At 44.3% G+C, this 61,002-nt stretch overlaps 3 protein-coding genes across 6 annotated transcripts; all 3 read right to left on the bottom strand.

The window, feature by feature from the left end:
* Positions 1–6,143: 6,143 nt before the first annotated feature.
* Positions 6,144–19,432, bottom strand: LOC138789592 (phospholipase A and acyltransferase 4-like). Its single transcript, XM_069968313.1, has 5 exons — positions 19,217–19,432; positions 18,172–18,214; positions 9,130–9,229; positions 7,433–7,692; positions 6,144–6,354 (listed from the first exon to the last, which is right to left on the bottom strand). The coding sequence occupies exons 2-5, from the start codon at positions 18,181–18,183 to the stop codon at positions 6,247–6,249; spliced, it is 480 nt and encodes a 159-aa protein (XP_069824414.1). The 5' UTR covers positions 18,184–18,214; positions 19,217–19,432; the 3' UTR covers positions 6,144–6,246.
* A 4,727-nt stretch (positions 19,433–24,159) lies between these two features.
* LOC138789593 (phospholipase A and acyltransferase 2-like) lies at positions 24,160–31,287 on the bottom strand. Its single transcript, XM_069968314.1, has 5 exons — positions 31,256–31,287; positions 28,837–28,894; positions 27,106–27,205; positions 25,918–26,177; positions 24,160–24,302 (listed from the first exon to the last, which is right to left on the bottom strand). Exons 2-5 carry the CDS (start codon positions 28,846–28,848, stop codon positions 24,189–24,191), a joined length of 486 nt encoding a protein of 161 aa, XP_069824415.1. The 5' UTR covers positions 28,849–28,894; positions 31,256–31,287; the 3' UTR covers positions 24,160–24,188.
* Positions 31,288–51,336: 20,049 nt separating this feature from the next.
* Positions 51,337–58,728, bottom strand: LOC138789594 (uncharacterized PE-PGRS family protein PE_PGRS10-like). 4 transcript variants are annotated; one of them, XM_069968319.1, is made up of 5 exons: positions 58,661–58,728; positions 57,295–57,424; positions 56,328–56,427; positions 55,811–56,061; positions 51,337–52,638 (listed from the first exon to the last, which is right to left on the bottom strand). In XM_069968319.1, the coding sequence occupies exons 2-5, from the start codon at positions 57,295–57,297 to the stop codon at positions 52,051–52,053; spliced, it is 942 nt and encodes a 313-aa protein (XP_069824420.1). In that variant the 5' UTR covers positions 57,298–57,424; positions 58,661–58,728; the 3' UTR covers positions 51,337–52,050. The 4 variants fall into 4 exon arrangements, with proteins under 4 accessions (XP_069824420.1, XP_069824418.1, XP_069824417.1 ...); XM_069968317.1 differs by having other exon boundaries at positions 56,328–56,430; XM_069968316.1 differs by lacking the exon at positions 57,295–57,424.
* Between the last annotated feature and the right edge of the window lie 2,274 nt (positions 58,729–61,002).

The following is a 61,002-nucleotide window of genomic DNA, read 5'->3' on the forward strand; positions in this document are numbered from 1 at the left end:
ACTGCATGTTGCTGAAAAGACATGGGAGGAGATTTATCAAACTGGTGTAAAGTAGAATTGTCTCAGCTGCTCCTAGCAACCAATCAGATTCCACCTTTCATATCCCAAAGAGTCTGTGAGGAATGAAAAGTGGAATCTGATTGGTTGCTAGGGGCAACTGAGCCAGTTTCACTTTACACCATGTTTGATAAATCTCCCCCATGGGGTTTACTTACTGAAAATCACTGAAAGTTTGAAATTGTACATTTCTGGCATGAATATGACTTGAGATGCATCCTTTTTCACAGTCACTATAAAAGCAGATTGAGAAAAAGTATTCTAAATAATTCCATGAATAAAAATTAGCATCCTGTTAAAATCCAATAAAATTAATAAAATTACTGATCAAGCTATCAACAAAACTATATAACTAAAAGTTCTATTTCTACAGTGAACATGCATCACTAGCAGAGTTGTATTATTAAATTGTTTTTATAGCATTACCATTCTCCATTTGTAACACTCATATCTACTTTTATAGCTGCAATTATCTTATCATGTTTTGCTTTTCTTTCCATTAACTACATTTGAAGCATAAACCTAGACAAACAATGAATAACCAAAGCAAATACAGCCATGGTGTCTGTTATAAGAAAGTCCAGGTTTCATTTCTTCCCTCCCACCTCTCCATGCTATACTCAAACCCAGGTTTCATTTATATTTGGTTTATGTACTATGCCCTGTCATAATGTGGCTGATTGCATCAAACTCATTGGAGAATAAAAGATTCACATAGAAAATTTGCTAGCAGCAGGTTCTAGCTGCTGTAAGAGATTACAGTGCAGTTGCATCCAGTGAGTCACAGGTGACACTTTCTCTACATGAATCACAGGTGATGCCTTCAATCAGATTTCTTCTCCATCCTGCCCCTAACATCTTGATGACTTCTCATTGCCTGAACTTGTCTTAGCAGAAACTGTCAAACATTTTAGCCTTCTTGCTTCAGCACTAGAGATGAAGAACCTCGAGCATGCTCGAGTCGATCCGAACCTGAACTTTCATCATTTGATTAGCGGTGGCTGCTGAACTTGGATAAAGCCCTAAGGCTATGTGGAAATCATGGATATAGTCATTGGCTGCATCCATGTTTTCCAGACAACCTTAGAGCTTTATCCAAGTTCAGCAGTCACCGCTAATCAAATACTGAACGTTCGGGTTCGGATCAACTCAAACCCGAACCCGGTTCGCTCATCTCTATTCAGCACCATTCTCACCTTTTGTCCCAATCTGTATTACCCCATACAGCAATAGTGCTCACTTTGTGACCACATTTAGTTGGTAGGTCCAGGGGCGTAGCTAATGTCTCCTGGGCCCTGGTGCGAGAGGCCAACTTGGGCCCCCCCCCCCCCCTCCTTTCACGACCAAGTGATGCTATTGTTGTGTGTGTGTGTATATATATATATATATACACACACAGTGGTGCCTTGGATTATGAGCATAATTCGTTCCAGGACCGTGCTTGTAATCCAAATCCACTCTTAAACCAAAGCAAATTTTCCTATAAGAAATCATGTAAATGCAGACAATTGGTTCCGCACCCCAAATATATTTATTATTCTGTACTGTACAGTAATGGAGAGGATGGGAAACACAAGGGCTGACAGAGACTGCAGGGAGCATGAAGGAATGAGCAGTACAGATGTGGGCACATACATGCAGCACTCTCTGTCCGGGGAGAGAGGGGTTACAGCTATGGAGAGATTACCCCCCCACACACACAGTCCTGTCCCCTGATGTAAGCCCCAGCCTGAAGGGGATCTGCTATGATTTGGAAGGTGTTTAGAGTACAGTGCTGTAGACCCCGCTATGCAGGCCATGCCCCTTCTCCACTCGCGCTCCCACCCAATACAGGAAGTTCTTAAACCAAAGCAATGTTCTTAAACCAAGTCACAATTTTGAAAAACTGTGAGCTCTTAAACCAAAACGCTCTTAAACGAAGTTACTCTTAAACCAAGGTACCACTGTATGTATATATATATATATATATATATATATATACACACACACACACACCAAGACAGATATTACCTATTACCGCCATACTGTTACCGACCAAATCCTGTATACTGAGACCAATATTACCAGTAATACCAGTATATAGGGAGGAAACATTACTGCCACACCACAACCACTACCATCACCACCATATTGTTACTGACCAAATCCAGTACACTAAATCACCTCATCCAGTCATATAGAGGTGGCCCCAGCTCTACACAGGCTCTATACACCATATACATTACAGTGCAGTTATATCAGGTGACTCACAGGAGACGTCTTTTCTGATCGGAGTTCTTTCCTTTTCATCATCTTCTCCATCCGTCCTAGGCCGTTATGAGAACTTCTCCGAGCCACGAATCCACAGAATCTGCCAGACAGACATATTAGGCTCCACACTCTGACACCATCTCCATCTCTCTACACACTGCAAATCTGTACTGTCCCCTTTACACCCTCATTTAGTGGGTAGCCCTGACTCTATGTGACCTCCTAATAATATATGCCCCCCTCTGTGTATTCCCTCTCCCCCTATGTTGCCCCCCCAAATAGATGGCCCCCTCCCTTATAGATGGCCCCCTCTACCCCCTCCCTTATAGATGGCCCCCTATACCCCCTCCCTTATGGATGGCCCCCTCTCTCCTCACCCTCCCTTATGGATGGTCCCCTCTCCCCCCACCCTCCCTTATAGATGGCCCCCTCTCCCCCCACCCTCCCTTATAGATGGCCCCCTCTCCCCCCACCCTCCCTTATAGATGGTCCCCTTCCCCCCCCCACCCTCATAGATGGCCCCCCTCTTTCCCCCCACCCTCATAGATGGCCCCTCTTTCCACCCACCCTCATAGATGGCCCCTCTTTCCACCCACCCTCATAGATTGCTCCTCTTTCCCCCCACCCTCATAGATGGCCCCCTCCTTCCCCCCACCCTCCTAGATGGCCCCCTCCTTCCCCCCACCCTCATAGATGGCCCCCTCCTTCCCCCCACCCTCATAGATGGCCCCCTCCTTCCCCCCACCCTCATAGATGGCCCCCCTCTTTCCCCCCACCCTCATAAATGGCCCCCTCTTCCCCCCCACCCTCAGATGCCCCCCTCCTTCCCCCCCACCCTCATAGATGCCCCCCTCCTTCCCCCCCACCCTCATAGATGCCCCCCTCCTTCCCCCCCACCCTCATAGATGCCCCCCTCCTTCCCCCCCACCCTCATAGATGCCCCCCTCCTTCCCCCCCACCCTCATAGATGGCCCCCTCTTTCCCCCCACCCTCATAGATGGCCCCCTTCTTTCCCCCCACCCTCATAGATGCCCCCCTCCTTCCCCCCAACCCTCATAGATGGCCCCCTCTTTCCCCCCACCCTCATAGATGGCCCCCTTCTTTCTCCCCACCCTCATAGATGCCCCCCTCCTTTCCCCCCACCCTCATAGATGCCCCCCTCCTTTCCCCCCACCCTCATAGATGCCCCCCCCTTTCCCCCCACCCTCATAGATGCCCCCCTCCTTTCCCCCCACCCTCATAGATGCCCCCCTCCTTTCCCCCCACCCTCATAGATGCCCCCCCCCTTTCCCCCCACCCTCATAGATGGCCCCCTCCTTTCCCCCCACCCTCATAGATGCCCCCCTCCTTTCCCCCCACCCTCATAGATGCCCCCTCCTTTCCCCCCACCCTCATAGATGCCCCCTCCTTTCCCCCCACCCGTACAGGCTGATAAAAAAAACAAAACTTAACTCACCTGACATCGCGCTCCCACGTTGATTCTCACTTCTCCTGGTCTGTCCTCGGCTGCTGCGCGGCTGCCGGGGGTGTCGCGTCTTATCCCCGGCAGCGCGCGCATCCCAGAACTCCCTGCGCGCCGGAAACCGGAAGTCAGGGCCCAAGGCGCGCAGGGAGTTCTGGGATGCGCGCGCTTCCGGGGGTAAGACGCGACACCCCCGGCAGCCGCGCAGCAGCCGGGGGAAGACGGAGCCCGACTCTTGTGACCGCAAGCAAAACAATGCTTGCGGTCACAAGAGTGATTGATCGGGGGGCCCCGCGGGCCCCCCTTGTGGCGGGCCCGGTCGCGGTGGCGACCCCCGCGACCACGGTGGCTACGCCACTGGGTAGGTCCCCTCTGTTCCCCCATGTAGTAGTTAAACCCACCTTTATACCCTCATATATTATTAGGTCCACTTCTTTGTCCCCATACAGTAATGCAGTACCCATGAGGAGTAAGAACAGTTGAAGGCATACCTTTAAATCTTTGCTGAGAAAGACATTTATGGCAACATGCCATGTGTGTTGCGGCCCCCATAGCCACAGCTTATAACTGAGCCCAAACACTTTACTGCTGTCTGCACTATAATAGGGCAGTGCCAAATGCTGCAGAAATGCTTGTAAACAGCCAGAAAAGGATTTAGCATGAAAGGGAAGTATAACACCTTTCCTTATATTGTCTATTCCTTCTTTATCCACCCCTTGCTTCAGCTCATTTCTTCTGCAGAAAATCTGTTTAATTTCTGCAATTGGTAAAGACTTTAGTCATAGAAACAAATGAAAAACCTTTCTGAATATCATAAATATCACGGATCATACCCCCTTTATTTTACTTTTCATAACTCAGGTAACTATGCAAACCCCTTCCTTGGTTGAATTTAAGCATCATGTGTCATTTTCCAGCTGTAATATTCCAGCTGTCAATCAGACAGATATTTAGAAAAATTTTTATTTGTTTTCAACAAGTATGAAGCGACCTCTACAGTGTCAATCTTAGGCTAGGTCACGCTATGTAAAAAAAGACGGCCGTCTTTCCTAATAACAGCCGTCATTGCTCAAATAATGCCTGGTATTTAAAAATAACAGACGTTATTTGCACAATAACGGACGCTAATATGAAAGACGGCAATCATTTTTACATTGTGTGAACCTAGCCTTAAAGTGAATCTGTCACCTGTAATTCATGTATCCCCTATGTGTGCTACATTTTTCACAATTTTTTATACTCACCCGCTATGCATTGATCCCCTTTTGCAAGTTGTATACCATTTCCTGAGCCTGTCTCCTCATTTGTGTGGGCCCAATGCTCATGCTATTCTTATTGGTTTGCTTGGGGTGTGCTTACCCCTTCTGTTCAGTACTCCTCTGTCCAAAAATGTGGTTGTTAAATAAAGAATTTATGAAAAAAGAACATAGTTAACTTAGACTTAAAGGGGTACTCCAGCGAAAAGTTTTTTCTCAGTAATTGAAACACATTACAAAGTTATATAACTTTGTAATATGCTTCAATCACCAATCTGCCCCCCTTCCCTATCTTTTCCCCCCTCAATGCCCCACCAGGAAGTGAAGTAAACTCATTCTTACCTAATAACTGTTGACCCCAGCAAGCCATTTTGTGACAATGACATCATCAAGAGGGAGGCGGCTCTAAGGCCTGTTAGGCCAGCCTCCCTTTGTCAGATGACTCAGGTTGCTCAGCTTTGATTAGGTGAGCAAGATGTAAGCCATCTAACAGTTTTACAGAGTCAGTTAGACATCACAAGAGACAAAGTGCATCATGGGAAAGTCCAAACTAGGAAGTAAAGAAAAAATGAAGCCACAAACTGGAGGTTCAGGGACCTGCAAACAGCGGGAAATTCGAATGTAGACAGACTCAGGAGGGATGGTAAATGTAAAAACTATGGGAGGCATTTATTAAGTTCGGCGTTTTTTACGCCGGACGTAAAAATGCCCCCGCAGCTCCGGCGCTACGGAGATTTATGTAGAGGCGGACTGCCTCTACATAAATCCCGTGCGCGCCGTTGCGCACCGCCGAAAACCTACGCCAGCTGAGGACTGGAGTAGGTTTTTGGCGTACATTTTGGCGGAACGGATGATAAATCGCACGGACTCTGAGTCCGCGCCCTCCGTTCCGCCCACTGTCCGCCCCTTTTCCGCCCCCTTTCCGCCCCCTGGCGTACTCGGCGGAAAGTGCCGAATTGCGAATATTTTATTCGCAAATCCGCCATTTTTGCTTAAAAAGAAGACGCAAATCGGCACTTTCCGCCGAAAATCATCCATTCGCCGGATGATACATGTGGCCCTATGTGTTTGTAGCGCTGGATAACCCCTTTAATGAAGAAGAAGAAAAAGCACTAGAGCCCTTTTTTTATTTGCTTTATTGAATCAGCCATTGTTTCTGCATATTATGATGCTGGAGATTCTATAGGTTTGGTTGTTCTGAAGGGAGATCTTCCAGGCATCTCACTGGTTTTGGCGATTTCTTTGCACAGTGGAAAATGCTGCAATGACTGCTACAGCAGCTCCCACGGTAGCAAGCCCTCCAACTGCATATGTCTTTGCATTATCCACCTATAGGAGAAAAAAAACAAATGCAATAATTCTGTATTATGTCAAGGTATACCTACTGACTCCCCTTACCTTGCAGATTGTAACCCCTTGCGGGCAGGGTCCTCTATCCTCATCTACTAGTCTGCCATTAACCTTATTCATGCAATGTGTTTTGATTTTGTAATGTAAATAAGTAAGAATAATAATATTAATAATTATGGTAGATTTTCTTGTTGTAATGGAAATGCAGGAGAGAGCTGTTACACGTTGCCTTCTATTTCTATAGAATGACATTCTATGCAGTGACAGTGTACAGAGATAAATTCTCATTGTAAAACTATTCATCTCTTGACTAGCAGCTATTATTACTATTGTCATTGTTCTTATCATACATACTAGCAAAAGTGACTGGTCTATTAGACACAACCATGTCTGATATGCAACGGAATATGTGAATACGTGAATAGGTAATGACTACTGAGGGTGTCTCATGCACAGGATGTGTATGTGTGTGTGTGCGGGGGGGGGGGGGGGTTGTTGGGTAGTGGGTACTTTTGGGTTCACACAATGTATAGTTTATATTTTCAATTAAAACAGTGGCTGTTCTTTTCATATCAAAATGCAAACATCAACGCTTGTTCCCATAATGCATTGAACAATCGCCGTTGCTCGGTACGGCTGTTGTGCATTGATTTTGTAGCAATTTTCAATGCAACAATGGCTGTTGTTATTGAGCACCATGAACATAGCCTAAAACTGTACTATTCTGTTGTAGGTTTGTGCAAAATATACTTAAAGTGCACCTGTCACAATTTTTTTTAAAGACATCAACAGGGGTTGTAATTGCAAGCAGTTTTACATTATACTCTCTTTATAACATTGGTTTAAACAGAAACAAAGCGATTATGTTGCAAAACTGCTTGTTATTGTAAAAAAAAAATGTCAGGAAAGGTCCAGTTTTAAATTAAGATCCGCTATGGCTGGCCTACACCACAGAAAAAGGGGTGAATCTGTCCCTTTTCCGTGGCGTACCTCTGGGGCGCATTTTGATAAATGTCCCCCTACATTCTATTAACCTTGTACTGATATAAACTATTACCTGATCACAAAAGGCTTTATTATATCTTAATTCAGTCACAAAATGTTCACAGTTGGCACTGGTGACAGAATAGTTCATCCTCTTCCCCACCTCTCTTCGCGCCGCATTTACAATTTTTTCGGGTGGGTAAGGGCTCCTCTTCTTGTCATACTTGTTATTTACTCTATAGATACAGCCCGCTGCTACGATCTCAATAGGGTCTTCTCTCACCACAGCTATGCCTCCAAATGCTGAGGATAAACTGGAAAAACCTTCTTGATCTGAGTAAGAAGCAAGTCAGAAGAAAAGAGTTAGGGCTTATTCCAATGTCCCGTATTCCAAGGACACTACAGACGGGGAGCCCTGTAGTGGAGTCAGTGTCGGACTGGGCCATCTGGGGCCCACCAGAGGAAATTATCCTAGGGGCCCACCAATAAAGGACCAGTGGGAAATGACATGTCAGTCAGTGTTAGTGCAGGTTCTAAAGCTGGGGGCTCAATATGATGCTGGGGAAAGTGGGGAAAGTGTTTGAAACTTCACAGCAATTTAAAGACAAAACCGCGTAGCACTGCTTTTTTTGTCTGTGTCTCTCCTCTCTGTGGCATTTCTTTCCCATAGACATTAATGGAACTGAACTGGCCCAACCTAACCCTAAATAAAAAACAGTAAAATTAGAATGAAAATATGCTGTGTTGGGTAAAGTATATAGTAAAGAAGCTGGCAGCTATAATGCAATAGACAGGAAGGGGATCACATCCATTGCATTATAGCCACCAGCTTCTTTACAGTATATTAACTTAACACAACGTATTATCATTCTAATTTTGCTGTTTTTAGTTTGCAACAGCAACACTAAAACTAAAAATGCTGTAAAAAGTCAAATACAGTAACACAATGAAAAAGTATGTGTGAACACAGCCTTGCCATGTGATTAGCATTATGAGGCTTAATCAGATCCATTATGACAAGAAAAATGACAGTGATTAAAAGGGTACTCCAGCAAAAACAAATGCCAGTACTTATTAGCTGCTGTATGTTCTACTGTAAGGGTAATGGTTATGGATTAAGATAAAAACATCTCAATGTGCTATGATTTTATACAATTCTTAATGAATACTTCAGATATGCTTCTGCTTGAAACAGCTTATACAAGATAGGGCCTCCATAAGTTGCTGTTTTGGATGATAAAGAAAATATTCAAAGCCTGCCAAAGAAGCCAGCGCCTAAGAAGTGCTTTATATTGGACATTGCTATATACAATGTTTATGCCACAATATAACTGTTTATTGCGCACTTTTATATACCATATATGGTAGAAGATCAAGTTTATCCAATCATGTTATATCAAAATATATTCATCTGATTTTATAAGTTGTGTATTCTTTCCAGTGTGACACAATGCTCTCTGCTGCCACCTCTGTCCATGACCGGAACTGTCGAGAGAAGTAGCCAAAGAAAATCTCTCCTGCTGTCCAGACTGTAAAGAATACACCACTTCCTGCAGGGCATACAGCAGCTGATAAATTACAAATCTCTGGCACTTTCTGAAACCACTTGATTTGTAAGAGTTTTTTTTTTCATTGGAGTACACCTTTAAGCCTAGTGATGTTATTCACATTTCAAAGCCCAGACAGTTAATGTAGACAGAATTGCAAAGTCCACATATTCAGTTAGACTCTAATTATGTAGACAAAGAAACGCTAATCACTCCATCTTACCTGTTAAATGAACTACATTCCCCTTACCAACATATATTCCCCAGTGCTGGTATAATGTGCGTATAAATTCAATCAAGTCACCTGGCTGTGGCGAAGGACCCTTTAAAAAAAAAAAAAAAACAGTAACACTATAGTATATTATTCAGGATTTATGACAATTCTCTAAGGTAGCAGGAGACGTTTATTATAAAAATTGTGTATCTAACCTCAGTTTCTTGGCCTGTCCTTTCTGAAAATGAATGTTAATAGTCTGTAAGCTGATGCATGCAAGCAGGGCCCTCACTCCTAATGTATGAATAACTTTATGTGTAGATCTCTGTAATGTCTATTTTTGTCTATGTATGTACCCCCAGAATTGTAAAGTGCTGCAGAATCTGTCGGCGCTATATAAATAAAAAAAATATTATTATAATGTTCTCCTTGGTTCCTCCTGGTGTGGCTACTGCTTTGCACAAAACCCTAAACTTGATATTTCTTCTCTGCTGCTCCACCTAATGTTGGAGACAGAGATACTACAGCTGCCCTCTATATGTTACCAATGACTTTTTTTTAGGGGGGGGGGGGAGGTTCATGAGTCTGTTAGCAATTAAAAAATATTGTCCCCTAACAAGTAATATTAGAAGGTAATAATAATATTCTTTCATTCATATGTAGAAATTAAATTGGTATTTCCATCTCAGCATGTTATCCAACTGCTGGGACCCCCAGCGATCTATAGAATGCTCCAAAACATCCATAAAACAAAATTGTCCATAAAATGTCTAAAAGTTTTAAATAAGTTTTATTCCATGTTCCAGTGCGGAATGCGGAAAAGAAACGAGTCCAGCTCCCGGCAAGGTGGAATCAAGTGCGTTGTTTATTGTATCTCCGTCACCGTACACACGTGCGGCATGCCCCCAACTGAAGCCTACGCGTTTCGGCTGCTACACCGCAGCCTTAATCATGGCTATCCTCCACTAAGTTAGATCACAATAAATAGTTACCAGCCGGCGGGGGGGCAGGGCAGTGGACCGCCCACCTCTCTGACTGCATCTGCATCACCGCACAGCTGCGAACTAAATAAGTGTGATCAGCTTGTGGAGACAAAAGACTAGTGATTCATAATAGCAAAATACATCATAAAACACAGATCACACTAGTGTATGTGTAATATATACACCTTTGCCCCAAATGCCATACATGCTCAACATATGAGCACAAGACCATACTTATGCTAGGGGTGAGACAGGAATTCACACTGGTATAGCAGTGCTGAAAGCTAAACAGCTGAGCAGATAGACAGGGATTCACACTGGTATAGCAGTGCTGAAAGCTAAACAGGAATTCACACTGGTATAGCAGTGCTGAAAGCTAAACAGCTGAGCAGATAGACATGAATTCACATGGGAGTCATCAGGAATCAGTATAGCTACATAGAGGAATATAACCAAGCTACTGGCCGAGAAAAAAAGGGGCAATCACGTATATGTGGTCTCAACTTGTGGAGTATGTATGATAATTCCCAACATATAGAACACAGAAGTAATCAATAATAAATGAGAAGTTCTCTCTTTAAATTCATGCCCTGGGGGAAACAGGTGTCCAGGCAGAACATCCAAAAAGCTTCCCTGTCCTTGAGTAGCTTCTGGATGTCGCCTCCCCTGATGGTGGTATGTATTTTTTCAATAGCAAATATGCGAAAGGATTTAGTGGATCCGTTATGTATATCTAGAAAGTGTTTTGAAGCCCCGGATGGTGTTCTATTGCCTGGGTTTTCAATATCGTATAGATGTTCGCAAGCACGGGTTTTCAACTTACGAGTTGTACAGCCTACATACAAAATATTACAGCTTGTGCATTGGATAATATACACTACATTAAAGCTGTTACAGTTTAGAAAAGATTTTATTTGGTATGTTTTGTTACCTCCTGTATCGGTGAATTCTTTGCGTGTTATGCTATATGAACATGTTTTGCAGGGGTGATGGCCGCATTTGTAAAACCCAACTGTGTTGAGCCAAGTGGCATTATTCCTGCGATGTTTGTTGTTACCCGGCATAGATGGTGATAGTGTGTCACCTAATGTGCGCGCTCGTCTAGATACAACATTGATGCCGTCTGACAATACTGTCTTCATTGTAGGGTCTACCTTCAAGATGGGTAAATAAGTGTTAACAATGTTCTTTATGTGTGTGAATTGGGGGCTAAATGTAGTGACTAGTGTAGGTTTCTGTTTGCATTGTGAGTTAGATGTGGTTCTGTCTTGTAATAGCTCTTCTCTACTCCTAGTGTCCGCTTTTTTGCATGCTCTGTCGATCATCCACCTTTTGTACCCTCTGTCCAATAAACGTTGTGTGCATATCTGTTTTTCACGTATGTATAGTGTCTCCTGGCTGCAATTTCTCTTCATGCGGAGAAGTTCACCTACTGGAATGGATTTAATCGTATGCAGGGGATGGTTACTTTTAGCATGTAGTGTGGTATTTCCTGAAATGGGTTTTCTGAAATTTGTGGTGCCAATAACCTGGCCTGGAATGCCCTGCAGTGTCAAATCCAGGAAAACCATAGTATTAGGATGCATGTTCGCTGTGAACTGTAAGTTCCAAGAGTTGGAATTGATGTAAGACAAAAACTGGTCCAAATCAGACATCTCTCCGCTCCATACAATGAGCAGATCATCGATGTATCTGCCATACCATTGTATGGAGCGGAGAAAGGGATTGGACACAGTATAAATGAATTTTTCCTCCCAAAAGGACATAGTGAGATTAGCAAGGGAGGGGGAGTACTTGGCTCCCATGGAAACTCCACTTATCTGTAAATAAAAATTGCCCGAACAGAAGAAAAAATTATGTGTCATGAGAAACCAGGTGGCCATCTTGATAAACACAATCAAATCTGAATCATAATGGCTATACGTTTGTAGATGGAAATCTAATGCTTGCATAGCTACTGGGTGAGGGATGGACGTATACAATGAAACTACGTCCAGACCTACCCAGGTGTATTCTGGTTCCCAGGGGACATCATGAAGTGATCTTAGAACATCAGTGGTATCTTTTAGGTAGCCTGGGACACGCCGCACAAGGGGCCGTAACAATCCATCCAGCCATGCGCACAGTCTCTCACAGAGCGACTGTCGTCCAGAGACTATGGGGCGCATGGGTGGTGGAGTTACCCCCTTGTGGGTTTTAGGTAGACCGTAAAGGATGGGGGTGGTGGGGTTCTGCGGACAGAGAAACTCAGCCTCTCTATCATAGAGTGCATGTAGTGCTACGCCCTCCTGTAATAATTTTTGCAGCTCTTGAGTGTAACTTTTGGTGGGATTACCAGACAGTTTATGGTATACTTGTTGATCTGACAGTAATATTTGTATTTGTGTATCATACATTTGCCTGTCCATTACCACCACCACCCCCCCTTTGTCTGAGTTTTTTATTACAATGTTGTCTAAGCTCTTGAGATCTTCATAGGCTTTCTTCTGATGTATAGTCAAGTTGGATTTATGCTTTGTGCTTGGCATTTTCTCAGACAGTTCTTTCAGGTCTCTGAATACACATTGCTGAAAGTGTTCCATATGGTCGGTACGAGATTGTAAAGGATAATACTGGGGATTAGCCATCCTAAAGCGTGGTGGATCTTGTATATCCTGTTCCGTTTCACTATTTAATTCCTGGAGCTCTGTCAGGCATTTTAAAGAAAATTGTTCGGTGAAATTCAGACCCTGATATATATTAGGCTGTATAGACTGCACATTTGGTTCCATAGTTTCATCTTCTTGGAAAAAATGTTTCCTCAGTGTAAGATCCCGGATGAATTTATTTATATCCTTAATGGTAGCAAATAGATCGAAGTTCTGCACCGGTGCGAAGCTGAGACCTAGTGACAAAACTTCGATCTGAGTGTCTGTAAGTGCATGGGAAGACAAGTTGATCACACTTGATCTTGTTCTTTCAGTCTCGTTCTGGTGTTCTGACTCGGGGTTCCTTCCTGATTTATGATGTTTCCTGCCCCCACGTTTGCGTTGGCGTTTTTTGGGGGCCGTACAGTTTTGGGTTTTTTGTAATATGTAGCCTGTGAGGTGACGTTGGTGGAACTGGAGTCAGAACCAGAGGGATCATCAGTGGTCTCGGCATCTGGGGAGCTGAAGGTGACTCTACTCTTTTTGTGTCTACGTCCTCCTTTGCGTGTTTTCAGGATGGACTTAGGTGTAGAGAACACCTGCTCCCACCTGCCCCATTCATAGACTTGATCTTGTCTGTAATCAAACAGATCCCTCTGAAACTTGGTTTTTTTCCATTTCGCTATGCTGTCCTCTAGGGCTTCAATACGTTTGTTAGTTTCTGTCAATAAAGTGTCATACTCCGTCAGTTCATGAAAAACTTCAATGGATTTTTTTATTTGTTCTACTTCTATCTTTATTTCCTCATGTTTGTCTTTTTCATATTTTATTATAAGATTCATTAGATCCAAGGAGCATTTACTTAACAGTTCATTCCATTGTTTCACAAACTCCTCAGAAAATACAACTGTTGGGATCTTCTTTAATCTTAGCCCCCGTGGAATCATGGCTTTAGAGATGTAATTTTGCAGTGAGGTATAGTCCCACCATACTCGTGTCTCATTAGCCAATGCTTTTTCCAGCTTTTTCAGGGCGGCTTTGAAATCAAGCAGTTGTAGTTCTGAGCCTTCCTCCGTAGTGAAGACATCTGCTATTTTCTCCACCCTGCTCTTTTGGCTTTCCATGTTGGTAAGGGGAATGTGTGAGTCTTGAGTAACACTATGGGGGCAAATGCCTGTGTGTACGAGAGTCAATGCTGATCGGAGTGAATGTATATGATAAACGCTGGGGAAGCACGGCTGAAATTGGATATCACAGTCATGAACGGAAAAAAGCCAGCTTACCCCATCCACCGAGCTTCACAGCACGGGCTCACACTCCAACAGGTGTCCTGAGTAGATGCGGAAAAGAAACGAGTCCAGCTCCCGGCAAGGTGGAATCAAGTGCGTTGTTTATTGTATCTCCGTCACCGTACACACGTGCGGCATGCCCCCAACTGAAGCCTACGCGTTTCGGCTGCTACACCGCAGCCTTAATCATGGCTATCCTCCACTAAGTTAGATCACAATAAATAGTTACCAGCCGGCGGGGGGGCAGGGCAGTGGAGCGCCCACCTTTCTGACTGCATCTGCATCACTGCACAGCTGCGAACTAAATAAGTGTGATCAGCTTGTGGAGACAAAAGACTAGTGATTCATAATAGCAAAATACATCATAAAACACAGATCACACTAGTGTATGTGTAATATATACACCTTTGCCCCAAATGCCATACATGCTCAACATATGAGCACAAGACCATACTTATGCTAGGGGTGAGACAGGAATTCACACTGGTATAGCAGTGCTGAAAGCTAAACAGCTGAGCAGATAGACAGGGATTCACACTGGTATAGCAGTGCTGAAAGCTAAACAGGAATTCACACTGGTATAGCAGTGCTGAAAGCTAAACAGCTGAGCAGATAGACATGAATTCACATGGGAGTCATCAGGAATCAGTATAGCTACATAGAGGAATATAACCAAGTTTTTTACCCATCTTGAAGGTAGACCCTACAATGAAGACAGTATTGTCAGACGGCATCAATGTTGTATCTAGACGAGCGCGCACATTAGGTGACACACTATCACCATCTATGCCGGGTAACAACAAACATCGCAGGAATAATGCCACTTGGCTCAACACAGTTGGGTTTTACAAATGCGGCCATCACCCCTGCAAAACATGTTCATATAGCATAACACGCAAAGAATTCACCGATACAGGAGGTAACAAAACATACCAAATAAAATCTTTTCTAAACTGTAACAGCTTTAATGTAGTGTATATTATCCAATGCACAAGCTGTAATATTTTGTATGTAGGCTGTACAACTCGTAAGTTGAAAACCCGTGCTTGCGAACATCTATACGATATTGAAAACCCAGGCAATAGAACACCATCCGGGGCTTCAAAACACTTTCTAGATATACATAACGGATCCACTAAATCCTTTCGCATATTTGCTATTGAAAAAATACATACCACCATCAGGGGAGGCGACATCCAGAAGCTACTCAAGGACAGCGAAGCTTTTTGGATGTTCTGCCTGGACACCTGTTTCCCCCAGGGCATGAATTTAAAGAGAGAACTTCTCATTTATTATTGATTACTTCTGTGTTCTATATGTTGGGAATTATCATACATACTCCACAAGTTGAGACCACAGCTTTCAGCTTTCAGCACTGCTATACCAGTGTGAATTCCTGTCTCACCCCTAGCATAAGTATGGTCTTGTGCTCATATGTTGAGCATGTATGGCATTTGGGGCAAAGGTGTATATATTACACATACACTAGTGTGATCTGTGTTTTATGATGTATTTTGCTATTATGAATCACTAGTCTTTTGTCTCCACAAGCTGATCACACTTATTTAGTTCGCAGCTGTGCGGTGAAGCAGATGCAGTCAGAGAGGTGGGCGGTCCACTGCCCTGCCCCCCCGCCGGCTGGTAACTATTTATTGTGATCTAACTTAGTGGAGGATAGCCATGATTAAGGCTGCGGCGTAGCAGCCGAAACGCGTAGGCTTCAGTTGGGGGCATGCCGCACGTGTGTACGGTGACGGAGATACAATAAACAACGCACTTGATTCCACCTTGCCGGGAGCTGGACTCGTTTCTTTTCCGCATCTACTCAGGACACCTGTTGGAGTGTGAGCCCGTGCTGTGAAGCTCGGCTGATGGGGTAAGCTGGCTTTTTTCCGTTCATCCAGTGCGGAATAACAATAATAGATTGGATGCACTTTTGGCACAGGTTATAATAAATTTCCCACATAGTGTGCACATAGCCTAAGTTTATTTAAAAAAGAAAAAGAAAAAGTTGTTTTCTGAACACTGAAACGTTAACATAGCATCCAATAGTAAACCTGCAAACCTCCTTTCGAAAAACGTTTCGGAAACGTGTGAGGGGTTAGTTACCCTTGGTGCAAAATGTTGCAGGGTAAAGTGGGTGGTGATCACCTGATGCTATCTTGACTCCGCACTGCACTACTTACAGTGGCAGAGGGTTTCTAATTCACCCATGCTTGATGACATAATTTCATCATGCTCCACCTGCAGGTGATGGACACAGAGAGACACATTTTTTTTTATTTTGGTGTTTAAGCTGTCTGATGAGGGATTATCTACTTGCAGGGGGCTTCTACCTAATAGGGGATACCAACCTACTATGGGCTTCTACTTAATCAGAGGATTACCTACCTACAGGGGGCTTCTACCTAATAGGGGATACCCACCTACTATGGGTTTCTACTTAATCAGAAGATTACCTACCTACAGGGGGCTTCTACCTAATAGGGGATACCAACCTACTAGGGGCTTCTACCTAATCGGAGGATTACCTACCTACTAGGGGCTTCTACCTAATAAGGGATACCAACCTACTAGGAGCTTCTACCTAATCGGAGGATTACCTACCTACAGAGGGCTTCTACCTAATAGGGGATACCAACCTACTAGGGGCTTCTACCTAATCGGAGGATTACCTACCTACAGGGGGCTTCTACCTAATAAGGGATCCCAACCTACTAGGGGCTTCTATCTAATCGGAGGATTACCTACCTACTAGGGGCTTCTACCTTATAGGGGATACCAACCTACTAGGAGCTTCTACCTAATCGGAGGATTACCTACCTACAGAGGCTTCTACCTAATAGGGGAGCCCAACCTACTAGGGGCTTCTACCTAATCAGAGGATTACCTACCTGCAGGCGGCTTCTACCTAACAGGGGAGCCCAACCTACTAGGGGCTTCTACCTAATCGGAGGATTACCTACCTACAGAGGGCTTCTACCTAATAATGGATCCCAACCTACTAGGGGCTTCTATCTAATCGGAGGATTACCTACCTACAGGGGCTTCTACCTAATAGGGGAGCCCAACCTACTAGGGGCTTCCACCTAATCGGATGATTACCTACCTACAGGGGGCTTCTACCTAAACAGAGGATTAATTACCTGCAGAGGGCTTCTACTTAACAGATTTATCACCTACCTATAGGAGACTTTTTTTTCCTAAAGGGGATTACCTACTTACTGAGGGCAACTAGCTAATAGGGGTATTACCTGCCTACTTGCGGCATCTACCTAATAGGGGGATTACCTTTCTACAGGGGACTTCTAACTAATATGGGAATTACCTACCTACTGGGGGTATCTACCTAATGAGAGAGGGGTTCTACCTACATGGGGTATCTACTTTATTGAGTTGGGAGAATCTACTGGAGGCATCTACCTAACTGATGGGGGTTATCTACCTTCTGGGGTTATATACTTAATGACAGGGTTCTATCATTGGGAGCATCTACCTTAAAGGGGAGAATTATCTCGCTACTGGGGGTATCTACCTAATTGAGGGGGGATTATTTAATTGGGGGAATAACTACTGGGGGACCTTTACCTAATAGGGGATTATCTACCTACTTGTACCTTCTGCTTATTGGGGGAAGATTATCTACCTACTGGTGGCATCTACTTAATGGGGGGAACTACCTACTCACTGGAAAGCTACTCATACAATTCCGTACCCCTTCCCCAGCCCACTTACCTACTCCCTCATACATTGTAGGGCACCAGGTAACTATGAAAGTCATGGTTGAAAGAAGTCTTCATGATTGGCTGAGCCAGACAGAGAAGAACAGGAAAGAGAAGAGAAAGACTAAAATGACTATTTACTACAGTAAAACCCCTTATATTGCCTGCATAGTGTGTGTAGAACCATACACTTATACTCTATCCTATGTTATGCTCTGAAACTTTTTTGTTCTTCAGTAGTAATGTCCGTAAATGATGTCATTATTATCAAAAGAATTATGCCAGCAACACAGCGCGTTTCGAGACTGATCCGGTCTCTTTATCAAGTTACTAATACTATAATAATAATTATTAATTATTGTTGTTGTTGTTTTTTGTATTATGTGAAGCTGACATAGACCTGTAGAAAACTATGTACAGGTACACTTACCTCTAATGGCATGACTCCTGTTTTCTATATATTTCTGCCACTTCTATAAATGTAGAATATTTTATCAATTAGAAATTCATATAACTATAATTTCAAAAATGTGGCGTTAATAATTGTATATACTACAATAGAATTAGCAAAGTGGCCCCAGAATGCCATAAAAAGGAGCATGAAAAGAATAGCTTCACATCATCAGTTAATATAGTAAAAAAATGAATCAATCAATATCCAGTTATTGAAATGCCACCATATTGTTATATACAATGCTTTACAATTGTTATTATACATTCATATTGTCAGCACATTACTGCTCATGTTATTTACAGACAAGGATGAAATCATTCTTCTATCATGGATACTTTCACTCATGGGAGTACAATCTGTATAGGGAATACGGCAGTACAGAAGTGACTGGCACTCCTATCTGGTCACAGCAAATGTAGATGGAGGACACTATGTATTCTAGCATTTATGAAGATAGAAATGTCCCTATACAACTAGTTCTTTACATATGTAAAGCTGATTCCTAGAAGTTACGGTGTGTTTACACAGAGAGATTTATCTGACAGATTTTGGAAGCCAAAGCCAGGAATGGATATGAAAAAAGGAGAAATATCAATCTTTCCTTTATGACCTGTTCTCTGTTTATAGTCTGTTTTTGGCTTTGGCTTAAAAAAATTTGTTAATTAAAACTCTTTGTAAACACAACCTTATGCTCCTGCATTTGGATAGCGATAGAAATGTTATTAGAAAGTTCCTTTAACATTTTCCCTTTAGGGGAAGAAGAAAGAAGAACCCATTGTAAATATTGATACCTAATGTTATATATTCTTAAGGCTAAAAGGCTAATCTAATAAATGTTAAAAGAACTAAGTTATAAAGGGTAAATGAGAACAAACCTTTACCTAGGACTAGGAGAGTGTAAGGTAGAAGTAAGATCAGGGAATTGATGGAAAAGGCATAAAGAGTTACAGAGAAACATAATGTGATAAACTATTATAGTGAACATAACAAGCTAACCCTATAGAATGTATACACTACTTACATTACAGCTGCCTCCTCCACAACACTGTCCGTATCACAGCCTTATACGCCTGCAGACTTTTTTACTTTCTGTTCTAAGAAAGTATGTCCGGTTTCCGTGGCAGTAAAAGTCATAATGCATGCCTTGAGCAGATTAACCCTATATTGACTGGATTAAATCTGTCACTGGCTAAAAAAGCTGCACATAACAGGTAGGGACTCCTCTTTAGTGGGTCACAATTTATAGGATTGATATAAGGATTTGCCACAGACACTGCAGGTGTGAATTTTGGGGGTAGTATGCTGAGTGTCTTCTATGTTTACTGATCACATACTCAATCCTGGACTTTGGTGCAATGAGAAGCATGGGCACATCTGGAGGGTGTTTCCTTTGTCATAACTGTATGACAGATAGATTATTACTGGACAAGTCATATGTTATAATGGGTCTGTTTATTTTAGGAAAAAAGAAAACAGCCAGCTTACCGCCTCTACCTTGGCCTCCCAGCACGGGCTCCCGCTCCAACAGGCGTGGGGACAAGCAACGTAAAAAGAATAAGTCCAGCTCCCGGCCAGGTAAATATGATCCGAGCTTTATTTACACCTTCACACCGTGCACACACTGCGGCAACCCCACCAAAAAGACGCCAACGCGTTTCAATTGCAAACCGCAATCTTAATCATGGCATAAAATGTATTGAGGAACTTCCTAAGAATATTTGTGGAGAAAAGGGGGAAAAAAGTAACATCTTGAGCTCCAGCTGTACATTGTTTAGATTTTGAAGTGTACCTGCAATGGGGTCCTGCCTGTTCTTCAATGTGGTTTCATCTGGGCAGTACAGTTACCAAGGCAACCAAATGATGCCCATGCACGAACGCATTTCTAATTAATAGACTGACTGGGCATTATATGGTTGCCTTGGCTTCTGTACTGCCCCAGAAAGGACCGTTGTCTTTCCACACTTGATATGAAGAATGGGCAGGAGGCCAGCAGTTGCAGAGATATAATTTCATTTTTGATGTTATGCTATTTTCAAAGAGTAGAAAATAGAAAAAAAAAGCTTTCCAATGCCCTATTCTAACTCCTGTGACACACAATGACTTGTTACAGGTTGATAGCAGGGATCAGGTGACAGCGGGGATTTAACATTAGTGACAGCTTTAATACAATGGCAGCACCTCCTGCATAAGGAGCAGACTCACCTCCAAAGCTCACGCCATATTTACCCAGTGCAGCTTTACCATACATGTATAGTGGATGTCACTTACTCTACGATGACTTCTTCACCATAGAGCAAGTATCAGCCAACCCTACTGCATGAGCCATGCCCCCCATTTTCTTCCAGAGACAATACGACTCTTATTGTGTCTTATCTTATGGGGGGCCAGTTTGAGCCTGTAAGATATCTTGCCACAAGATAGTACAGCACAGCGTGATCGGTCTGACTCGGTACGTCAGCACCCAGGCAAGTTCTGGGCCCCTGTGCCTGCTCGGCTGTTGGGTGCTGTGCCTGGCCCAACCCAGCTTGGCTGCTATGCTCGCTATGATGATCAGCCCTCTGTATGGGACGCCATTGTGATGTCACATGTAGAGGGTGTGTAACAAGGCAGCAGGGACTGTGCAGGCAGCTACTGTCTAGCTGTCATTTGGAAGGGCAAGGTTTAGAGAAGTTGCTCTTATGCAGTGCTTCTCAATTCCAGTCCTCGTGGCCACCAACAGGTCATGTTTTGAGGATTTCCTTTGTATTTCATAGGTGATATAATTATACACAGTGCATCAGGTATTATCACAGGTGTTCTGTGTATGGGATGTCCTTAAAACATGACCTGTTGGTGGGCCAAGAGGACTGGAATTGAGAACCACTGCATGCTACAGATGAGACACTAGCAGCAAACAGTGTAGCTAAGTTCTTTATATTGCTAAGTGATAAGAGAGTTTTGAGTGTACAACTTTTTGATCTGGTGTGTTTTTGTCTCAAGTTTGGATGAGCACAAATTGTATATGTGTGTGCTTTTGTTATATATATGTGTATATATATATATATATATATATATATATATATATATATATATATATATATTCCCCATTAAAATATGAGCTCCTTGTTTGACAATGGGTTCCAGTGTACCTCTTGTTCTATGTATGCAATCCTTGAACAACTGTGCCTGTTGCTGGTTTGGGGGCCCAGATTCTAGATCTAAATAAGCAGCTGCTAAGATTGAGAACCTTTGCCAAACTGAAAAGGAGTCTGCTGCTAACTAAGCAAGCACTCGGAGGGGTAGATCGGGGGGGGGGGGGAGGGTGACAGCATAGTGGGGGACTCAATTACTGGGGGACAGATAGGGCAATCTGTCACAAAGACCGTGATCACTAAACAGTGTGTTGCCTGCCTGGCGCTCGAGTTTGTCACATTGCAGATCGGGTTGACAGATTACTACGAGGGGCTAGCGATGACCCAGTAGTCATGGTGCACATTGGCACCAATGATAAAGTAAGAGGTAGGTGTAGGGTCCTTAAAAACGACTTCAGGGACTTAGGCAGGAAGCTTAACACTATATATAACACTATATATAAATATCACCTGTACCAAGAGCAACACCAGATCTGCAGCTCTCAGGATATGACAGGAGTTGTGGTAAAGATGAACAGATAATCCTCTGATAACCGTTGGTGCTGTAAATGGAATTATTGATTGACTTGTGACCCACAGACTGCAGCCACAAGAATCCTCTTCACAACCATCATTTGTCCTCTCAGAAACAACAGATCCCAGCAAACCCTGAGAGCTTCATAAGTATAGGGCATTCTGAGAGTTGTAGTCAGGTTTCTGTGAGGCCGCTTACAATACCGACTGGAGCATATACTATGTGTATACGCTATGGCCGGGATTCCATTAATTTTCAATGCAAAGTAGCTTTTGAATTAGTCATGGGCGTTGTTGCAAAATACAACAACGGCAATGATTAATTTAAAAAATACGCTGTGTGAGCCGTGTAATAGGCTCAGTAAACAAGATCAGCGCTCGTTTACATTATTGATCAGGCCACCATCAGCCCATTTAATAGGACCCTTACTATATGAAGAGTGACTGAGCATGTGTGTCCATCAGGTGCTGTTGTTATACACTTTGAACACCAGATGGTGCTCTATAATTAAAGCAAATGTCTTAAAGGAAAACTATCAGAAGGTTAGACAAATCTAACCTGCTGATATCTCCCTATTGCGCATGGGGCACTGAGAGTGAATGTAAGTCTCTGGGGGTGGAAACCTTGCCCCAAGTGCTCCAAATGGCTTTACTAGATGCTGAATTAAACTACAAACTTGTTGGAAATGGCGCTGAGGAGGAATGTAATAAACCTACGTTCATCCAGACATAAAAACAAGAATCTGTCTGCAGACATCTTCTCCCAAAAACACGCATAAATAGCAGCAGGCAGGAGTAAATAGTAGACATTATGGGGGAGATTTACCAAAGGGTGTAAAATATACACTGGTGTAAACTGCCCATAGCAATCGATTACAGCTCAGCTTTCAGCTCTGGTAAAATGAGGTTAGACAAGCTGTGATTGGCTGCGGTGGGCAGTTTATACCAGTGACTATTTTACACCCTTTAATAAATCTGGGCCTATATATGGAACAGCAGTGCTGCTCCAGTCAAGCTATGGTGTGTGTATGAAACTTAACAGAAATTCATAGGTAAGTTCATCAGTGAAAGGTGTCTATAGAAATGTGTGCTTGCAACTCTGTCTAATAGGGTTTCTCAGTAAGTAACTTACAAACTTTTAAATGTTATAGTTCGAGTTTTTTTCAGTGAACAGTAAGACATTGCAATGACCAGATATACTGAAGTGTGAAAGAAGGATCTAATATATGGGGTAAAAGGTATTTTTTTTTTTCATAGGCAAATTTCAGTTTATTATTTGCATAGACTTAAAGACACAGAAAACTGAACCATCCTGATTAGTTTTATTAATCAGATACATCCATATTTATTAACCATCACCAGATACTGGCAAACATACAGTGCGTGGGTATGTTCCCACAACTGCTTTTTTATGCGAAAAATTATCATGATCATTAATGGCACTCGTCTTTATCAAAATACAGATGTTTTTCACGTAAAAAAGACATTGTGGGAACATAGCATGTGACAGTATGTCAACAAATTGAATAAATAGTACAATAATAGTGCTATACAATTTACCAATCTGATACTAAATTCACTGCTCAGATTGTCTACAGTAGAGGCAAACTATCATTCAATATAGACATTTTAACAATTCCCATTCATTTGCAGAATTAAAAAATTGGCCTTAATTTTAGAAATGCAAAATATTTTAATTTATATCCACACCAAAATCTGCATGTAACTCATGAGAATTTAGTTGGGGATTTTGACACAGATTTGTTGACTGACTGTACATCTTTACATGATGTATCAACCCGATGCAGCCTCATAGAGACATACATACAGTCAAAGCCTAAAAAAGTCAACTTTGTGAGTAGCTTAAATGGTCCCTGATGTTTCAGCAAATTCCAGGAATGAATGTACTGGTGAATGTAAGGAACTTTCCAACATATGTTATCAGAGAACAGTGCTTCCTTCTCCACCTGTCAGGTGATTGGTTCCTGAGCTGTGATTGGTTGCAATCTGAGACAAGAAACTCACCTGTCTGATAAATCTGGGCCAATATGCTAAAAAGGGTTTGTATATAGAAATTAATTTGTGATATCATGGCTGGCATTGCTATGGGGGGAACAGTGTGATTGGCACTGTTATGGGGGTAACTGTACAACTGTATGAGGTACGTTGAGATATATAAGGTACATTTTAAATTGTAGAGTCACAAGATTTCCATGGATTTCAGTAGGGCTTTGTGAAATTTTGGCAAACAATATTCAAATCTGCACAGTTTTAATGAATTAGCCTTGGCAATAGCCTTTCAGTCAGTATTTCCTCTGTATATAGCGTACTTCCAAATCCATTTCCATTTTACTCTCTTTGTCTTCTATTTTTTTGATTGCCATAGGCAACACCTGCAAAAATACCTGCAGCAACTAAAGCAAAGGCTACTCCAGCTGCTGTGTAGGTCACTGCATCCGTCACCTGAAAAGAATAGAGAGAAGGGTTCATAGTTTAGTTACCTGCTCCACATGTTCTATCAAATGCCCCCGTACAAATCTCACAACACAAGTTGAGTTTGTGGCTTGTCCTTTCCCCAATCCCCAACCCACAAACACACACTATCTATCTATCTATCTATCTATCTATCTATCTATCTATCTATCTATCTATCTATCATCTTAAAAAGATGATTCACAGCACTCAGGTATTCCGTAAAGAAAATAAAGTGTTTTATTCCACCAAATCAAGTAAAATCCAAAAAACAACATGCAGCACTTTACTTGCTTCACAGAATACCTGAGTGCTGTGGATCAGCTTTTTGCTTATTATTGGGGTTTCTGGTCAGAACCATCCGCTGGCCCCTTATACCTGGGCCTTCAGATCTTTGCTGCTTTTTATCTGCCGTATGTATTATTTTACCTGCAACACTTTCTACAATTAGGCTATGTTCACACATCCGGTCTCTGCCCGGATCATCGCAGTACCGTTAAGTACCGGACGGAGGATTTGTCCGGCCGCAGAGCCCGCCTGCATCAGAGCTTCCCCCTGCACACTATGAAAGTCCATAATGAGTGCAACCCCCATTGGATCCAATAGGGGTTGCGTGCATTATGGTCTCATTGCGTGTCCATATCCACGGAGATCCAAGTTCCTGGATTAACTGACTGTCTCACCGCGGATGCAGAAGCTGACCATCATGACAAGTACACTTTAAGTGGCTGTAAAATAGACACAAGTGAAACTAACTCCTTAAAGTGACCCTGTCACCCCCTTTTTGCATACTGACTTCTCTACACAGGTGTAAAGAGTACATTTTGCAGTTTTCATACCTTATTTTATATCATACGTCATGGTGCTTGTTCCAGTGAAAAGTGATCTTTTATCACCTGCCGATTGTGCTACCTGGGTGGCACACCCACATCGCCACTGTAGGCCCTGCCCCTCCATGACGTCATTGAGGCATAGGCCCCACTTCCCTCAGCAGCCGTTGGTATGGTCTGACCTAGAGGGGGTGACGCCTAGACCTTTAGGCCGGCCTGATCCAATGGTCATTGAGGGGGCGTGGCCTTGGCAACAATGATGTCACAGAGTGGGTGGGTCTACGGCGCCATTGTGAGGAAAGGCTAAGTGTCGTTTCGGTCGAGAAGCTTCACCCAGGTGGTACAATTCACAGATGATAAATGATTACTTTTGACTGGAAGAAGCACCATGACTTATAATATAAAATAAGGTATTAAAACTGCTAAGTTTACCCATTACACCTTTGTGGAGAAGTCATAATGCAAAAAGGGAGCGACAGTGTCACTTTAACTAGCAGGCTGACCAGGGCTGTTTTTCTTTTCTGCTTTTATTTTATGTATTTTGTGCAGGAGACAGGTTTAACGGACAACTTTTAGGACAGCCGTCATTTTGAGGCTGAATAACTGCTGTTATTTAATAATGGCATAAGTGATTTCAGAATAAACGGCCATTAATATGAAATAATGGCCATTATTCAACCTCAAAATGATGGCTGTCCTAAAAGACAGTGATCAAACAAACAGAGACGAACAAGACATTGTGGGAACATAATAGAAAAAGTTAGTCTAAACTGTACCTGATCAGAGAAACCTTCACCATATCTAAGTTCTGTAGCAAAATGTTCACAATTGTGACTTGTGAGGCTATATTCCTTTTTCTCATCCACTTCTTTTAGTGCTCTCATTACTATTATTTCCGTTGAGTATGGTTTTCTGTTCTTGCCATCTTTATTATTAACTCTGTAGGTGTCCCCATTTGCAACATCCTGAAGACGTTCTTTCTTGACGATAACCCAACCTCCAAATGCTGAGGATAAGCTGGAGAGACCAGTTAAATCTAAGGATACAAAAACAATTGTTTTTATTATTGTAGTCTCAATATAAAGCATTATATTAGACACATATTTAGATATAAGAAAAAAACATTTTTATCCCCTAAATGGTTAAAAACAAAGGGGTTTTCTCATTTCACCATTTCTTTTCAAGTTAGCCCCTATCTTAACAGTAGAAAAAAGTTGAGCATTGGTGGGATTGCCCACCGATCTTCAGAACTTAACAGAGTTAACCATGCATGTTTGACCACTGCTCCATTTATTCTCTATGGCAAATATATATACTTTTGCAATATCTTATCAAAGGACATCTGTTTCTACACTCATCAAGATCCGTTCTTGCTTCTTCCTCCCTCCTGAACACATCACTCTGCAAAAACTGCTAAAATCTCAAGACAGATCCGCTCACTAAAGTCTATACAAGTCATAAACAGAGTGATACACACAGAGACACTGCTAAATGCTCCGGTAAGAGTTATATTGCACCCTAGTGTTTGATTTACAGCTTATACTGCTCAGTACTGCTCTATAATATCCTCCATGCTGCTGCTTCTGAGGGTATGCTATAGATCGGATTTTTGTGCGTGTGTGGAGTATGGGAGACATCACAGCAGCTAATCTGCACCAGATATGACAACTGAAAATGAGCTTAACTGTGATGTTAAAGGGCCTTTTCATTTGTGACATTCTTATTTTACAATGTATCCACCATACATTTAATGCACAAAGTATGCCTTATTAATTAAAAAAAAGGATTCAGGCACACAATATGAATGGTGTGGGTATAATATGTATCTATAGCAATGCAATTTTTCGTGACGGGTACTGTATTCTTCAAAAGCAATTGTTAAAATGTTTCATTTTACACCAATTGACAAATTAAAGTTTAGTTAATATACATTCCAAAATGAATTTCAGCTATGGAATTCTTACCTGATAAATGAACAACATATCCTTTTCCAACATAAACACCCCAATGTTTATAAGCAGGGCGAAAAAATTCAATCATGTCTCCACGTTCTGGGTAAGGACCCTGGAAAGAAACACAAAAATGATACACTTTTTTTGCCTTGTATTGAGTTTTAATTAGTTTGTAATGAAGTTTTTAACAAGAATTTTACTATGTCGGTTATTTCAAAATTAACAGGAAAGGTGACAAGTATAATAAGTTATAAGGTGATAAGTTAAACTGTAGATCTCCCACCAATGGCAAGAACAGCCCAAAATGAATGCATTTGAAGATGCCAAAGGGGAGGTGCAGGTGCACTGAAGTAAGTGAGCTTGTCGCTCTAAGATTTGGTCAGTGCACCTGCGATCAGCAGTGCGATCAGCAGTAAAAACAGCAACCCAGCCAACATTTGACACTTGGGGCCCAGCATAGTTTTTGCTGTGGGCCCCCATAAATCTTAGCTACGCCCCTGCCTTAGGGCCCATTCACACTGAGTAAAACAAAATTCCAAGCAGAACACCCCCCCCCCCCCACGGACTCTGAATCCCGCCTGCCTCAGTGTCTTAATGTAATGTGTTGTACTCCTCCGCTCTCTGCCGCTCTCTGCTCAAATTGCTATCATGGTCCTTATAGTGTGTTCACAGCTCCAGATTTTTTAATATCAATTATGGAATACAAAGCCAGGAATGGATCAAAAATGAAGTATGTGTATATAAAAAAAACTGAGACTTCTCTTCTTTTCATATCTATTTCTGGCTTTGTGTGACATGCCAGTGAATGCATGTGGATAAAACCATGCCACCATGAATCACCAATGGCTATGCGTTGCTGCTGAGACTATCTGCAACATCAAGTGACCAGTGGTAAATGAATTGGGATGTAGTTCCAGTCACATGGGTTCATGGGTATGTGTTTTACTACCAGATAGCCTTTGGTACTATTTGCTGAACAATCACTGCGCAAAACCAGATAAACCCAATAGATGTTTTTTAGTATGACTTTCCAAACATTGGTCTTAAAGGACAACTCCGGCGAAATTTTTTTTTGGCTTATTTAACACACATTACAAAGTTATATAACTTTGTAATGTGGTTAAATACCCGGTCTGGCCCCCTTCCCCCACTTTCCGACTCCCGACCCCCCACCCCGGAAGTTAAAGAATGTATACATTACCTATTATGGTCGTCACGGTACTCTTCTCCCGGGCGGCATCTGGTGACGTCAGAGCTGGGCGGCGGTCCTGGCTTCTTACTCTTCGGCGTCTTCATTGAGAGTGAATGGGAGAGAGAAGGCTGCTGGTGCACATGCGCACCAGCAGCCTTTTTATTGGCTGGAGCGCATCACATGGCTTCCAGCTTGCTCAGCCCTGATTGGCTGAGCTTGCTAGAAGCCATGTGATGCGCTCCAGCCAATGAAAAGGCTGCCGGTGCGCAAGCGCACTGGCAGCCTTTTCTCTCTCATGGACCCAGAAGCAAGAGACATCGCTGGACGGCGGACGCAGGTGACGGTGAGGCGGACGGCGGGCGAATGGAGTGGCGATCGTCACCGGAGGGATGGTGAGTATGGTGTCTGTGTGCGTCTGTGTTTTTTTTTTGGGAGGTCCCGCCGGAGTTGTCCTTTAAACCCTGTAAAAAACGTGGCCTCACCCTTTGTCTAAATTTACATTATAAATAGAAGCTATATTGCATACGTAAAAGAAAAATGCTAGAACTTACCTGCAATGGCATGTTTTGTCAGCGTTCTCTTTACTTTACAGTTATTGGTCTGTGAATACTGAAAAAAATATAGTGTGGTTAAATGATATCTATTCAATGATTAATGAGATGCACAATCAATGAGATGCATGAGATGTAGTAATTTTATAAGGCTTTCCTTAGTATTTTATAGGTGAAATAATTGTAGTCAGTATATCAGGTATCACCGAAAGTGCTCTCTATGTATGAAATCCTCAACTCGTGACCTATTGGGGCTACTTTTTTTTATTTAAATATCTTTTATTTTTATACATAAAAAAATCAACCACAAAGCTGGGTTTACACTACGTATATTTCAGTCAGTATTGTGGTCCTCATATTGCAACCAAAACCAGGAGAAGATTAAAAACACAGAAAGGCTCTGTTCACACAATGATGAAATTGAGTGGATGGCCGCCATATAACAGTAAATAACTGCCATTATTTCAATACAACAGCCGTTGTTTTAAAATAACAGCAAATATTTGCCATTAAATGGCGGCTATCCACTCAATTTCAACATTGTGTGAACAGAGCCTTTCTGTGTATTCAATCCACTCCTGGTTTTGGTTGCAATATGAGGACCACAATACTGACTGAAATATACGTAGTGTGAACCCAGCCCCATTCATACTTCCTAATTCTTTCTACTAGTTCTTCCCATTGTTCAAAGCTAGGCACTGTACTACCTCCCCACAATAAAAATAATTTGTTCTTCAGGGAACCTTCTTTCCCATCATTTGGGTATCCGCCCAATAATATTTGTGATAATTCCACGGCAGGGTCCATTTGCAGAATGTCTCGCATATACCCCATTACCTTTTCCCATAAACTTTGAATTTTTTCACAACCCCATATTAAATGTAAAAAGTCTGCCTGGTCTTTAGAGCATTTTGGGCATTCCGAGTTAGTTCTGCATCCTCTATTCATTAGCTCCCCAATTATTCCCAGGGATTTCCCCTATGAGTTGGTCCCATTTCCTCTTCAGTATCTCTAATCCCCTATTGGGGCTACTTGATGACTAGAGTTCAGTAACACTATGTGATGATTACATGTCACAGCACAATTAATTATTATCTGGCCCCAATCTTGATAGGGACATCAACCCTCTTGAGAATGACTCCTGGCCTGGCAATCACTGGTACAAATGGAAAAACTGAAAGCGTCAGCTGCCAAGTTTTCTTTAATCCAGGTTGTTGTGGCAGGAATCAGGTTGTGAATCACATTTGCCCTCCTAAAGGAGTCCTGCCTGAAGTCAACATCACATATAACGATGTTAAGGTGCGTCATGTATCTGACACATCAACCTTCTGTTACTTAGGGCCATGACAAGTTTTTTTGGTGCTGTAGGCAAATAGGGCTCCACCAACCCTCCCACCCAGAAAATACACACACACAAGTCTCCAAGACTACAGAGCAGATAAAGCAGATTGCTTATGTGTAATAATATTGTATACCTCTAAATAAAAGTCATACCGCTACTAAATACAAGGAAATACAATTAAATATTATCATCATACATGTCACTTTCATACTGTTACTGACCAAGTCAGTAGTCTGAGACCAATAATACCACTATACCGTCATACCAAGACTGTCACACCATGGCTGAATAATAGCAACATACTGTTACTGAATAAAAACAGTATATTAAGACCAACATTACCAATAATACCACTATTCAAGGAACAAATAATACTGCTAGACCATGACAACAAAGCAAAACAACATAGGTACCTACCCCCAATAGGTAGTTTCCCCCTTGTAGATTGCCAGATGCCCTCCTATAGGTAGACAGTTGCCTCCCGATAGGTAGTTGCCCCACTATAAGTAGGCAGGTGCCCCACATGGGAAGAATGGTGCCCCAAGTAGGTATCTGGTTAGTATATGTCCACTAATGGTTGCCCCCTTGTAGGTAGATAGGTGTGGCCCAGTAGGTATATCCCCCCCTGAAGGTAGTTGCTTCTCTTTAGACACACACAAAAAAAACCTCTACATACTTACCTTTTCTCAGTGTTTCCAGTGCTAGATAACACCAGCAATTACAACCCCCTGGGCTAGATTGGCAGTCGTGCCTTAGGTGGGTGCCTACCCTGCCTACTATACTAATTTATCAAGAGTTAATAAAAAAATATATAAGCAGGTTGAGAACAAGGTAGTATACTGATGTGTATATAAAAGTGAGCACCCCTTGCAAATCCACTAGAAATCATAACATTACTGATTCATCTGTTCCTTATATTTTTTAATTGAAAATATTTTTTAAAATATAATTAATTAAAAATGAGTATTTGCAAAGCATATTGAGCAATAACAGTGTATTATGATGATTCTGATTATTTATCTTGCATCATCATTCTATACACAAAATCTATACAGAACATCAGGATGCAGAACTTACCACGGCAAACGGCCAATCTGTTAGTAGCTGTATCGCCACCTGGGATGCTTTTATAGCAGCGCTTATCATCATTAGGTTTTGCTTTCCTTCCAACTGCAATTTCCAGCAGATAAGTAGGAAACAGAAACCTAAACTAACCAGAAAAGCAGGTTTGTCACCTTACCAGCCATAGTTCATGTTACACGTAAGTCCAGGTTTCGTTTCTTCTCTTCCACTATACGGAAAGGTACATGCCATAGTTTCCCATTATATTAATAATAAAACTATTTATATTCTGCTTTGGCCTGGATGCCAATAAACCTGTCACAATTAAAGGAATTATTGTGAATGCAATGATATAATGCATGACATGTAGACATTTGGCATCTCATTGCCAGAATAGTGCTGTGCAGAAAACATGGTCTGTGCCTCTTTGGGTAATTACCATCCAGGAGAAATATGATGTGTGAACAAGCCCCTAGGTTGAGTTCAGGCTATGTTCATACATCCTATCTTGGGAAGAATTTTCAGGTAGAAAAATGTCCACTAGAAATATAAAAAATCAGCTAGAAAACCAACCATTTCCAGTTGTTTTTTTTTTTTGCATAGCAGGCTGCTTTTATAATTGCAGAAAACACTGACCAGATCAGAAAACAGGAAGTCCTGTGTATCCCAGGCCATCTGAGCGCTCACAGAGAGAAGGCAGCAGGGCCGGGACAAAGGGTAGGCAGGGGTAGGCGATGGCCTAGGGCGCCATCTGGTGCAGCAGCCTTGCTGAGACACAGCAAGGAGTGAGCTCCTTTCCCCCAGGCATGTCCCTGCAGCCTGGCACCATCCCCTGCCCCCCACAGCCTATTCCAGCCAACAACCCCCAACCCCCCTCCCAACAGAGACAGACAGGCGCGGACTGCAGGGGCCGGATGTCATTGAGGCCGCCCTGACACTTTTGGCACTCAGCCGGGTGGCCATGGACTTCCCTCCTGCAGGAAGTAGAGCGTCTGCTGCTGATAGGTGGGATGACAGAAGCTTCCCCCTGCCATCTGGTTCAGCATCGTCTCAGCTCCTCTGTGCACAGACACGGCAAAGATGAAGCGCCCCTCCCCCGGCCGACCCGTCCTGATAGAGCAGCTGAGTGTCAGTTATCTCTCTGCTTCCATTATCTTCCCTGATGCAGCACACCATTTCCTGTACACATGTGGGGGCAGCAGTCCTGTTACACCTGGGGAAGGGAAGGGTGGGGGGCTCCGTTTTCTGGCTGTCTCCTTATCTTTATTTGTTGCAGCAGTCAGGTTTAACCCTTACACTGCTGTTCTGTAGCTAATGTAATAGGGATATCTGAAGGAAAGTAATGAAAGGGTTAAACCTGACTTGCTGCAATATAAGTCACATAAGGAGACAGGAGCAGGGAGAGAAGGGACAGGAATCTGTACTGTGGGTCCCTAATACACACCACACATGTAAGAGAAGCTAGTGCAGTGCATCACAGCTATCCATCAGCATGGAGTTCCCCCATAGACTTTAACACAGTCAACTAGAGATTGTTTGAGCCACTTCCATTCATTTATCTGGACTCAATAGTGTGGTTTGCTGCATTATTGTGTCCTGTGGAACAGTGTAATCCAGCAGGAAGCAGTGTGAGCATAGCCCCCAGCTGACGGTAACTGACCGATACCGGTCACATTATATAGATGTCACATTATACCTCTACCTCTTTCTGGTGGGATTTGATGAATAGCTATGATGCCCTGCATAAACGCAGCATGAACATTAAAAAAAAAATTATATTACATCATATTTAGGTCTCATAATCCCTAAGAAAAAAGACAAACATTTCTTTAAAATAAAGTATTAAAAAAGCCCTAACATGTCACATTAAACTCCAGTGTTTTCCCCCTTTAAAAAAATGACACAAACCTGTGACCAGAATGTTGCATTAGGCCACGCTGCCATTCCTTCACTGATAGCCATGCAATGTTGCTGGGATTATTGGCAATATGGCACGCCTCCTGGTAAAGAAGTGGTGTGCTTTCCGCTGTGTTTGAATGGCCGTCATTTACAGACAAATAATTACCGTTGGTTTAAAACAACAGACCTTTTTTGCCATTAAATGGCGGGCAAAAATGTGTGAACAAAAATACTGTGTGGGAACATAGCCTAAATGTGAAATGAAGACATCAAGCAATTCTTCTGATGCTTAAGTCCTTGATCATGCACTATGAATGATACAGAAGTAGCATCTGAGCAGGGGCTGGCTGGCAAATTTTAGCCCGGGGGGCAAGCACACAGCACTGGCCCATAAGTAGCAGGCTGGCGGCCCATCCTTTAAGGACCACTCTGGCCCTTACCTATAACATCTTCGTCATTTGTGACCAAATATCCTACTGTGCCCTGTGAAGGGATCAGAAGTCACTTTCCTGTATAAGTCTATGGGGCGGCTCAGCAATGACACGGAACGTACCCATAGACAGATGCTAGGAATGCTGGGTGACCTCTATCGTACTGAGTATATGATGCTGGAAAGCTGGTTGACCTTCATCAAACTGAGTATAAGATGCTGTGAAAGCTGGGTGATCTTTATCATACTGAGTATAAGATGCTGGGAAAGCTGGGTGACCTCCATCATACTGAGTATAGGATGGTGGAAAAGCTGGGTGATCTCCATCATACTGAGTATAAGATGGTGAGAAAGCTGGGTGACCTCCATCCTACTGACTATAAGATGCTGGGAAAGCTGGGTGACCTCCATCATACGCAGTATAAGATGGTGGAAAAGCTGGGTGATCTCCATCATACTGAGTATAAGATGGTGAGAAAGCTGGGTGACCTCCATCCTACTGACTATAAGATGCTGGGAAAGCTGGGTGACCTCCATCATACTGAGTATAAGATGGTGGAAAAGCTGGGTGACCTCCATTATACTGACTACAAATACAAGATGCTGGGAAAGCTGGGGTTTCTGTATTTTTTTTACAATAGTTTATATCACTGCTGTGGTCCTGTGGGTATGGGCATTCCTCTTTTTAGAACACCCCCCTCGTGTGTGCACCCCCCATTAGTAAAAATAATAATAAACAAAACAACAAACACACATACTTATATGTATCCTCTATGTACTCCTGTATATAGAAAAATGAAACAGGTGTAGACGGCACTGTGTGGCAGATAGCTCCGGTGGGTGCACGGCCCTCAGGAGTTAGACCCAAACTCCTTAAGAATCCAAACAGTAGATAGGAAGGCGGCACTCCAAAAATAGTGAAAAAACAGTGGTTTTATTCACCCATAATGTGCAATACAACGTTTCAGTTTCTCGATGAAACCTTTTTCAAGCCACACTTGTGTTGCTTGAAAAAGGTTTCATCGAGAAACTGAAACGTTGTATTGCACATTATGGGTGAATAAAACCACTGTTTTTTCACTATTTTTGGAATGCCGCCTTCCTATCTACTCCTGTATATATGTATCCTCTATGTACTCCTGTATATGTCTCCTCCTGTATATATGTCCCCTCTATGTACTGCTGTGTATGTCTACTCCTGTATATATGTATCCTCTATGTACTGCTGTGTAGGTCTCCTCCTGTGTGTGCGTATATACATATATATATATATATATATATATATATATATATATATATTCACGAGGGAATATGCAATGCAGGAAAATTTGGATCAGTGTAACTATATATATATATATATATATATATATATATATATATATACACACAGGAGGAGACCTACACAGCAGTACATAAAGGATGCATATATACAGGAGTACATAGAGGAGACATATAAACAGCAGTACATAGAGGAGACATATATACAGCAGTACAGAGGAGACATATATACAGCAGTACATAGAGGATGCATATATACAGGAGTACATAGAGGATATATGATGTATCCTCTATGTACTCCTGTATATATGTATCATCTATATACTTCTGTATATATGTCTCCTCTATGTACTACTGTATATACTGTATGTATCATCTATATACTTCTGTATATATGTCTTCTCTATGTACTCCTGTATATATGCATACCCCCCAACTTTTGCTGGGGGGAAAGAGGGACATAGCCACGCCCATAACTGCGCTCTATGACCCCATAGCCACATCATCTATTACCATTATATAAGTAACAAATATTATCACCACATAGTTACTTATACCACCATACCACTGGTGCCTCCATCTAGGTAGGGTGTAGTAGTGGAGGTATAGTGAATAAGGGGTGTAGTAGTACAGGTAAAGATGAGGGGTGAGGTAGTACAGGTATAGATATGGGGGGTATTAGTAATACAGATAAGGGGAATTAGTAGTAGTAGTACAGGTAAAGATGAGGGGTATGGTAGTACAGGTATAAATGAGGGGTGTATTAGTAGTACAGATGAGGGGGATTAGTAGTACAGGTACAGATGTGGGCTGTAGTAGTACAGGTAAAGATGAGGGGTGTAGTAGTAATACGGGTATAGCTGAGGGGTCACTGGGGGAAACTGGGGCAGCTGGGGGTGACTGGGAGAGCTGGGGGTGTATGGGGCAAACTGGGGGAGCTGGGGGTGACTGGGAGAGCTGGGGGTGTATGGGGCAAACTGGGGGAGCTGGGGGTGACTGGGAGAGCTGGGGGTGTACGGGGCAAACTGGGGGAGCTGGGGGTGACTGGGAGAGCTGGGGGTGTACGGGGCAAACTGGGGGAGCTGGGGGTGACTGGGAGAGCTGGGGGTGTACGGGGCAAACGGGGAGCTGGGGGTGACTGGGAGAGCTGGGGGTGTATGGGGCAAGCTGGGGGTGACTGGGAGAGCTGGGGGTGTATGGGGCAAACTGGGGGAGCTGAGGGTGACTGGGAGAGCTGGGGGTGTATGGGGCAAACTGGGGTTGACTGAAGGGGGACTGGGGACAGTTGGAGTTAACTGAAGGGGGACTGGGGCAGACTGGGGATGACGGAGGGGAAATGGGAAAGACTGGGGGTGACTGAGGGGGACTGGGGCAGACTGAGGGTGATTGAGGGGCACTGAGGCAGACTGGGGGTGACTCTAGGGGGACTGGGGCAGCTGGAGGTGATTGGGGCAGGAGTGCACATAGCCCTCCTCCTCTTCCTCTCATTCTGGCACACAAGTTCCCCTCCCCGCCACACATGCAGGTCCCCAGTCTTTGAAGGAGGCCGCAGGGACTGTAGTGGTGATATCACCACTACACTCCCTGTGGCCTGCTCCAGAGACCGGGGACCTGCACGTGTGGCCAGGAGGGGAGCAGGACGTGATATTTATAGCTCGGGCAGGTCAGTTGCGGCTCTGTTAGGCGGACTGCCCAACCGCCTTGCACCTCACCTCCGGCCCGACACTCCACGCACCGCCATAAGCCCGCCATGCACCTCACCTCTGCGCCGCCCGCTTGACCTGCACCTCTTGCCCGGCCGCCAACCCGACAATCCATGCTGCTCCGCCTGCAATGATTTTTTGTGAAAATTTAATTTAAGATTTTTACAAAAATCTAATCGATTCTAACCTTCTGGGCGAATTAATTTGTTTACTCACCCAGCCCTAATTCCTCTGTATGTCTCCTCTTGTATATATGTATCCTCTATGTACCCCTGTATATATGTCTCCTCCTGTATATATGTATCCTCTATATACTCCTCTGTATGTATCCTCCTGTATATATGTATCCTCTATATACTCCTCTGTATGTCTCCTCCTGTATATATGTATCCTCCTGTGTTGGTCTCCTGTATATATGTATCCTCCTGTGTAGGTCTCCTGTATATATGTATCCTCCTGTGTAGGTCTCCTGTGTATATGTATCCTCTATGTCAGGGATAGGGAACCTTGGCTCTTCAGCTGTTGCAAAACTACAACTCCCATCATGCATGGACAGCCTATGGCTGCCCAGGTATGATGGGAGTAGTAGTTCTGCAACATCTGGAGGGCCTTGGTTCCCTCCCCCTGCCCTATGGCCTGCTGTGTAGGTACCTGGCTTCCTGCAGACACCATCTTCTCTGTCTTCAGGCTCTTCTAGCCCAGACACAGGAGAACCAGCTGGGAGGAGAGAGCGCACTCTGGTGGCCGGAGGAAGATACTGCGTACAGCAGTTTGCTTTTTACCATAAGCCTCATAGGCTTATAGAAAGCATAATGGCCATAAAGGAGGCGGGGCTTACCGTCATGGGGGCGGGGCTTCAGCGGCCGCTTCCAGCACAGACCGGATCCACAGCACAGCCACAGGTAAATATGACTGAAGATGGCCGGGGCTGTAAGCAGGGGAGGCACTGAGGACTCCAGCCAGCTGTCAGCAGCCATGCGGCCCTGACAACTGGGGGAAGAGCGGCCCGGGGAGCATGTGCCCCCCTGCCCCCCGGCCCAGCCCGCCCCTGCATCTGAGCATCATGTCATGGGCCATAGAGAGACACAATTACTAAGAAACTAATGCCCCTATTCCACCGGTCGTCAGAGGAGCAAACGAGCGCTCTCAGCGCTCGTTTGCTCCTCGTTCCCCGCTCGCTGCCGCTATTCAACGCGGCAGCAGCGAACGGGTGAGTGCGGGAGGAGGCAGAGGGGAGCTGCGGGGGGGCTGCTCGGAGGATCGCTGATCGTCCGGGCAGCCCATAGGATATAGCAGCGTCTGCTGTCGACGCTACTATTCAATGGAGCGACGGCAGCAGATCGCTGCTATATCAGTCGCTTGTTTTTCAACATGTTGAAAAACAAGCGACTGCAACGATCAGCCGACATGAACGATGTCGGCTGATCGTTGCATTCTATTCCAAGGCCGAATACAGACGATAATCGTTCCGTGGAATAGGGCCTTAACTCCGGTGCCATGCACTGTAAGGACTCATGATTAGGATTCATTAGGAAAATCTGATGTCATGCGCCTACCTCTTATACAGAGGTGCCATCAGATAGAATTAAAAAAGCCCTAACGTGGCTGCCCTTACAGAACGGGTTTACCAAGAGGTCCAACCCCAAGTCACCTATAATGTGGCCATTTCTCTCCCAGTTTATGAGGCCGCGGCGGCTTCTAGGCTACAGCAAAGGGCTCGCATGTCCGCGATGCCGGCCCGCTAAGGTACGGCCTCACCACCTATGTTACCTGCCTCCTGGATGTTGGGAAACAGTTTCCCCCAAGACACTGAAAAGGATGCTATGCTGTCCCCTTAAGCAGTTCGGCTGAGCTCTTTGTTGAGTCATGTTGGCTCCCCACTGTTCTGTGTGTCCCTCATGTTGGGATTCCCCTTTCCTTTATCCCCCCTTTCTTGTGAGGAGCAAGACTCACCGTTTTAGAAATGAACTGACGCATCATAGCACCAACCAGGGTGCATATGGACAGATGCATGCAGAGTACCAGATTGTACAGTGGACAATTGTATTATTGCCCAAACAGGAAAAAGTTTTATTTGCACTTAAGTTTTATATAATTTATGTTTATATTTTATAACCCATGCTGTGCCTTAACCAAACGTCTAGTCTTTTTCTCAGGGTCTTACGCTGTGGATGGCTTTTTTCAAGTGGGGGAGTATGTGGTGTCCCACCACGGGTGTTGCTATTGGTTACACCCTTCCCAAAAGCCTGAACTTTTTGTATACAAGTGGTGATGTAGTAGTGTTCCTCTTTAATAGTTAATACCTTTTTGGATTAAAAAAAAACAGCAACAAATTTTTTTGCTTTGCTTGGTAATTGTTTCTACCATTTTATGATATAAAAGATTATATCGAGGGGTTGTGATGTTCTAAACTGAGATCTTCCTGGCAGCTAGGCATCTCACTTATGATAATGGGTAAGGGAAAGATCGATAAAAGCTGAAACAGCTTCTGTGACTTCTTCAGCTACAGACGTTGCTGCATATTGCACCTACATTTATACTTTATTATGTAATTTTATGTCAGCATTTTCATACCTCATGTAAACAGATCCAAACTACTTTAGCCATTAATGATCTCGCCTCTTATACAGTTAGAAATATAAACAAGACTATGAAGTACTATTTGACATTTCCAATTTTACCTATGTTCAAACATTTAAATACAGGGCTGGCAACTCAGATTGGGCTCTGAAGGGCATTCTGCTACTCCAAATAAAAATTGGAACAGGTATGATACACTCCCCTGCTTACCTGTCTGCCCAGTTCTGAAACCACCAAAAATCTATTAGTTTTGAGGGTCTTATTTCTATATTGTACAATTCTGCAATATTCAGAATTTCTAAAAATTTCCCTTAGCTCCCTCACAGCCCTGCTACCCTGACAAATTTGGGGCCTAATGGGCCTTTGTGTTTCTTAAAGTGACTCTGTACCCACAATCTGCCCCCCCCCCCCCCCAACTGCTTATACCTTTAGATAGCTGCTTTTACTTTTAAACTTGCAGCCCTGTGTCAAATTGGCGTGGCCTAGGCTTGCACCGCCTCCTCTCCGCCCTCTTCACCATTAGGAACGCCCTGATGCAGCATTTCTCCTATTCATTACCAGTCTGAATACTGCACAGGTGCCTTATTGATCCAGCTCATGTGCAATGAATAGGAGAATTCCTGCCTGGGGCCAGTGGCATAGCTACAAGGGTTGCAGCAGTCACCGCTGCGACCCGGCCCGCCACATCAATCATTCGTGTGATGCTTGCGGTCACAAGAGGCTGGCTCGCACTGGCCCCCGGCTGCTTGGGGTGTCTCCTCCTATCCCCGGGCAGCATGCACATCAGAGAACTCCCTGTGCGTCTGTACCGGAAGTCATGGCCACAGGCGCACAGGGAGTTCTCTGTTGCGCGCGCTGCCCGGGGATAGGAGGGGACACCCCAGACAGCCACGCAGGGCCGCCATCAGGGCATTACTGGCAGTACAGGTGTATGGGGCCCGGCCTATGGGGGGGCCCGGGTCTCCCACACACATCACTTTGTGAGAAGCCTGGTATACAGACAGTGCAGGGAGAGGGAAGAGCTCCCGCAGATGCAAGGGGCCCCTTCTACTTAACTAAAATCATTAGGCCCTCCTCCCCCCTGCACTGTCTGTGGACCGGGCTGCAGAATCCCCCCCCCCCCTCCCTCCACAATGGACCTGCCCCCTCCTCAGCAGCTCCCAGGCTCGTGCGGAGCTGGTGACTTCCGGCCTGTGTGCTCTCCCAGGAGACAGGAAGATGCAGCGGGCCCCCTCTCCTCTCTCCTGCCTTCCCCTCCCTCCCAGCTGCGACGTCTGTTCCCTCCAGTATACAGCTCTGCAGTCGGGGCAAAGGAGGAGGGGCTGCAGGCTGCTGACTGGGAGCAGAGACTTCACTCACTGGGGGCCTCAAGACTAAAAAGTAAGTGTGTGTGTGAGAGAGTGTATGTGAGAGAGTGTGTGTGAGAGAGTGTGTGTGAGAGAGTGTGTGTGAGAGAGTGTGTGTGAGAGAGTGTGTGTGTGAGAGTGTGTGTGTGAGAGTGTGTGTGTGTGAGAGTGTGTGTGTGAGAGTGTGTGTGTGAGAGTGTGTGTGTGTGAGAGTGTGTGTGTGTGAGAGTGTGTGTGTGTGAGAGTGTGTGTGTGTGAGAGTGTGTGTGTGTGTTTGAGCCTCTGATCATAAATCTGTGCAATCTGCATGTGTGTGCTAGTAGCGGTACATATGTCATCTGCATGTGTTTGTATCTGGGTAATCTCCATGAGTGTTTCTGCATCTATGTCATGTGGCTTTCTGTGTGCTGTCTGTGTAGAGGTATATATGGAATCTGCATGTGTGTGTGTCTGCATCTATGATATGTGTCTGTGTATATAGGTATATATGGAATCTGCATGTGTGTGTCTGCATCTATGCTATGTGTCTGTGTAGAGGTATATATGGAATCTGCATGTGTGTGTCTGCATCTATGCTATGTGTCTGTGTAGAGGTATATATGGAATCTGCATGTGTGTGTCTGCATCTATGCTATGTGTCTGTGTAGAGGTATATATGGAATCTGCATGTGTGTATCTGCATCTATGCTATGTGTCTGTGTAGAGGTATATATGGAATCTGCATGTGTGTGTGTCTGCATCTATGCTATGTGTCTGTGTAGAGGTATATATAGAATCTGCATGTGTGTGTCTGCATCTATGCTATGTGTCTGTGTAGAGGTATATATGGAATCTGTATGTGTTTGTATCTGTGTAATTTCTCTATGTTGGTATATTTGTGTATCTTGTAATGTGCCTATATGTGTGTATACATGTATTGTGGATCTATATGTAATCTGCCTATGTTTGTATCTGTGTGAGTGTGTGTGCATACATGTGTGTATCTGCCTATTTGTACAGTATGGGTTTGTGCATCTATTGTCTATATATAGTAAACTGGCATTTTTTCTCTCCCACCAGCCCTTTGATATAAGGTACAAAGGGTGCGCTCTCCCCCAGTAGTATATATATAGCCCCCCCCTGTTGCTCCCCCAGTAGTGTATAGCCCCCCTGTGCGCTTTCCCCCAGTAGTGTATAGCACCCTGTTGCTCCCTCAGTAGTATATAGTCCCCCTGTGCTCTCCCTCTGTAGCATATAGCCCCCCTGTGAGCTCCCCCAGTAGTATATAGCCACCCTGTGAGCTCCTCCCAGTAGTATATAGCCCCCCTGTGAGCTCCCCTCAGTAGTATATAGCCCCCTGTGCTCTCCCCCTGTAGTATATAGCCCCTTGTGAGCTCCCCCCAGTAGTATATAGCCCCCTGTAAGCTCCCCCAGTAGTAAATAGCACCCTTGTGCTCTCCCCCTGTAGTATATAGCCCCCTGTGAGGTCCCCCCAGTAGTATATATAGGCACCCTGTGCTCTCCCCCTGTGAGCTCCCCCCAGTAGTATATAGCCCCCTGTTATCTCCCCCAGTAGTATATAGCCCCCTGTGCTCTCCCCCTGTAGTATGTAGCCCCCTGTGAGGTCCCCCCAGTAGTATATAGGCCCCTGTGCTCTCCCCCCAGTAGTATATAGCCCCCCTGTGCACTCCCACAGTAGTATATAGCCCCCTGTGATCTCCCCCCAGTAGTATATAGCCCTGTGCTCTCCCCCTGTAGTATATAGCCCCCCCTGTGCGATCTCCCCTTATAGATGGCCCCCAGACAAAAACAAACAAACAAACCACAACTCACCTAGCACCTCCCTCCCCCGCTGCGCCTGTCTTTTCTTCTCCTGTCAGTCCGGCCCCCGGCTGATACGCGTTCTCTGGGGATGTCCCGGGGATTCCCCAGCAGAGCGCGCACCAGTGACCTCGGTGTACGCTGCCGGCCTGCACTTCCGGTAGAGCAGGCCGACGGTGTACACTGAGGTCACTGATGCGTGCTCTGCTGGGAAATCCCCGGGACATCCCCAGAGAGCACATATCAGCCGGGGGCCGGACCGGCACTGCCCCCAGCCCCACAGGCGTACTGCAACCTAAGGACAGTACGCCTATGGGGCGGGAGGCATTGCGGTGGAGAGCGGGACCTCCTAACCACCACGGATCCGGAACGGACTGGATCCAGGGTGGTTAGGAGGTCTGACCAGGGGTCCGGACAGCTGGCCTGCCAGTTGAGGACCCCTGCTATAGGGAATACACAGAGGGGGGACTCTTAAGTAGATGCACATGGTGCTGTCTATATGGAAGACTGAACAACAGGCCATCTATAAGGAGGCTACATAGAGGGGGGCATATACTATGAAGTGGTCACATAGAGTCAGCCTACCCACTAAATGAGGGTGTAAAGGGGCCAATACAGATGTGCAGTTTGTAGAGAGATGAGAATGGTGCCAGAGCGAGAAGCCTAATATGTTTGTATGGCAGATTCTGTGGATTCGTGGCTTGGAGAAGTTCTAATGGCCCAGGGCAGATGGATAAGAAAATTAAAAGGGAAGAACTCTGATCAGAGAAGACGTCCCCTGTAAGTCACCTGATGTAACTGCACTGTAATGTATATGGTGTACAGAACCTGTGTACAGTTGGGTCTACCTCTATATGACTGTATGAGGTGATAGTGATCTGTGTACAGTGGATGTTATTCAGTAGCAGCGGTGATGTTAGTTAGTATGTGGTGGAATTATTTGTTACTTTTATCTGGTAATGTGTTTTATTGTTCTGATGGTAGTGGTTGTGGTGTGGCGGTAATATTACCTTCCTATATACTGGCATTATTGGTAATATTGGTCTCAGTATACAGGATTTGGTCAGTAACAGTATGGCGGTAATATATACGGTGATAACATTTTCTCTTCCTATATGCTGGTGTTATTGGTAATATCTGTCTTGGTATATATATATATATATATATATATATATATATATATATATATATATACATATATAGTGGTGTCTTGGATAGATAGATAGATAGATAGATATATAGAGGTCCGAAACCACAGTTCTTCATTAATAGCAGTGCGATGTTGACATTATTAGATGGCTATTGGTGAAGATATAGGGATGTGATTTTGGCTCCATTTCTAGTCGCAAAGGTCCAGAGGCATTGAAACCGATCTGATCTAGAATTTTCAAGAGAATATAACGTATAGTGAAAAAAAGTCAGGTATTTTCCTCCAGCTCTCAGTAACAGGTTGCATTCCCTGTTCTCCACAGTTACTGATAATTCCTCATCCTCTTTGCAGATCACAAATGATGTCAACATTAGAGTTGTGGTATCCCACCATGGGTGTTACTAGTTTATACACCCCTCACAAAAGTCTGTACTTCAAGTAACTGTGGTAATGAAGTAGTACCTAAGTTTTGCCACAAGATGTCGTTATTGTATGTAACTGAACTTGTATTCTGCACAGCTGCAGGAAACTAAAGGGGTATTGTTTGTTGTGATCTGTACACCAATGAGGACCTTCTCTTCTTCTCTACCTATCTCCGCCTTTCTTTCTATGCTTTCTTCTCCACCATTCACAGGGGACATTGCACCTCCTGTAGGAAGTTGTCACGTGGGGAGAGGAAGCAGGGCCGGACTGGGACTGAAAATCAGCCCTGGCATTTTAGAGCATACAGGCCCACTCACCATGCGGTGAAAAGTTATGAGACGATGTTGTGAGTGCAGCATGGCTACATGTTGTATCATCACGGCCATGGAATTACAGATAATAACACAGTAAATGGGGTCAGAAGCTTCTGTCTCTGTACTGTGTAGAGGTGCTGCAGTTACAGGTCGTCACCACTACGCAGTTTACAGAGAGAGACTGCTTCCGGCCCTGGTCCCCGTGCTGAGTTTAACACCACCACCGCATACTGACTAATACCACCGCATACTGACTAATACCACTGCATACTGACTATTACCACCACATACTGACTAATACCACCGAATACTGACTAATACCACCGCATAATGACCAATACCATCACATATACTGACTAATACCACCACACACTGTTTAATACAACTGCATACTAACTAATACCATCACATATACTGACTAATACCACCACATACTGACAAATGTCACCATATACTTACTAATGTCATTGCATACTGACTAATACCACCACATACTGACTAAAACCACCGCATTCTGACTAATACCACCGCATACTGACTAATACCACCGCATTGTGACTAATACCACCGCTTACTGACTAATACCACCGCATTCTGACTAATACCTCCACATACAGACTAATACCTCCACATACTGCCTAATACCACCACAAACTGACTAATACCACCGCATACTAATACCATAACATACACTGACTAATACCACTGCATACTGACTCATACCATCATATATTCTGACTAATACTACCACACACTGACTAATGTCACCGCATACTGACTAATACCACCGCATACTGATTAATACCACCGCATACTGATTAATACCACCGCATACTGATTAATACCACCGCATACTGACTAATACCACCGTATTCTGAATAATACCACCGCATACTAATACCACCGCATTCTGACTAATATCTCCACATACTGACTAATACCACCACATACTGACTAATACCACCACAAACTGACTAATACCACCACATACTGACTAATACCACCTCATACTAATAACATCACATATACTAACTAATACCACCGCATACTGACTAATACTATCACATATACTGACTAATACCACCGCATACTGACAAATGTCAGCATATATTGACTAATGTCACCGCACACTGACTAATACCACCGCATACTGACTAATACTACAGCATACTGACTAATACCACCGTATTCTGACTAATACCACTGCATACTGACTAATACCCCCGCATACTGACTAATGTCGCCACTGCCAAATACATTTCCTGCAGCCACATATGCCCCTTTTGGCTAAGTATGCCTCTTGCAGCCAGGTATGTCCCATGGAACCAGATGTGCCTCATGGAGCTGGATATGTCCCCCTGCAGCCAAATAACACCCCCAACGTAGCCAGATATCTTCCTCCATGTAGCAAGATACCTCCCTATGTTGTCAAGACACATCCTTCTATGTAGCCAGATACCTCCCCCATGTAGCCAGATACCTCCCCCATGTAGCCAGATACCTCCCCCATGTAGCCAGATACCTCCCCCATGTAGCCAGATACCTCCCCCATTTAGCCAGAAACCTCCCCCATGTAGCCAGAAACCTCCCCCATGAAGCCAGATACCTCCCCCATGTAGCCAGATACCTCCCCCATGTAGCCAGATACCTCCCCCATGTAGTCAGTTACCTCCCCATGTAGTCAGATACCTTCTCATGTAGTCAGATACCTCCCCATGTAGTCAGATACCTCCCCCATGTAGTCAGATACTTCCCCCATGTAGTCAGATACCTCCCGCATGTAGTCAGATAACTCCTCATGTAGCCAGATACCTCCCCCATGTAGTCAGATACCTGCCCACCTAGTCAGATACCTCCACCATGTAGTCAGATACTGTACCTCCCCCATGTAGTCGGATACCTCCCCATGTAGTCGGATACCTCCCCATGTAGTCACATACCTCCCCATGTAGTCAGATACCTCCCCTCATGTAGCCAGATACCTCCCCATGTAGTCAGATACCTCCCCAGGGCCAGCCTTAGAGGTACACAACCTGTGCAACTGCACAGGGCGCATCACTCCTGGCCAGCTAGGGGGTGCTTTGGCAGACTGACAGCTAACTAAGACATAGGAATCTGTAAGTTACATGTGGTGTCTGTCTGCCGGATTGCCCCTTCAGCTGGCCGCCTCCCCTCCTCCCATGATTTGTTTAGGGCGCTCCTGCAGGCACACAGCCCATCTAACTTAGAGATTCGTATTTCTAAGCTAGATGTTCAGCCAATAGGGAGGCGCTCCCTGCCCACCAAGCTTGCTGGGCCGGCAAATGAATGCTCCGGTATGTCCCATATACTGCTGCCTGGGAGGTGTCTTTCCATCAAAGATACTGATATAGCCAAACAACTTCTTAATGTGAGCATGTCTCTTCCCAATACTTTTATTCCTTTTTCTCATGTTTTAGACACATTTTTATAGGCCATAGCTGTGTGTTCAGACACTTTCCCAGTATCTTACATAGTAGTCAGTATAATGGCGGTCACCCAGATTTCCCAGCATCTTGTATAGTAGTCAGTATATTGGAGGTCACCCAGCTTTCCTAGCATATTTTATAGTAGTCAGTATAATGGAGGTCACACAGCTTTCCTAGCATCTTGTATAGTAGTCAGTATGATGGAGGTCACGCAGCTCTCCTAGCATCTTGTATAGTAGGCAGTATATTATGGAGGTCACCCAGCTTTCCTAGCATCTTGTATAGCAGGCAGTATATGGAGGTCACCCAGCTATATACATATAGATAGGCATTGTAACTTGCTAATGTTCGGTAACATAATCGGTTGGGGGCTCACTCGCTCACCCCTCCCCTAGGCTGAACCCCTAGCTACACCCCTGTGTGCAATTGTCTGCAGGAGCGCCAATCAGGAAGGCCACGGACGGCCGCGGAGGCACCTGTCCTCCTGTGCGCTGGTAAGTACCTTTATCGGGGGTCGGGTGGTTAAGGGGGCTGGGGTTTAGAGGTGGCGTTCATTGTAGTAGGATTTGGTCTATCATACCTAAATCATTCAGCCTCCCACCACATTTGTGGTTTGATTGTGGGGGGTGGGAGGCTGTGAGAGGCTGTGGGATTTAGCCTATGTCACTATTAGCGGGTATACCCCCTTATAGTGACAGACTAAATCCTAGGGGGGGGGGGGCGAAAGAAAGTTTTGCACAGGGCGCCATCTACCCTAAGACCGGCCCTGTACCTCCCCATGTAGTCAGACCCCTCCCCATGTAGTCAGATTGTTTTGATGGTTGATTTGATGTTGCTATCTATTAATGCTGAACTGAGAGAGGTCTGTGAGGTGTCACCGCTTGGAAATTTCGTTTTACCTCGGAGCACCTCTACCAAATAACGTTCTGCGAAATACAAAGGAAAAAAAACATCATTCAGTGACTCACAGGTGACGGCTTTTTTAATCTGAGGTGTCACTTTTACTCTCCATCTGGCCCAGGCCTCCATGATGATTTTTTTGCAGCTATAGTTCATCTCCTCAGAACCTGCCAGACAAACATCTTAGGCTCCGCAAATTTACAGCAACTTTCTTCCCTTTTTTCCACCCATAGGCTCCCATACAGTACTCATGGTGTCATGTGCAGTGAGTAGATTTGTGGGCTGCCCCTGCTGTACCTAATGTAGTAATAATGCCCCCTGCTGTACCCCAATATAGTAATAATATCTCCTGCTGTCCCCCAATATAGCAATAATATCTCCTGCTGTGCCCTCCATATAGTAATAATGCCCCCTGCTGTGCCCACATATAGTTATAATATCTCCTGATGTGCCCCTATATAGTAATAATGCCTCCTGCTGTGCCCACATATAGTAATATCTCCTGATATGCCCCTATATAGTAATAATGCCCCCTGCCGTGCACTCATATAGTAATAATGTCTCCTGCTGTGTCCCCATATAGTAATAATGCCTCCTGCTGTGCACTCATATAGTAATAATATCTCCTGATGTGCCTCTTTATAGTAATAATGCCTCCTGCTGTGCACTCATATAGTAATAATGTCTCCTGCTGTGTCCCCATATAGTAATAATAGCTCCCTGCTGTTCCCACATAGTTCTTGTGGCCCCCTGCTGTTTCCTGCCCTGTCACATTATCGCCCCCCCCCCCCCCCCCATGCACCAAAACAAACAAATCAAACTTCATACTCACCTAATCCTAAAACTCTTTTCTCCAGCCCCTCAGCCAGGAAAATCCGGGAGAGCCATGGCACCGCAGAGTGAGGTCTCAAGGGGAGAGGAGAGGTGAAGGGTAGAGAGGAGGTAAAGGAGGGGGAGAGAGGAGGTGAAGGGGGGAGAGAGGAGAAGCAAGGGGGAGAGAGGAGAAGCAAGGGGGAGAGAGGAGGAGAAAGGGGGAGAGAGGAGGAGAAAGGGGGGAGAGAGGAGGTGAAGGGGGGGGAGAGGAGGTAATGCTGAACCAGGGGGAGGGCGGGACGTTGCTATCCTCAGAGTACGGTTCGAGAGGGAAGGGGAGTCGGGGTCTTATCACGTCTGACTGGGGACCGGGGGGGGGGGGGGGGGGGTGTCACTGCCAGCGCCTCACGTGGTCGTCAGCTGGAACAACCCTGACTTCTCTCCCTCCCCCAGCAGCATCACCCACACAGAATGCTGGTACCGCGGGTGAGCTGCTGGAGGGAGATCAGAGCCGCCGTGGGGATAGGTGTCGGGACACTGCTAAATGATAGCAGTGTCCCGGCACTAAAAGCAAAAGGTGGCCCCTTGTTCAGCCTTCCATATAGATGGCTCCATGTGCATCTACTTGAGAGCCCCCCCCTTTAGTCCCCCTATATTAGATGACACCCTCTGTGCATCCCCTATAGTATATGGCCCTCCTCTCTGTAGCCCCTCCTTATAGATAGCCCCTCTGTGTAGTCCACTATAGTATATGCCCCCCTCTATGCATGCCTATTATCTATGCCCCCATGTAGTCCCCATTATAGATGGCCCCCCTGTGTTGTCCCCCTTATACATGCCCCCCCCCTATAGATGGCCCCTTATGTTGCCCCCCTTATAGATTCCCCCTGTTATCCCCCTTATAGATGGCCCCCCTGTGTTGTCCCCCTTATAGATGGCCACTTATGTTGTCCCCCCCATGTTGTTCCCTTATATATGCCCCCCCATGTTGTCCCCTTATATATGCCCCCCCATGTTGTCCCCTTATGCATGCCCCCCTATAGAAGGCCCCTGTGTTGTCCCACTTATAGATGTCCCTCCCCTTATAGGCCCCATTTCCCCCTATGTTGTCCCCTTATAGGCCCCCTCTCCCCCATGTTGTCCCCTTATAGATTGCCCCCTCTCCCCTTATGTTGTCCCCTTATAGGCCCCCTCTCCCCCATGTTGTCCCCTTATAGATTGCCACCTTCCTTCTATGTTGTCCCCTTACAGGCCCCCTCTACCCCTATGTTGCCCCCCCTTATAGATAGCCCCCTCCCCCTTGTAGATGGTCCCCTCCCCCCCCCCCTTTATAGAGGGCCCCCTCTCCTCTCCCCCCTTTATAGGTGGCTCCCTCTCTCCCCCCTTATAGATGGCCCCCTTTCCTCCCCCCTTTATAGGTGACCCCCTCTCCCTCCAACTTTTTCAGATGGCCCTCTCTCCCCCCCTATACAGATGGTCCCCTCTCTCCCCTCCTTATAGATGGCTCCCTCTCGCTCCCCCTCCTTTATAGATGGCCCCCTCTCCCCCCCCCTCTTATACATGCCCCCCCCCTCCTTTATAGATGGCCCCCTCTCCCCTCCCTCTTATAGATGCCCTCCCCTCCTTTATAGATGGCAACGCGCTTCCCCGTCGATCCTCTCTCCTCCTGTTCTGGCCCCCGTATGATGCGCGGCGGCTGGGGTTGTCGTGTCCTATCCCCGGGCAGCGAGAGCATCATAGAGCTCCCTGGGACAGGGAGAGTCTCTAACGTGCTCTCCTGTACAGGAAGTTACAGGCGCATAAAAAGCTCTATGATACGTTCCGGGGATAGGATGCCACAACCCCGGCAGCCGCGCATCAAAGGGGGGACAGACGGAACGCTGTGGGCTGGTTCAGTCTTCCTCCTGGCCCGGTGACTCCTTTTCCCTACGGTTATGACATTTGCCAGAAGTGCCCTATGGCCAGTTCGGCCCGGAGAGGAAGTATACACCTACTCTTAGTCAGTCTTAGTTGGGTTTCTGAGCAGAGAAGACACAAGACAAGTTGGTCCCTGCTGTAGTCCAGTAGGGCCCTGGCGTTGCCATGTCTCCACTCCAGAACTAGTCGGCTTAGTCAGGTTCCTGTGCAGAACAGAGACACATGGGAGACGCAGACACCAGTTTCTTGAAAGCAGCACTTCTACACACTATGCAGTGTTAAGCTACTCAAGGGAGAGGACAAGTCAGAGAAACCCCAACCCACACTGAGAACAAGTCTAAAAGTGCAGGACAGTATCCTGATAACAAGAGGAACTGATCCGGATAGAGCAAAGTTGCTAGAAGCCTACATACCCTATCTCGCAGCGTGGGTGTAACCAGGAAATCTTGGCCACTCTGCTCAACTCAGGCAACAAGGTCTGGGGCTTGTGTCACCCTCATAGGACGGATCACCCGACACTGGTGGGCAAAAGGTGGTATAGCGACAAAGGTCAAAACACAGGCACAAGTAAACGTCTACTTTCAAGTCTTCAGTATTCTTCTACTACTACTTCTAAAGTTCCGGCAGAGCACACTTCTACCCTGGGTTGGGACTCTCAGCACACACTTCTCTCCTCTACTCTGAACTTGAAGCACAAACTCCTCTACACTGTTCTGGACTCTCAGTACAAGCTCTCTGCTGCTCACATCCCGTCTACTCTAAAGGTCCTCAGTAAAGCTCCTGTCTTGTCAAGTCTACAGTTTGCTATTAGCTATTGTATAAAGTATTCTCTCAGTAAAGAAGATTTATTTATGCTAACGGCACTCTTTGATTATTGTTCAAGCACCTACAGAGCAAATACCACATCCTTGGTCCTTGGAAAACGTTTTAGTTCGCCAGGATAGTTCTACGTCTTTCTGCAGGGTACAGGGGAATACTGTTTTCCAGGTGTTATATGCCTTTGGCAAGACTGAAAAAAATGTATCCTGAGTGCTCTGGGGCCCACTGGAAATGTAGGGAGCTGCGGGCATACATCATACACAAAACAAATTGGACAAACTTTTCATTGCTATACTTTATTGATAGATTGAATACATCCCATAAACAAAAAGCTTATACTTTACTATGAGGTATAAATCAAAGATTAATAACATGTTCAGCCTACAGCAGGATTTTTTTGGTGCAGTTTTTTGCACAACTTTTTTCATTACAGAGTACATTGATAATCTTAAGAGATAAGGTCAAGTATCTTTCAGTACAGGTTGAGGGAGTATGGGCCACATGGAATTTTTATTACCTGTTGTTTCCCCATAAAATGCAGTGAATTCTGATAAGAGGCGCTATCTATATAAGATTAAATGTAACTTCTGACATGTCATCACACAGGTCAAAAGATATTGATCACAGGGGGGCTCATTGCTGAGACCCAATCTGATAGTAGCAGTAATCCACTCCCCCAGAGATAGTAGCATTGTAATCCACTCCCCCAGAGATAGTAGCATTGTAATCCACTCCCCGCTGGCCGCTCATAGAATTTTATGAAAAAAATTATTGACGGAGTGAGTGTCCCTCCAGGGAGTGAATTGTGCTGTTACAATTTCCCCATGGCTATATCTTCAGATCAGAGTGGGTCTCAGCAGTAAGACCCACTGCAATCAATAAGTTTTGATATGCCTGATGACATGTCAAAAGTAATTTGTAGTGATAGGTACGCTTTAATGTAATGTTTTATTCTCTGTTAGTACAAGTCCACCTCTGGTGACCCATCGCATTATTTCTGTTCATTACATTTATCTTTTTCACTAACTTCAACTACATTTATTTTCCCATCAGTTTCATTTGTGGAATCAGCACCTGACCGGAAATATCCCATAAGACTGGAAGCTCCTGCAACTGATGCCGACCCTAGCCATGACAATCCAGTGGCCACTGCTGACCCTACAGCTGTTGAACTGGATGACACAGAAGATCCCAGCTGCATTACACTCCGGGCCGTGGCTTCTTCTGCTTCTCCAGATTGAGCAGTTAAAGTCTCTGCTAATGGCGCTATACAATCAGCTGCAGTCAACACCATAGCGCCCGACCCAGCAGATAATGCATCTGCTCTCGCCGCAATTGCTGGAGCCAGTGTTTGTGCACCAACTGAGAGCATGTTCCCAAAAGCTGCTACACCCTTTCCAGCAAATGTGCCTACTGTCTCTGACATTGCCGTCAGCCCCTGTCCGGCAAGATCAACTCCTTTGGCAGCTATTGACCCCACAATTTCCGAACTTGAGCTTACAGCGGAACCCATCGCTTTGACTCCTTTAGCTGCAACAACTGTGATTTCTCCTGGAATTGGCATCAAGTTCCTAATTATCTGTAAATGAGATTATAATGGTTTAGTAAAATATCAAGTAAGGTGAAAATTAGCCAACACTTAAAGGGGTAGTGCGGCGCTAAGAAATTATTCACAGAATAACACACGTTACAAAGTTATACAATTTTGTAATGTATGTTATGTTATGTCTGTGAATTTCCCCCTTCCCGTGTCCCACCACCCCCGCACGTGTACCCGGAAGTCTTCTGACGGACGGCCGAATCGCTGCCGCCGTCCCTGATGCTGCAGAAGGCGGCCGGCACTAGGGACGGTCGGAGCGCTTCGGCTGTCCGTCCGAAGATGACGTTTGGCACAAGATGGCGGACATGCGCGACACGGATCAGGTAATGTATAATGCACCAACACTTCCGGGTACACGTGCGGGGGTGGTGGGACACGGGAAGGGGGTGATTCACAGACATAACATACATTACAAAGGAAAATAGACTATGTCATAAAATACTGATCATGTTGGTTTAGTCAACCATGCATTAGAGAACATGTTTGTACACACTGCTGTTAGGCATAAAACAGCGTGTTCTTGCAGTGAGGTTATGACTAGGTTATGACATCTTTCCAGTGGCAGTAGAAAGATGTCAGGCATGCTCTGCTCCCCGCAATGCAAGAGCACGTGGCTGGCCTCCAGCATGCGCCGACAACGCCCCTGGCTACCGGCCCGGCTGATTGTTAGGGGAGCGCCAGTGACATCCATAGCTTTCTCTTGTCACGGCCGGGGCCTCACCGTCCCCTGGCCGGATGGTACAGTTGGATGATATTAGTAGCACATTAGTAGAACATTAATATATTCCACTCCCAAATCCACAGCTTCCACAACAAATCTGCACCAAAATACTCATGATTTAGTGTGGATTCACTTGTGGAAATGCTGCAGACTTTCTCCTATTTCTAGTGCGTGTGAAAATACCCTTAGGGTATAAACCCACACACACCGTATATGCAGCGTATTTACTGCTGCGATACGCAGCAAACTCGCAGCAGATTAGATCTAAATAACTGAACACAGCATCAAATCTGTACCAACAAATCTGCTGCGTATTTGTTGCATATCTGCTGCGTATACGGTGTGTGGGTTTATACCCTTAAAAAACATTTACTGGATATGCCATAGGTGTCCCCAAAATGTAGGTCCCACCTCTGAGACCCCACTTATCTTCAGATTGAAGGCTTGCTAGCCCCCTCCAGCCTGTTCACAGCCAAAGGAGGTGGTCAGGAAGCCAACAACAGCTAAATCCAGCTAGTTATACAATTTGAAAAATTCCCATGGATTTTAATGGGAGTTGTGCAAACATCATGGGATCCACTGGGATATGCTATTTGTGCAACTTCCATTAAAGTCATTAGGAATTTTTAAACAATTTGCATAACTTTTCAGATTCAGCTGTTTTCAGCTTCTTGACCACCTCAGACGGCTGTAAACAGGCCAGAGAGGGTAGGAGGGCTCTCTAAACATAAGTGAGGGTCCTAGAGGTGGGGCCCACATTCAGGGTACATTTATGGCATATCCAGATGGGAATACCATTTTAAGCTAATTCTGGCTATTTCCAGGATTTTTATCTCTATTTGTCTCAGGGAACATTAATTTTTGAGCATTGTACTTTACACCGTTTGATAAATCTCCCCCTTTAGGTTTACTTTAAAAGTAATTTTTTCTTGTCTGATATGTTTATTCTAGTGTCTTTTTGCATTCAAATAGAATGGTTATTATTATATTCAACATTTTAAACTCGTGTCTATTTTCTTTGTGGACTCATTATTTTTGGGATGGTTGTTTAAAGGGGTTACCCAGCAAAAAAAAAAAAAACATTTTCTTTTAAAAAAAATTGGTTTCAGAAAGTTATACGGATTTGTAATTTACTTCTATTCAAAAATCTCGAGTCTTTCCATATTCATCAGCTGCTGTATGTCCTACAGGATATGTTGTTTTCTTTCCAGCCAGACACAGTGGTCTCTGCTCAAATCTTTGGCTAAGACAGGAACTGTCCAGAGCAGGAGAGGTTTTCTATGGGGATTTGCTACTGATCGGGACAGTTCCTGGCTGGGACTGAGATGTCAGCAGAAAGCACTATGTCAGACTGAAAAGAAAACACGAAGAAACAGAAAAGGTGGTCGTCACTTAACAGGGATCCCTAAGAATAGGATACGGTGTCCTCGTTTGGCTGTATGCCACTCTAGGAGCACGTGAGAATGGTCCCTGGACCCAAGGGCATCCAAATAAGGGGTAAGCACAAAAAGATTCTCTCCAGCTCACTTAAAATTCAATCCTTTATTTCATGACATTAAAAGGCCGACCGTTTCGGCTTGCTTGCCCTTAATCATTTCATAAGGTTGCGGACAACTCTGGAACATAGAGGCCGTCACCTGGAAAGAAGTAGGGAACTATCTCAAACACCATTTCCTGCATGACATACAGCAGCTAATAAGTATGGGAAGACTTAAAGTGACTCTGTACCCACAATCTGCCCCATCTAAACCATTTGTACCTTCGGATAGCTGCTTTTAATCCAAGATCTGTCCTGGGGTCCGTTCGGCAGGTGATGCAGTTATTGTCCTAAAAAACTACTTTTAAACTTGCAGCCCTGTGCCCAACAGCCGGGCCTAGAGTGTGTGTGCATTAGGCTGGCACAACCTCTTTATCCCTCCTCCCCACCCTCTTCATTATTAGGAATGCTCCAGGCAGATTGTGTCCTATTCCTCAATTGTCTGAACACTGCACAGGTGCCTTAACGATCCAGTCCATGTGCCGTGTTCACACAGGTGAGGAATAGGAGAATACCTGCCTGGGGCATTCCTAATGATTAAGAGGATGGGGAGGAGGGACGGAGAGGCGATGCCAGCCTAATGCATACACAATCTAGGCCACGCCAGTTTGACACAGGGCTGCAAGTTTAAAAGTTGTTTTTTTTTAAGACAATAACTGCCGAACGGACCCCAGGACAAATCTTGGACTAAAAGCAGCTATCCGAAGGTACAAGCGGTTTGGGAGGGTCAGATTGTGGGTACAGAGTCGCTTTAAGATTTTTAAATTGAAGTAAATTACAAATCTATATAATTTTCTGAAACCAGTTGACTTTAAAGAATTTGTTTTTTTGCTGGATAACCCCTTTTAAGCAATTTACAGCAATAAATTGGCTCATATTCTTCATATACTTACAATATCTAGGTTTGCACGTCCATATTTCAGTTCTAAGACAAAGTTTTTGCAGCAGGAGCCATATGGTTTACTTTCCCCAACAATTTGCAGCGCTGAACTGACCACTTCTTCGCTAGGGATGGGGATCAGATCTCCATGATATATATTGTTCACTTTAAATCCACCACCTTTTGCTGCAGCTTCCAGTGTACTTTTCTCAACCATAACAGAGTTACCATGGACAGAGTCATCACCACTTCCCACAATCCCACCTGAGGGTTGAGTGCATGTTTTGTTAATAAGCATCATTATCATTTATTGATATAGCAGAATATTCAGCAGAAATAATCCATAGCAACCGAAAAGTCAGAGATAACCCATACCAGATATGATATCAACTACAGCAATGTCACAGCCCCATTAAAGGGGTATTTCCCAGCATAGGTATTAAGTGTATATTGCAGGGGGTTCCAGTGTGTGAACACAGCCTTATACTTGACACAGTCCACAATAACTGTTCAGATGATGCAGATTATACCTGTTATATGCACAACATTTCCATTTCCTACATATATTGCAAAATGTCGATGACCAGGTTGTAGAATCTCAATAATGTCTCCGTCATTAAGAGAAAAGTCCTGCTAGAAGGAAAGAATAATATTGAGTCTATATTTTGTCTCTCTCATGTTAAAAATTACAATATAACATGTATACAATATACAATATAATAGACTTAGAAAGTCATTATTTGTAACTATTTTGAAAAATCTCTGAGTACTGTAGTCTACCCATTCCTATTATAACTTTGGTTGCCCACCTTTAATCTAAATCAGCAAAGAACTGAACGAAAAAAGCATGCATTTTTAGGGTGACATGTCACTTTTTTCAGCGGAATGCGGAATCAGAATGGTGTCTACAGAGCCATCGGAAAGGCGTGCGTTCGTGAGCGTGTACAGCCGGCGGAATTCCGCTGAATTTATCCGCGAGAATTCTGTAGTGTGAACCCACCCTTATATTGATCTTGATAAACAGCAGCTGCAAAACATGATTTAGTAACAATCTGATGCGCCTAATAATACACATCACACTGCAAAGCCAAGACAAGACAGTTTAGCAACATTGCCTTAGACTATGTTCTCACAACGTATTTTGAGGTAAAATAACCGCCATTGGTTTGAAATGAATAATGATCAATAATGATCACGATAATAAATAACGGTTGTCATTATCAAACGGTTGTTTTTTTGCCTAAAAAAAGACTCTGTGGGAGCATATCGCTAATGAGTGGTCGAATAATGCTACATTTACAATAGTAAATCTGGTCCAGATTTGTACAGAGGTAGAACCATTTTTTGTGTCATGTCCCCATTTGCCCCATTTGATGGGTTTGCCTTGGCAGCAGCTCTCTGGCACTGGTTGACATTGTTAAATCTGAGGTAAACTAAAAGTCCTAAGTCTTTTTCCTTGATTCCATTATACAGCCTGATTCAGGGCTGCCCACCTACCATGGACCATTCAATATATTGGAGTCTTCTCTTCAGACTTGGTTGTAGCTGCTTCCCCCAGAGGTGTAGATAGGTTTTCCTTCATCCAGAAGTTTAGATTCAGTTTCGCTATTCAGACTCACTTTGAAGTCTGAAATTTAAAGGGGTACTCCAGCAGAAAGAAAATCTCAAACCAACTGGCATCAGAAAGTACCCAAGATTTGTAATTTACTTCTATAAAAAAAAAAATACCAGTCTTCCAGTGCTTATTAGTTGCTGTCTGTCCTGCAGGAAGTGGTGTATTTTTTCCAGTCTGACACATTCCTCTCTGCTGCCACCTCTGTCCGTGACAGGAACTGTCCAGAGCAGTAGCAAATCCCCATATATAACAACTTCTGCTCCAGACTGGAAAAAATACACCTGTTTCTGCAGGACATACAGCAGCTGATAAGTATTGTAAGACTTGGGATTTTTTTAAATAGAAGTAAATGACAAATCTCTAGAACTTTCCTGCACCAGTTTATTTTAAAGATAGTTTTTTTCTGAAGAATCCCTTTAACCTTGTTTGCTTCCTCTTCAGATTACCTACACCGCTACTGTCCTGTATTCCCACTAATTAACATAGTTAGTTTTTTTTTCCCATTATTTAACTCATACAACAATGCAAAATATAGTGTACACTTTCTTATAAGTGCTCGAGCCTTCAGATCCCAGCTTAAAGGGGTTATCCAGCGCTACAAAAACATGGCCACTTTCCCCCTACTGTTGTCTCCAGTTTGGGTGGGCTTTTAAAACTCAGTTCCATTGAAGTAAATGGAGCTTAATTGCCAACCACACCTGAACTGGAGACAACAGTAGGGGAAAAGTGTCCATGTTTTTGTAGTGCTGGATAACCCCTTTAAGCAGCAGCTGCTGAGGACCCAGCACCAACCCGCTGACTTATATATGTGTAGACTGGGCTAATGTACAGTTCTGGCTTCACCTTACTGTGGTGCTGTGCTATGTGTGCTGCTGTAGCCTTCACCTGTATCTGTCAACCAGAGCACCACCAAACAGATGACACTCATGCAGATCGATAATTCGTAGGTGTGCTACCTGCCTGACGGACATGCAGATCAGCAGTTTTGTAAGAGTACCAGCACATGGCTATAAGTCAGCTGTTTTCTATAACCCACTGTATACAGGCCCCTGTATTCTCTATAGCTACATCTCTACAGGTGGGATTGAAAGCATCACACTGCTGTAAAATAAAGACATACACACTATAACAGTTCTATGACAATGTTTTCAAACATTAAAATACATGTTAGTACTGCGGGTTAAAAACACATGAGCAATTATATTTTAGATCCAAAAAAGTTAATTGAGGGAAACAATGCTAACTCACCATTTCCTGGGACATCTTGTCAACTTTTTGTAGACAACCAGGTTTGGGGTTCGAGAACTATGAAATTCCTATGAAAATATTGCTCCTATTTGTCACTTTATCAATGGTCAAATTCCATGCATGATTACATCATAAACATATCAATGTGTAACCTGGAGTATTTCATAGTGTTAGGTAATGGGGCAAAAACCAATGTAGATAACAGGTGGGTAGAGTCACGTCTACTTTACTAGGAAAGAAATAGCATCCATTGTATACAGGGCTCTGAATGTACAGTTGAGTATAGTGTAGACCCTAATGAGATACCATGTTTGCCAACACAATGAATGCTTACTAGAGATGAGCGAACCTCAAGTACTCTTGGGTTTGGCCATTGGCTCTATCCAGGCTTTCTTGGACTGCCTAGGGCTGCATCCAACTTCTTCCGCCACCAGTAATCAAATACCGGTTCAGTTCAGCTGTGGTTTGCAATTAAGCGCCATTCACTTCAATGGAACTGAGTTACAAAACTCTACCCAAACTGGAGACAAGAAAGGTGCTGTCTCTGGAAGAAAGGGGCCATTTTTTTATTGCTGGATAACCCCTTTAATACAATTTTATGGTACATACAAAGGCACTGTGCCAGGAATAAATTTCAAATAAAAAGGAATAATGTGCTATGGAACGGACTTCGGAGTTTACAGCATCATTATTTATTATAATGCCGGGAGCTCCGAAGCTGTTTTAATCTTCTCACTGTTGTACTGAGACAATGTGTGAATGCCTCCTTAGTTTCCTCTTGTTATGTTCCACTCCTGGCTATGTATTCAATAATTGCAATTAAAAATCTGATCTGACGTCCCCCTGCCCTAGGAAGCACTAAGCTGAGCTGTTGGGGGGGGGGGGGGGGGGGGGTTACAATGACATTGATTGGTGATACCCCCCCCCATGCTGCCAGTGGCAGGGCTGACATCAGTGACGTCCCCCTGCCCTAGGAAGCACTAAGCTGAGCTGTTGGGGGGGGGGGGGGGGTTACAATGACATTGATTGGTGATACCCCCCCCATGCTGCCAGTGGCAGGGCTGACATCAGTTATGTCCCCCTGCCCTAGGAAGCACTAAGCTGAACTGGGGGGGAGGGTTTACAATGAGATGGATTGGTGATACTCCCACCCATGCTGTCAGTGGATGGGCTGTGGTCAGTGACATCCCCCTGCACTAAGAAGCTTGAGTGATGTCACTTAAATGTAATTAGTATGTGGGGACATAACTACTATATGGGTGCACATAGAGGTCCTTACTACTCTATTGGGGCACAAACGTAACTTAACTATTCTGTGGGGCAGAAAGGAGACCTTACTACCATATGGGGGCACAGAGGGGGCTTAACTACTATACAAGGCACAGAATTACTATATGGGGGCACAGGGGAGGCCTTATACTGTATGTGCTGTATCAAGGAGTCTAAATAGTTTTTCTGGCAGATTCTGAAGAGTTGTGACCTGGACCAGGTGGAAAAGAAAAGTAAACGACTGTGATCACTGAAGATGTAGCAGGGGAAAGGGGGATGTCTACTTTAGACAACCCCCTTTAACCAAGTCTCCACCTTCTTATGTGGTGAACCTGGATCTGTAAGGGAGAAAAGGTTCTTCTGCCTAGTTATTATTTCTTCCAGAAACAGAGCCTCTCCTGTCCTCAGTTTGGGTGTGGTTTTGCAACGAAGTTCCATTGAAGTAATACCACACACATCCTTAGGACAGGGGTAGTGCTGTTTTCGCAACAAGAAAAAAAAGTAGCTTTACATTTTCTTATCCTAGATAACCCCTTTAATAAGGTGACAGATATGGCAGTCAAATCACATCAAGTGTAATATACAGTGGTTTGCAATAAATTAGAATATCAACAAAAAAATTTCTTTTTCAGTATTTCAATTCAAAAAGTGACCTCATATATTTTATAGAGTCATTACATACAGAGTGAACTTTTTCTAGCGTTTCTTTCTGTTCAAGTTGATGATTATGGATTACAGCCAAGAAAAACCCAAAAGTCAGTATTTCAGAAAATTAGAATAATGCACCCAAAACACCTGCAGTGGCTTCCTAATTGTTATAAAAGGTCCCTTAGTCTGGTTCAGTATGCAACACAATCATGGGGAAGACTGTTGACTTGACAGATGTCCAGAAGGCAGTCATTCACACACTCCACAAGGCGGGTAAGCCACAATAGTTCATTGCTAAAGAAGCTTGCTGTTCTCAGGGTGCTGTATCAAAGCATATTAATGGAAAGTTGAGTGGAAGGAAAAAAAGTGTGGTAGAAAAAGGTGCACAAGCAACCGGGAGAACCGCAGTCTTAACAGGATTGTAA

The sequence above is a fragment of the Dendropsophus ebraccatus genome, chromosome 4 (assembly GCF_027789765.1).
Source record: "Dendropsophus ebraccatus isolate aDenEbr1 chromosome 4, aDenEbr1.pat, whole genome shotgun sequence".
Taxonomy (NCBI): Eukaryota; Metazoa; Chordata; class Amphibia; order Anura; family Hylidae; genus Dendropsophus; species Dendropsophus ebraccatus.

What these genes read in the sequence shown, in the direction of transcription:
- LOC138789592 (XM_069968313.1), bottom strand. An exon ending in GAATGTAGTTCATTTAACAG is followed by an intron (nt 7,693 to 9,129) that starts GTAAGATGGAGT and finishes CTTCTTACTCAG; the next exon opens with ATCAAGAAGGTTTTTCCAGT. An exon ending in ATAAAGCCTTTTGTGATCAG is followed by an intron (nt 6,355 to 7,432) that starts GTAATAGTTTAT and finishes TTTCTCCTATAG; the next exon opens with GTGGATAATGCAAAGACATA.
- LOC138789594 (XM_069968315.1), bottom strand. An exon ending in AAATGTTGTGCATATAACAG is followed by an intron (nt 56,062 to 56,327) that starts GTATAATCTGCA and finishes CTCAACCCTCAG; the next exon opens with GTGGGATTGTGGGAAGTGGT. An exon ending in GACGTGCAAACCTAGATATT is followed by an intron (nt 52,639 to 55,810) that starts GTAAGTATATGA and finishes TCTCATTTACAG; the next exon opens with ATAATTAGGAACTTGATGCC.
- LOC138789593 (XM_069968314.1), bottom strand. An exon ending in ATATGTTGTTCATTTATCAG is followed by an intron (nt 26,178 to 27,105) that starts GTAAGAATTCCA and finishes TTGTATCCTTAG; the next exon opens with ATTTAACTGGTCTCTCCAGC. An exon ending in GTGAAGGTTTCTCTGATCAG is followed by an intron (nt 24,303 to 25,917) that starts GTACAGTTTAGA and finishes TATTCTTTTCAG; the next exon opens with GTGACGGATGCAGTGACCTA.